Source organism: Manis javanica, chromosome 1, assembly GCF_040802235.1.
Source record: "Manis javanica isolate MJ-LG chromosome 1, MJ_LKY, whole genome shotgun sequence".
Classification (NCBI taxonomy): Eukaryota; Metazoa; Chordata; class Mammalia; order Pholidota; family Manidae; genus Manis; species Manis javanica.
Genome location: NC_133156.1, coordinates 94108925 through 94181013, shown reverse-complemented (window position 1 = coordinate 94181013; position 72089 = coordinate 94108925). Strand labels below are relative to the sequence as shown.

The 72089-nt window shown below is 41.0% G+C and overlaps 1 pseudogene; it reads right to left on the bottom strand.

Moving 5' to 3' along the window:
• Positions 1 to 20672: 20672 nt before the first annotated feature.
• LOC118968744 (uncharacterized) lies at positions 20673 to 40486 on the bottom strand (annotated as a pseudogene).
• Between the last annotated feature and the right edge of the window lie 31603 nt (positions 40487 to 72089).

The following is a 72089-nucleotide window of genomic DNA, read 5'->3' as shown; positions in this document are numbered from 1 at the left end:
CTTCTGACATCAAAGAGCATGGCAGATGAAGCTAAATTTCCATATATTAATATTTAAGCCAGTATAGAGTAGAAAGTAACGCACATAATGAAGACCCACAAGATTTGAGTACACATAGCTAAAATCTCTAATCAAGCCAAAAAACAATTTTCTAAATGACAATCAGCAGTAATCATGTTCTTTAAGTGCAGGATATTACGAAGTACAAACTGTGATATTAAAAAAACGCAAAACCCAGAATTCCATTTCCTAGCTATAGTACATCAAATACAATAAACAGAGCAACTTCAGAGATGCCATCTCCAAATCTTATCATTTGTATCTGCAAATAAATAGTTATGTGTGTCATTGGTGTGATCAAAAAGTAAATTGATGTTTACCAAAGAAAGACAACATTGACTGGGCAGTATGTTCTACCTCAGAGAAAGAAAGGAGGAAGAAAAGAGAAAAGAAAAGCAACCAGAATAGGAAGAAGGCACTAGAAAACTACACTTTCTAAAATATTTCACTGAAACAATATACAACTCTGTCCAGGCCTTTAGCTGTATATCCTTTTTAATCCTCAATTTGCAAATAACCCTGCATATGGGGAAAGGCAGAATTCTTGCTGAGTAGTGATGAATGTGAGCCTCATTTGTTTTACTACCTGTGTTGTGTTAAGAATCATGTAAATAGTGGGGAAATTGCTAATTAAAGCAGCGACATACATTCACAGTGACCTCCTATGCTCACACACACACACACGCACGCACACGCACACACACTCCATCCAGACAAGATTGCTAACTCCTGGTACACGAGATGCTTTGTAAGCACAAAGGAGCTAGCCCATGTGACAATACTACTGAAGACAGCGTGACCCTACTGTGCTAGTCACACAGATCTCATTTTCTTTTAGCTCTTTAGTAATGTGCAAAAATGCTGGCTTTATCTGCAGGACAGACCATCATACTGAACCAAAAAGTAACTTCCCTAAAATGCTATGGCTGGCTCTCAGGTCCACCACAGAAGGCATGCAAGGACAATATATTTTCACTAAGAGCCTTTAGGAGACAGTTCAGATGAGCTGATATTTGAACCCAGCACAGGAGTGAACACCAGTTTGGAAAACTAACTCCAGTATGAGACAAGTATTTGATTCCTGAGGTTCCAGAGAGTTTTATATCTGAGTTATCATACCAGTGAACTGCCCTTAATGTCACATTTGACAGTAAAGCCGGCTTTTGTTTTCAGTCTCACATTTAACCACCACCACCACTATCACCACCACCAACAATAACACCCTTTAAAAATTACACCCAAATGAAGTTTGAAATTTTAAGACACAAATAAAATTTTCAGGCTAATTGATAGAATGCCAAGGTGCCAGTCTGCTTGCCCTCCATTTGCCTCATGGGCCTGGGGCAGGAAATCTTGAGAAGGACCCTTTATTGTCAAAAATCCAACAAAGACATGAATGTAATTAATACCCCCTGAACTGGACACTTAAAAATTGTTAAGATTGTAAGTTTCATGTTATGTGTATTTTACTACAGTTTTTAAAAGTTGGAAAAAGAATGCCAGCAAAATCATGATAAGTTACAACTGTGGATGAAAACAGAATGCGAAAAAGTAATAGTATCTCAGAGGTCTCCAGGGGGACCTTGGGTTCTCACATATGACTTTCTCCCTTTCTTCTTTTCATATAAGATCCAACACAGCTGGGTGTTGATTTCCCAAGAAACACTGCTTTTCCACCGATGACACTGTGCTGCCTGGAACTTGGATTCATCTACTTCAGACCTTTTATCGACCATGACTCAACAGGGTCAGACTCTGGTGCTTCCCTTTGATTTACTTCTCTTTATTAAATTGCCTTTCTCACACTGTATTACCTAGTTTTTTCCAGTTATCGATACTCTACTATCTGCCTCCAGCCTGGAGCAGAAAGTGATAGCCAGAGGCACACTTCTCCAACAAACTGCTTCACAGATTTAAGAGGAAAACAGGGCTGTAATTAGATGAGAGAAGAATCTTCCAGACAGCTTATCTGCATGTGACACACAGTAACAAGGCAACCCTGAGCTGAAACAAGGATCCAGAATGAGGCTTTGAAAACCAGCCTGTGTATTCAATTGCAATTTAGCATTATATTTAGAATATTTATTCTCAGCCCTGAATATAAAATAATCACTTGGCTAAAAACAAAAACCCTGGAAGACCAAATAATAATATATAAAGTCCTCCTGCAGAAAATTGCAAATAATAACAATCTGCAAAAATAAGAAAATTATAATCCCCTGGTGTACTGAGCATCTACTGTACATTCAGTAATTCTCTGGGCACTGTAGGAAATGAGGTACAAGTAACATGGCCGGGTCCCTTAAGAAGTGTGCCTTCTCTTCAGAAGACAAGACTAATTCCCAAGCCTCTATTGATGCGAGGTAGTATGTCCACCACAGAATTTAGCTCCTGTTCTTACTGTAGGGGTTTGGCGGTGGGGGTGCCCGTGTGGTATGTTCCTTCCACAGTGTGTTTGCGGGAGGAAGATGACATGGATTCGTGGTGTGATCTCAGATATTCTGACTGACACCATGAAATCTGAGTCAAGCCATGTCTGCTGAGAACTTGCTATTTTGAAGACGAATCATCCTCCCCCAGCCTCACAATGACAATGTAGCCCCCACCCAGTCTGCACCTCACATATCCTCCTCACTGTGGTCCTCTCTCCCCCAGAGACTCTTCTTCCTTTAGTCAATAAATATGAACTGAGACCTGCCAGACATTGTGGGCTCAGAGATACAAGGTTCTAGTTCACAGTCTAGTAGAAAAATAGACATGTTAACAATAATAGCACTATATGAAGCAAACTAAAGGGGTAGAAATGAATTTTTCATGCAGTAGTGCTAAGAAAAATAGTAAGGGCTTTCTAAGTATAAGTAAAATGGAAGAAATCTTTAAGTAGGCACAGCTATAAATTTGTTTTACTTATGAATCATTTTAAAATAGAAAAAATTATGTACTAAGCACCCACATAACCAGCACCCATTTTTAATAAATAGAAACTTGTATTTGCCTACATAAAACAATTTAAACATCAGTTCTCCAGAAAATGGCATAAAATATTTAAATCAAATGGTAAATAGGAACATGCATTTGCAAACAGTAAGTTTAATATTTTAATACATAAAGAGTTGCTGTAAATTAATAAGAAAAACTGTTAAGTAACATGAAGATACGCATGTGCAGTTAGACAACTCAGGAAAATAAAATTCATTAATGAACACATTAGAAAATGTTTAGCCTTACTAGTTACTAATTATTAATAACCACAGGTATGCAAATTGAGACAACAATGAGACACCACTGCTAAGTACTGGTAGGAGTGTGGACAGAGAGCTGTTCTCATAAAGTCCTAGTTAGGAAGGTAAATTGGGTTACCTTTCAGGAAAGCAACTTTGAAACACATGTACCAAACCTCTAAATACATACACTTTGATTCAGTTCATTTATTTCCAGGAATCTTCTCTAATGAAATAATCACAGAATTGGGAGGCTTTAGGTACAAAAAATTCTTTCCAATATTATTTATAATTGTAAAAGTTGGAAACAATTTAAGCACCCGATCTAGAGGAATGGTTAAATAAAGTTAAAAACAGTAGTAAATATGGATGTGTAAGTGGGTGTGCTTAAGTGTGTGTATGTGTATGTGCATGCCTGCTGGGGTTATATTGATTGGGTGCTCAACATTTTTTAATCAATCGTCAATCAATAAATATTTTCTTAGAGAAAATTTCCCATTTTTTTGGCTCCCTTAAATGGGTTTATCATCCTTTGTGAGAAGCACACTCACTGGTCCACATTCAGTAAGTGGACACAGAGACAAAGAGAACAGTGGAGCGAGGCTTTAATGAAGGTCTTGCAAGATCGGGTGTCTGGTGGGCAGGCACACCTGGGGAGTTTGACGCCAATAATTTATCTGCTAGTATGCGAGTCCATTGCCTGGTTCCTCATTGGCTGAGTACTACAGGGTTCACATTCTTTCCCGGACGTCACCTAAGCCGGTTATATCTTTCCTTTACATTTGTCTTAATATTATTGGTAGGTTTAAAAAACTCAAACAGGTATTGCCAGGCCCTTACCGATTCCCCCACCCCCATTCTCAGCCTGAGCAGCTTCCACCACGTGGCCCTTTGTTAATACCTTACTGTTAAAATGTTTAAACATCCTAGTGGGAATAAATCACATTTAGGTTTTATACTCTTTCCTAACATCCTTGCAACCACATAGACCTAAAAAAAGATAACCTAACTTTACAAATTTAGAAAATGAGGCCCAACAACTAAGCTTCTATGACCAAAGGCCACATTTCCACAAAACCACCTTGCCTTCGAGAGAATTTTCTTTCTAAATACAATCACCAAATAATATTGGAGCTTTTCATTTGTTAAATAATGAGGTAACAAAGAGAAGAAAATTATATGCTTAATGTTTTGCAGCAATGAAACACATTTGTTAATAATAATTCCTTACATTGTGAAATTACAGCAATTTGCCTTTTAACATTGCATCAGAAAGATGTAATGAATTTTTATTTTAAATGAATTAAGGGAAAAAATGTCAACAAAGGTAGCTTTTATGACTTAAAAAAGGTCTCAAGAAAATTAAAATCTGAAGGCTTTATTTATACATTAAAAAGAAAAAGAGGAAACAAGCAATTACTGAAAATTCAAATGAGATAATAGTAGATGGTTTTTCCAGCTATTTAGTTAGAAAAATCTAGTATACTTGTTTTGAACCTCTGCATGAATACAAATGAGCATGTCACATTACAGCAAAGTCAATCCGAGAGCATAATATTTTAGTATTACCATTTTTTTCAAGGAGAAAGAGAACTGCTTTCTAAACACAATGACATACCACTTATTAATATTTAGGTGTCATACATCCTCAGCTTTCCAGGGAAACTGTGAAAGGGACCTGGACATGAGTAACAACCAAAATAGGTGATAAAACAGAAGCATACTGAGACCAACAAGCTCACTGTTGCAAAGAAAAGGGCCATCTTACTGGTCTGGGTGAGGCTGGTTATAAAAATCAGTATCAAAACCAGTTAAGAAAAGGTGAGAACTAGGATATTTAATATAAAAACCAACTGTCCTACTCACCCCAGCTTTCTCTGCATTCACACCAGTGCACACACAAATTGGCACAAGAGTTTATTCTGAATAGTTTTTCCCAAATCCTTAATAAGTGATCTCTTAAAAATTAGAATGGAATCTCATAGGATAATAAGTTTGGAAACACTATATATGTCTTCTTGGAGGGTCTCTTTAGGAAAATAAAGTCCTATAACAAAGAAATACCTGTTTCATACTTGTTATGGATGGAATTGTGTTCCCCTGAAGTTCCTATGCTGAAGCCCTGGCCCCCAAAGAGACAGTATTTGGAGATGGGGCTTTAAGGTTACAGGAGATCATAAGGGTGAGGCCCTCATCCAGAAGGACTGGTATCCTTAGAAGATGAAGAGAGGGGAGGCCATGTGAGGACATGGCAGGCAGATGGCCATCTATAAGCAGGAAAAGAAACCTCACTTAGAAACCACCCTGCCAGCACTTGGACCTTGGACTTTCAGAACTGTGGGAAAATTAACTTAATATTAATACTACTATTGATGTTGTTTAAGTCATCCAATCTGTGGTGTTCTAGTATGGCAACCTGAGCAGATGAATGCACCAGAATTTCTCAAACTTATTTGAACACAGAACACTCAGGTTTCAAAGCTCATAGTAATATCTATCAAACAGCTCAGAAAATGTTGTCCAGGGTACTCAAAGAATTAAACTGCAGATGTCTCCGCACACCTAGGTAGTAAACACTTAAAGCCTTCACTGTTTGGCCATGTAGGTGACCCAGGTTTTTCCCGTTGTCTGAAAGTGAGCACTCCTATGAAACCTTTCATAAGCTGAAAATGGCTAGAGTGAAGAATTATATGGAAAATTTTTTGAGTGTTCCCAGACCCAAAAAATAACATCTCTGAGGCTTTTCTGATGCTTAGGACATCTCTTGCTAATGGATGCACAAAATCAATCAAGACAAAGCACAGATGATTCCAAACACTTTTCCAAACCATGGAGGCTGGGTGCTGAGATGCTGAGCGCGGTTCCCGGGAAGGAGCTTGGCAGCACCACTCTCGCTGCTCTGGGTGCATGCTGCCTCTTAATGGGCCAATGCAAGACAAACGCTCTGAACACTATTTTTGCTTTGGCCTTTTTTTGTAAAAGTGAAAGATCCTCTTCAGATTTCTTTTGGTTAGCAAAAACAGGTACTAATGAGGGTTTTGGTAAAATACAGGTTGCGTGATGCAAACTTTCATAAAGCAGGGAATACCTGTATTGTCTTCTCAATGTTCACTGTCTTCATTAAGAAGACAAATGGAGTATGGCTGCTGGATTAGACTGCATGGGGTTCATCCTGGCCCTCCACTTAGCTTTGTGACCTTGGGCAAGTTGTTAAAGTCTTGGAGAAAACTCCATTTTCTTGTGTAAAAATGGGGATAACACCTGTACTGAATGCTCTGATGGGCTGGCTACCCTGAGAGCCCCACTTCTGCACAGATGCCTTCCTCCCAGCCCTCCCCAGCTGCTAGCCATGTACAGCTGATAGCTCCCAGCTGCTGAGAGATGGCCTCGCCCAGGGTCACAGCCCCTCAAAATGGGACAACTCTGAAGGGCCTTCTCAGTTTCAGGGCTCCCAGAGGGAGCTTTGCAGTGGTGAAAAAAAACAAAAACAAAAAACCTTTCCTCTCTGTCCTCCCAGCCTGGCTGCCTTCACTCTACAAGGTGTTGATCTCACAACTACCCCCACCCCATAAACTTCCTGCACACATCTCTCCATCTCCGAGTCTGATTCCTAGAGAACCTGACCTAAAGACCCAGCTCATGGGCTTGTGGGGATTGAAGGAGATAAGCCATGCAAAGTACTCAGAGCATGGCACACAGTAAGCAATTCAACGACTATTTGTTAAGTTGAAAAAATGAATGATACTTTGTCCATTTCTTAAATAGAAATATAAAATGAGAAGTTAAGAGAACATCCATAACAACATAAACTTAACTGTGCCTAAATTATATTGAGGACAAAATTAAAAGAGAGTAGGCAAAGTTATTAACACCATTTATTCATATAAGAAAACCCTTCATCATGTGTGGTTCTAGCTGCAATCTGTGAAAGAGGAGAAACTATGAGACCAAGAACCACACATACTGAAGCCTTTCATTTGCCTGAATTTTAGACCCATTATATTATTCTTCAGAGCAGCATGGCAAATACTGAGCTGAAAGAGAAACACCATTTTGTCACTCTATATCTTTCTGAGAAACCAAAGCACTGTGTTTAATTTCTCACATTTCCTTGCTGCAGACTTAGGTACAAAATCTCTCACATCTCTGCAATCTCCCTAGCACCAACACAAATATCTGGGGCGCACTTTTCATTTTCCTGCCTCCATGGCTATTTGCATCACCATTCAGCCCAGCTGGCTTCTTCTTGAGAGCATGGTCTTCACCTCCAGGTTTTCTTTCTCACAAAAGCATTCCATATTCTGAATGTGAAGAAGACATTAAATTTAGAGTCTAAAATCCACCAATAATTTTTTAACAATTTACTCCCCAGACCACTCAGAGCAACTCTTAAAAAACAATCACTGAAAGAGGTCACCTTACCATACCCAGTCCTGGGGGCACTCCAGCTATGCCTTTGCATTCATTTCTCCCCATGCAGATGTGCACAGCCCACATGGCAAGCGGCACAACGACCAGCCTCCCAGATCAATCTCCCTAGATTGAATGTCAAAGAAACGTCCAGTCCAGAGAAGTCATAATTTACATGTAGCCCACTCACTGGCCTTTTCAGATGGACTATGTTAATTCACAGGGAAGAATAACCTTCTCAGAGAAACACATTTACATTTACATAAAAGTACAGTGAGAAATAACTGTGTTTCCCCCTGAGAAAAATGAAAGTTGCAGCGAGGATAGTCTTTCTGTGTGTCACACTTAGCACTGCTTGTACAATTACATCTCTGGAGAGGACCCTTAGGAAGGCCTACTATTTGTTCCAAGTTCAAATGTTCAAACATTTGAATTCTGTTCAAGCCATTCACAAGTGCCTTCGCCTTATTTCTTTTACAAGGACACCTTGCTTAATTTTAGTATATGTTACTCCTCAAAAAAATGTTCCATGTGGAAATCTTTCTTCCTTAAGAGGCTTCTCAAAACATTTCTCCTCTGAGAGTCTTAAGATTGTGTATTAAATGGTTTTATGAAAGACCATGAATAAAGGCTGTTATCTACATGTAGCATTCACTTGCACCATATCTCATCATCTATTGACATAAAGCAGTTTATTGGTCAATAGCACTAGCCAAGGGCAGAGACAGAGGTCTGATTCCAGCCATCTGGAAATCTACTATCCCAGGGCTAAATGCACAAGTGTTTCACCTCTACAGATCTGGTTTCAGCTTCATCAGTTAAAATTGAGTTGGGTGGTCTTGTCTTACTCACATTAAAGACTATTATGCAGTTTAGCCTAATGAAACACCATTGGTCATGGACATCCATTTAGTACAAGTTAACCTTAGGGAAAAGTCCAGTCTCCTAGATGTGCCTCCTTCTCTGATCACTTATTCCCTGCTCAGGCCAATGACCCTGGGCAAAATCATGAAGCAAGTAGAGTCAGTATGGAGTTACACTCAGTCTGTTAGTCAGTAGTGTAGATCAGGAAGCACAGGCAGAAGAATGGAACAAGAGACAAAAGACCTGTGTCCTAGCCCTAGCTTGAGCAAATCACTACCTCCCTGTGACTCTGTATGTTCATCTGTGAAATGGGGATAACAACCACCCCTACATTCTGAGTGTTCTTAGAAGGATCAAAAGAACTCATGACTGTGAAACCTACAAATCATCTGCAAATGACAGGGTGACTACTGCGATCATTTCACACCCTACTTTACTTCCCACATTTCCCCTATGCCCTTCCCCACTCAAAGAGACCATGCCCTCCCATCAACCTTGCTCCTAGCCAGACAGGATTGTTGCCAACCCTACACCCTGCACCTTCCCTGTCACCTGCATCCCAGTATTATTTCCCGGTTGATTTCCCCTCACGCAGGAACAGTGAAAACTGAGAAACTGTTCCTTCCTGTGCTATCCTAAGAAAGTGCCCCCTCACTGAGCGCTCACTAGAGACCCTGAGTTTTCCAGAGCAATTTCAATATTGGCACAGGATGGCTAGGAACTCACAGGTAGTAAAGATACAACTTTTGTCAGCTTTCAGACCTAGTGGAAGGCATAGAGATTCAGTATCATTCTGGGCCTCCGGCCTAAGAAACCCAGGGCCAGCCAGTCCTGGAGGAAATAAAGATGGTTAGCATACATCCATATCCCAAACTCATGTGACTTCTCTACATCTTAAAACCACAAGAGGCTCTATAGATGATAGTCTCACCTGTGATTCTAAGTGATGGACCTCACTTGGAACTTCCTACAAGTGCCAGATGGATTGTTATTCCCTCTACTCCTCGCACATTACCTCAGATTAGTTGGCTAAATTGGAATCAAAGACTCTTTTAAGCTAGCTCAAAATTATCGATGTGTGGATTATGGATGCATATTTTTTACAACCCAAACAGAGTTCTCCATATATCCATCAGTACCTCTGGATCACTTTCCCTCAGCCACAATTCTGTTTATTCTTAGGAAATCCAAACTTAGATTTATATGGTCTTGAACCAAACTATTAAGAGAGAAATCAAAACATATCAAAATAAAAAATTAAATCATATCTCACTCAGTGGAAGTATTTGCATAACAGGCCCTGTGTGGAGCAGCTGCGGCTACTGCTCTGCCCTCCCACGCTCGCCAGCTCCCAGGAAGAACAAGTGTAACCAAGGTCATCTATGAGGGCAGAGCTTTTCAGACAAAAATACAAAACTCTCCAAGTCCCTCACTTCAGCCCTCCCCACCCTACATACACATACCCATGTCTAATCCATGTTTTACAAATCAGATCCTTTCTCAAAAGACTTTAAGGGGAAAAAAAAGTTACAAGGAACAATCCAAAGATTTAAGACCTGGTGACAAAGCCAATGACGGGGTCAGGTTCGGGGACTCAGGAGGGCTGATGCAGTGACCAAGAGACGAGCGGTATCAGGACTGCTGACGCATGAGGACCTGAATTTTTAGCACCAGACATAGCCCCCCACCCTCAGCCTTCCTTAGCTGGGGTTTTATTGAGCATTTAATAATAAAAGTAACTGGGAGCCTCTTCAAAATTCATATTATACATCTCACACTCAGAAATGGCTCAATTAGTCTGGATTTGGGGCTTAGCACTTTTAACAGGTACCCCAGGTTATTCTGAAGCAGGTGGCCAGAGACCTTACCTTGAGATCTTCTGGCCACTGACTCATTAATAGAATAAAACATTCAGTGAAAGGCTTCAAAATGAAGGCACTGGGCTTTATGAATGGTACTCCACTCCCAAATGCAGGCATAATCCCAGGGGAAGCTGTGCGTGAAGATACTTGAAAAGAAGGGTGTGACTTGAGAGAATTCAGCTGACGTGTGATAGCTATACTCTGTGGATGCAAAGGTGTTACAGTGCTTAATCATGACTCTTAGAGGATTTTTAAAATGTATTCAATGATTCTTGATTGCTTGAAAATTCGAAACTAGGGAAAATAATGCCTGAGAAGAATACCCATAAATAATAGCAAAAAGCAGCTGTGAAGAATAACTTGACCTGACCTCAAAGTGAAATGATAGAGGCATTTCCCCAATCTCACTTCAGAGGAATATGTCACTCTTCAGCTATATCCTGACAACTAAAGTTAGCTTAATCACAAGTTGAATTCATTTTGCAGTTAAAAGCCTTTATAAAAGTTCTGCTCAAGAACTATCTCTGGAAGCACAAATCACTACATCTGCCATCGAGTCACATGTGATGTCAGGTTGAATTTTTGTTCTTTAATGATTTTATTTTTGTCTCAAAAAAAAAAAGGCAAGAAAAATAGCACAAGAAAGAGAAGCTGTCAGAAAAATGAACACATTCCAAAAACCAAATAAGCTCTCTCCTAAACAAAAAAGCATCACTTTCTTTGTTGTTTATCATACACTGACATGATTTGCATGTTGTTATTTCAGGTGGATCTTTCCATTGCTTTTTCTTTCTCCCAAGAGCCAGTTGCTACCCCTTCCTCATTGTCTTGTTGCTATGGAAATAATGATGTATAGTAAGACAAGGAACAAAGGTAACATGCTTTAAACGGTAATATTAACAAAGGAATCATCTGGAAAGAACAAGAAAATTGCTCTCCATCAGGCAAAATATATTGAAAAAAAAATTCATTACAATCTGCCCTAAAAGAATAATTATCTAGCAATAAAGACACTGGAACCACCTGTGTTCAACCAATTGTGTTTTTAAAACCTAAATAATAATCATAGAGTATATGTTACACAGCTTGAATTTTATTTACTTGCTTGCCCTCGCAAGTGCTAAAACCTTTAGTTTTTCTTGTATAAAAGGAGATCGGTTTAAAATTTGCCATGCTAAACTGGTAAAAAAAATCACTTCAGGTTCCTCACACTCTCTGAGAAATTTCTATGGGTCAAATTATCAGAACAGTGGTTAACTTATAAGTCATTATACTCAGCTTTGAAATGTGTTTGTGACCTTAGACAATTCTCTTGAACTCTAAATCCCTGCCCCCCACGGCCCCCTTCCTCTGGAAAATAAGATGTTACCACTTACACTGGAAAAAGTCATAAAGATTTAATCTAATAAAAAGTTTGGCACATGCTAGGTATTTAATAAATGCTAGCATGGAGGCATTACAATGATTTCCTCAGCACATATCAACTGAATAGAGGAGTCAGTTTAGAGACTCATAATGGGTGGCAAGAGAGTTGGCAGAAAAAGATCCAAGCTTGGCCTAAAAATGTTGTGAATAGTCCATGAAGTGGGTAATCTACACAAGCAGATAATCAAGCATTGGCTATACATGGAAAAGATCTCCCCCAGTCCATCCAAGATCAAGGCCCTTCTGGGCGTGATAATTTCAGGTTGTGGTTTGACACTGAGCACAGGCAATCCTGGCTTTCCCCACAAGCTCAGCTATTCAGAGCACAGAAATATCACATTATAATATCAGCCCTGTGGCAAAAGCGATTTGAGAACAGTGCAAACTCCTCCCTTCTCTCCACCAGCGTCCAGACTGCTAAATAGTTGGTGCCAGTGGTTACGGGTGATTCCATTTCCAGAAATGCAATGCAGCTGGAAAATATTTTTTCTCATAGTGGAAAAAGCTCACACTGTTATGTATCTCTTCAGCAAACACAGGAAACCATCATGATACACATAGAAATTGGCTTTAATGCAATGTAAAGCACACAATTCACCAAACCCAAAACAGGAAATAAACTCCACGTTGGTACTATCACATGAATTATCCACATTTCACATTATCATTTGTGATTACTTGCTATAGTGCAAACTGGTCCCTTTTTCTACAAATGCAGCTGGGTGGATTTAGAAACGTTTTGGATATATAAACTTAAGCAAGTTGGTGTAAGTCCTTTCCTTCATTTTATGAGAAATGAGAAAAAAAGCTGACGCTGACCCTCACATTTTGTTGCCATCTATTTTTACCATATTAAGTGAGTTGGAGAACCTAACACTAGGAATTTATTCAAAAAGTTTAAATAAACCACACTGAGCTCCATTTTTTTCATCTAGGCTCAAGAAACCTACTTTCAATTTAAATTAAGCCTGGCAAGAAATCTCTGTTTATAGGTACCTACAATATGTCCTAAAATGGGATAGGCATTTTCCTGCATTGTCTTGTCTAATCCTTACAGCAACCCTGTGAGGTAGATTTGTTGCTGTTTCACAAAGGAAGAAACCAGGACTGGGAGAGGCAAAACCACCTGCCATAAAACTAGAAATTGCAAGAGCCAGGACAGATCTTTTGATTCCAAGCCAAGTGCTTGTTCTTCTAGCACTAGGACATCTAATTAAACTTCTCAAAGTCGGAAGCCAAGTCTTCCAGTAACTTTATTAAGAGTCACCCTACTTGGTCTTTGATTGCTATGATGATATATTTCCTTCCACTAAAGTCTATGACAATGTTCCCAATCCTGGGGAGCTTTTTTAAAACAGTTGCTTAGGCCTCCACCCCAACCAGTTTAATAGAATCTCTGAAGTGAGGACCAAGCAAGCATCTTAGATACAGCTTTAAAGTACTCCAGACAATTCCAATGTGCAGCCAGGATTGAAAACCACAGCTTTAAAATATTGTATTTTATTGAACCTAGGAAGTCACTGATTGTCAGTCACATCCTGATGTCAGAGATGTTAAAATGGGAACAACAGTTGAAAGGCACAACAAAACACCAGGGATTGTGAGACCCATCCCAGTTTTAGGGATGTTAAAATGTGGACAAACACACATTTCCGAATTGTAAAAAGAAAGTTTACAACAAAAGATGAAGAAAAATAAAACATGATCTTGGGCTACTTGATTACATAAAGACATTAGAGTGAAATGACCTCTAAAGTACTGCTTGTAAATAAGTTGTGATTTAATGGTTTTATATTTGCCACCCAACAGTTACCACTTATCTCCTCAATATGGAAGGTGAGAACCAGACAATACAGTACGTTGTCCCCAGGAAAGTTTGCCCTACCAGTCAGCCAGCCACACACCTACAGTCCAGGAGAAAGTGGGGATGAAAGATCTTTCAACTCATGCAGGGCCCATTTGGGATCAGGATCATGCACAACTCCTCTCCTGTCCACTCCTCAGAGCTCAGGGGTCTTTTCTTCAGTACCCCCTGCCCTTGCTTCTCCCTCCCTGTCCCACACAAAATCAACAATAGATGATTCAGTCTCATACTAACAAATATGGACAGAGTAAGAAAGAAAGACGGCTTAAATGAGCATTTGCATTTCTTAATCCACATATGATACAATAACATGGAACCATTAAAATCATATTTGAGAACACTAATATCATGGTGAAAGTCTCATGATGCATGGTTAAGTGAAAAAATTAAAGATGAAAAACAATCAAGACTGGAAAGATACACAAAAAATATTATTGCATCAAAATGCTGCAATAAAAGATAGTTTTGATTTTCATTATACTTTATTTTCCAAATTTTTATAGCAAACATATACTATGTTAAAAATCAGAAAAAGTGTTATACATATATGGAGCAAATACAGTTATTATAAAAGTTAGGATAAGTACATGGAAAATTCCTAAGAACCAAAATTAAATAAAAAGTAAATGAACACAAAACTGTAATGTCATGCAATTAAAAGTACTTTACCATGCATAGAAAAAAAAAAAGACTAGAAGGAAAAATCCCCAAATACTATTAAGTAATTATCTTCAGGTGGTAGATGATCTCTTTTGATATTCAATTACTTAATATTGTTCCTTATATTCCTAGTTTTGTTTTAATGAGAAGACATGGCTATACATTTTCAAGTATATAAAAACTATCACAATCACATACTCACTACTTATATATGATAGACTAACATTTGTCATATTTAAGTCTTTCTATTTTTAAGGAATAAAACATAAATAATGCTAAAATCTAACTCTTCCTTAATGGCCCCGCATTTTTAGAGGTAACCACTATTCTATAATTAGTATTATTATTCATATGCATGTTTTAGAGCTTATGCTACATATGTATGTGTATATATATATATATATATATATATATACCACATTTACTTTCTTTTAATGCAGAGCAGTATCATACTTTCACAATTTTTTTTACTTTATCATTTTACCATGTTAATAGGGAGAGATCTAAGTCATTAATTTTTAACTCTTATACACTATTCCATTGTCTGAATCTATCACAATCTAACCACCATTTCGCTAACCAATCACCATTGATTGGTTCCTCAAATCTTAGCATACATCATAATCTCGTGGTAGGCCTCACAATACAAAACTTAAATGAATGAGCATGGCTGTGTTCCAATTAAGCTTTTTTTTCTTTTTCAATAGGCTCATACAACAAGAAACTTATTTGATAACTCAGTATACACTCAGATGGGAGTGCAGGCAACCTCAGAGAGGAGCAACCCAATGAAACTTTACTATGGACACGAACATTTGAATTTCATGTAATTTTTACACATTAGAAAACATTATTTGTCTTTGATATTTTAAAGCACTTAAAAATGTCAAAACTATTTACAAGCTTTGCAGAAATAGAGTGAGCTGGATTTCACCCAGCAGTTAATAAGCCCCCACTCTAGTTAATAGAGGCTGGGTCATATCCACTTTTTTTATATTAAAAACAGTGTTTCTTAAGCATCTGTCAGAAAGTCTTAGAGTAAATACTTCAAACTGATTCATAGAAGAGATGCATCTCCAACTTTACAGGAAACTGCAAACTTGCTCTACGAAGTAATGGTACTAAACCTGCCCTCCGCCAACGAATATGAGTTTCTATTTTCTTAGATCCTCAAGAACACTTGGTATTAGCAGGCCTTTTAGTGTCTGCCCATCTGGTGGATGTGAAATGGCACCTCACTGCTGTTTTAATTTGTATTTCCCTGTTCATTCCTGAGGCTACATATGTATTACTTTCTTTTAATGCAGAGCAGTATCATACTTTCACAATTTTTTTTACTTTATCATTTTACCATGTTAATAGGGAGAGATCTAAGTCATTAATTTTTCAGTTGTTGACCATTTGCCTTTCCTCTCCTATCTGTACTTCCATATACCTCAACATAATAGCAGAGGAGAGAACCAAGTTAATAATTATTTAGGGAATCTCTTGCTTCAAAGCTCACCAATATAATGGGATTCCTTACTTAGATCCAAAGAAGCTCACTGGTGCTGAGATTAGACTCTTCCTCTCCCATGTCATTAGCATACTGGCAGAACTGGAAAATAAGTTTCTCTCAGAGTAAAGATGAGAAGTCCCCTGATTTAGAGACTTGGTGACTTCTTTCTCCAACTGATCAGGATTATGGTCTCAAGTAAGTGGTTCCAGGCATTCCTTTCCCTAAAGCTCACCTCTCCAACAATATGAATAATGCTTTTCTAAGAAATGGCATCCTGTTCTGCTTACTCACACTCTGCTGTTAGGTCACCCAGGAAATGAGATAATAAAACTACTGAAATTAATTAAAAGCATCTGTTATACTAAACAAATAAAGCCTCTTGGGTTTTTCAGAGAGAATCAGCAGAGCAAATTACTTCCTCTCATGACATCTCACAAGGCCACCTTCTGAAGCAATGGTTTGCAGTCCAACGCATCAGCTTACATTCAGACATATTACTATTGCTCTAAATATATGTGTTTCTTACATTTCACTGGATTTCTCATTCTGAAACTAGGAAATCAGATTATATTAGTGTACTGAGGAAATGTGTGAGGGGACCCAATGAGCTGCAAATCTCTTTGACGAGAATCCCAAAGTGCATGTATTAGGTTAACTACAATCAGTCTCAGATTTTCCTGTTTCCTTTTATTCCCCCACATATTCAACACTGTCTCAGGCTACTCCCATAGGGTCATGGCTAATTAAATGAAAATATCATAAATGAAGGAAATTGAGTTAGAAGCTTTTAGAATTCTCTTCTCATCATCTAATTACATGAATAGCATTTATGGGCAGCCTAACTCCAGCTAATTCATTCTCTCAATCTTTAGCTATCACACAATTTGAACATTAAGCACTAAACCACGAGTAGGTAATTCCTACTTCTGCGGTGACATATTCAAGTTTCCCTGAAGTGCATTCTGCCAGCAGACTTTGAGGCTACCCAGCCAGAAAGTCTTCAAAAACCACATTCAAATGACTGCTGTTGTCCATACCACTTTGAGCATTCCAAGATTTTCATCACTTAAGGCTCCAGATAGAGACATTCAAATTAGACATGGTTGAGAAGAGAGAGCTTAGGCAGGAAATTATAAGGCCTCTCTTGTCTCCCCAAAATGCTGGCTGACATCCCCATCACACTGGACAATATCACCTCACCAGCAACTGTACAACTGAGAGCCTTATGGTGATAGAAGATTCATCCTTCAATCTATCACCCAGTTATCCATCAAATTCTCCCACCTTATACTCCTGGCATCCTGCCACCCACCCTTTCCCATTTCTATGTCTACAGTCTTACTAGGGGTTCTGCTACTTACCACTATGTCCTTTCAGTAAGCCCACGACAAAGACCTGGAAGAACCACTGTCAAAACAGTGGCTTAATTGCACCAGTGAAGACTCTTGGTAGCATGTCACAACTCAAGCCAGATGAAGCAAAAGCCCATGAGTAGAACTGACTTCTGAGTTCAAACGATATCTTTAGCATTTCAACTCTTGACTTTCTGATGTGTGGGCTCCATTCTCAGCTTCACCCCAGGGTTGCCCGGGAGAAGGGTTTTTTGCATAATAAACCAAGCCCCAGTCTCAACATTTTTCATGGGAAGCCCCAGATCAGCTCCCTTTCTGTCCCAAGGGTCTCTCATTCCCCACATGATTCCTCAAGTTCCTCAGGCAGACAACAGGTATGGACAATGCCCTGAAGGAGTCACAGCTCAAGGGCAGAAGGCTTGGGTTATAACCTCAGCTGTTACTTCTCTCTTGTGTGTTCTTGAACAATTTATTTTGCCTCTCTGGGCCTCAGTTTCCTTGTCCACAGAATGCCACTTCCTCTGTGAAGCTTTCCCCAAGCACCTACGCCTCCCCAGCTGAACCAGTCACTTCCCCCAGAACACTCAATGACACACTGTACTGTGTTTGCCCTGACCCACTGGGCATGCACTGAAGTGGTAGATCCTGGAAAGCAGGGACTGTTTTATTCTCTTGTAGTCCTAGGCTAGGATACAATGGCTGCAGACTATTTCATTCATTGGCAGGATCAGAAGCTCTCCATGGCACCTCTAATCTTTGAGATTTTCCAGACTAAATAACCTCTTCCCACCTCCACACCCAATTCTCATTCCTTGCATTACTCACTAGGTTCCATATGATCCCAAGGATTCCTTCCCTCCACTTATGTGCAGGAAATGCCTTAACTGAGACCTCATTTTGCTAGTCCTTCAGTCTTTAAGTCTGCATACTTGACTATTGCACAACCACCTTGGCTGACAAGATGACAGAAATCAAAGGCTGTGGATCCATCTAGACAGTGCCCCAAGCATACAGCTGTCTCATAAACGCTTTTAAGGATAATGAATGGTAATGACATTCAGACTGATTATGTTATGATATTCAGCAATATATGCTCCAATTCCAGATGAGCACAGGGATCAATTTAAACTCAGTGAGACTCAGTGGGAGGGGGCAACTCACAAATGTATGGAGTGGGGTGGGGATGGAGACTGTAATTTGAAAGAACATATTCAGTATGATATGTAATTTTACCTATTTAGAAAATGTAAAAATAAAACCTATTATTTAAAACAATCTTAAGCTTCAATTCCTAGATACTTGATATGTCAATCTCTTCTTATCTTCACAACAACCCTACAATTTCACAGGTAAGGTTACTAAAGTTCGAAGAGGTTATTTCTCATGGGTCAGACAGGAAGGAAATACCACACTGTTTCTCAATGAAAGAGGCAGCAGGTGTGGCAGGCCCAAACCTTAAGTGGTTTTGAATTTTGTCATTCTTCCCCACCTGCTTGATCTAAATGGTAAAGGGCCCTGCAGTGTCCTTTGAGATTTCAGGTAAATTTTGTCCCACGTGATGGGGTGAGCAAGACTTCAAGAGTCAACCAAAAACTGTGTAGGCTCCAGGGCTCAACTCACACCCAGACTCACGGAACAAGAACAAACGCCCACCTCCTTCCTTATGCTGAAAAGTCAACTCGCCTCCCAGTTTCTTCCAGACAAACAAGGTGGTTGGATGATCTGACAGCTCTGATTGTCTCTCAGGCTCTGCTTCATGGCCTGTGAGAAGCCAGACATGCGATATATACTTTTGAACACCCACTACGTGCCAGGCACCTTCCTGACTAATGTTGCTATTCAGCTTTTCTTTATGATGAAATTATGAGAAAGCTGAGTGGAGCCTTCAGCTTGAAAGACAGTAGTAGATAACTGGTTACTTGACCCCCACCCCCCATCCCACCAGTGTAATCCAGGAATGCTAATATCATTTGAATCAACAAAATCTCATTTTTAAAAATACATCCTGACATTGTGGTCTTCCCTTCGTGACTTGTAGTTCATGTCTCATTTCATACTATGCTTTGTGTAACAATATTTGAAGTGGCTTAAATCATTCACTCCTCGATGTTCAGAATCACTTTCAAGAAAAGACTTTGGGGTGAGATTTCACACTTGGCAAATTTAAACACCACCTTGGAGGCATAGAAAGCAGAAAAAATTTTCAGGGCAAATTATGTCATTAAATTTGGTCAGATATAGAACTGGCCTCAATAAAGATCTTGCTAAGAAAGTTGTAAATGAAAGACAGTTGTGCATCACAGAGGTTTTGAACAGTATGCCATGCCCTCAATAAACACCTCTGAGATTCTATCAGGTAGTGCCAATTCTGAGCACACTAAGGGTATTTTTTAAACATTTCTTGATAGGTTTTTGTTGTTAGTAAATACTTCTAATCACTACCCCTTTCACTTTCCATCCCTTACATCCTTCCCTACCTGCCCCCCCATTATTCTCCCATTAAAACTGAATTTGAGGCTGAGGCTGATGCCTCAGGAGAGGGTAAAATACAGTAAGAACAAATAAAGCAACTACGTTTCTCAATAACCATTTTTTAAACCATAGAGACAATAGTCTTGAAAACCAAGACCCTTCTGACTTGCAAAAGCCAGCCTGTTTAACAAAGATTTCCTGAGGTCCAAAAGCTTGGTTTTGAATATCAAGAGCCAAAACCTTAAGTAATCTCTTAAAGGTGTATCCATAAATAATGGTTTGGAAAAAAAATACATTTTCTCTCCAAGGGGGAAGAGACACTAAAAATCTTTCTAGGTGGGAGTGAAGTGTTGAGAACAAAGAGTAGAGCAAGTCTTCACTGAGGGTCTGCTCTGCTCTGCTCTGCCCCCAACCGGTCCCTGCGGCAGCACCGGCACCCGCGCACACCTGCCCCACGCCCCGCCCCCATCCTGCCCCACACCCTGCCTCAGTTAAATTCTGTGAAGGGGATCCCAGGGCAGAGGATCATGTGCCTGAAATCCCAGGCCAGTCTTCCGCGTGTGCTCAAGAGGGTAAAGCTGAAAGAGCTGGTGAGGTGTCTGTGGAGAGTCCCAGCCCCACAGCCAGGGCAAGGAAGGGCTGAGGAGGAGCCGGCAGACCTGTAGGGGTCTCCTGGTTGAAACAGGGAGAACGCAGTGGGGTGGGGGTGAGGGGGCTCATAGGGAGAAGCCATGTGGACATAGCCCTTAAAGACCGAGGGCCAACCGGGCCAGGGGCAGGGGGATTCCCCCAACTGCTGCCAGGCACTCTGCGTCAGTGAACTCAGGTGCCACCCCCCAGGACAAGGGAGGGGGCAGAACCATGCAAACGATTGGATTTAGGTGGAAAATGACTGGGCCTTTGCTAACTGGACTATTTCCCTTAAATAGGCAAGATTACATTTTCAGGTCCCAAGGGGAGTAAGATGTGGAGGTAGAGATTAAGTTAAACTGCTTGTGATTTTTTTAAAGTTATTTCTTTGTAATGAAACAAATCCAAAAGATGTACAGTCATGTCCCAGTTGTATAGTTCACAAGCACGGAGAAAACAACATGACAGAGTTCAGGACAGAGCTGACCCAGGGCATGGCTGGACTTGTCACCAGGGAGGTTTCATAAGGACAGCACTGGGGCAGGTGCCCCCAGGCTGGGCGCAGGGGCAGCGGGCACAGGCTTCTCACCCGGCCGCAGGCTGGCCTCAAGTCCGAGTCCGCAATTTCATGCATGTCAGAGCTAAGACGTCTCCAGTTTTTTCTTCAGAAGAGTTCCTTCTCTGGAGTCCAGCTGACTCAGCATCCTCGCAGCCACCTCCGGACTTGGCCCACGGGGTAGGGTTTTCCTCAGGAGTCCCAAAGACACAAGAGGCCATTTTGTTCCTCCCCATAGGTTGTTCTGTTGGTTCATCAAAGTCTAATGAAAATTGGATCCACCACCTGGAAGCTGCACAGCCCAGGAGCTCTTCCTGCTATTGGGGTTCTCCCTTGAAGCAGATGGTCGTATGGCCAGGAGGAGTGGGAGCAGAGGGTGAAAGGGCGAGGCCCCAGGGGCACAGAGCAGCTCCCCACTCCACTACCAGTGATACAGCTATTGCCTAACTGTATATATAATAATAATAATTATTATTATTATTACATATCACATAGCGTTAACCAAAGCAGTGCTATTCAGAGTAATTATCCATCAGATAACTATTAATTAAGCCAGGAAAAATTTTAGCGATAGCCAGAGCAATAAATAAAACCAGAAAAAGAATTGAGGGTAAATCTATGGTATCATTTTTCTTTAACTTCAACAAAAATAATATAAACCATAGCAGTATTAGAAAGTTCTAGGAAATCTAAGTCCCATCCTTGAATATGTCACCTTTTTAATTTTTATTAAAAAAACATTATAAGGTGCTATTCCAGGAGTTTACTTGAATATTATAATTACCATTAAAATTTCAAAATGAGTGAGGCTGAGCATTTAAAAATGCAAATCTGACTCGGTCAATTCTGCCCATTATCCACCTCATGAGAGAGGGAGGCGGCCTGTTTTTGCTCAACATTGTACAGATACTCCTTTTTCCCAACTTCACATTACACCGCTTTGTTTTGATGAAAGACCTACATCAGTATCTGTTTTCGCTAACTAAAAAGAAAATGAAAAGAAATCCAAAGAGGATTTTCACTTTTATGATAAAAGGTTAAAAGCAAAAACAGCCTTCAGCGTTTGTCTTGCATGGAGCCCACGTAGAGTCACCTGCGCACCCCAAGCAGAGAGAGTGGCGCCGCCAAGCTCCTTCCCCGGGAACCGCAGCAGCATCTCAGTACGAGCTGTGGTAGCTCTGAGCTGAATCTAGGAGAATCTGTGCCTTATCTCGATTTATTTTGTGCATCCGTTAGCAAGATGAGTCCTAAAGTATTAGAAAGCCTAAGACAGGTTGTATTTTGGGTGTGCGAATGCTCAAGAATTTTTCCATGTAAATTAATGGTAACTGTTTCTTCACTTTATGCCATTTTGGCTTACCAAAGTTTTCATAGGAACACTCTACTTTGGGGACAGTGGAGAGGGGGATGACTGTAATCCCAGCACATAGCTGGAAGACTGACACATAGTTCCTCGCATTTGTTGAATGAATGCAAAAATGAATGAATTAATGTGATGAGACTGGTGAACCCTAAGTCTCATTCTGGCTTTGAAATTCTGGAGCAATCTGAGTCACATTTTTCTTTCCTAGAGGAAGGATAACAAAGAACCCCTTGAATTTGAGTTTAAGCTGATGAATCTTTGCAGTAACTGAGAAATGGTTTAATATTTCCATTCTACTAATTGCAGTGATGTACATTGATACATATATATTAATTGAGCTTATCTGATACAGTTCTTGATCCCTGAAATCTCATTAACACAGGCATTAAGTTATTAGAAACTTGAAAGTTTTCATTTAGAATGGGGGTAAATATTAGACTAAGGCATAATTCCTTCATGTTGCAATAAAAATATATGGAACTGCTCATTTTTGTTTCTTAGAAAATACACACAGAAATAACCTTCTACTAAAGTAGGGTAATACAAATAAATGCACCTTTTTTTCCCCCAGATTGTTCTGTAGAGGGAATAATTTATGCTCATGACAAAACCTTTACCCTGAAAAGAATAGCAAAAATATAGGCTTTTGGTTTTTTTCCTGTAATCATTTGCTCATCTCTGCACATTTTTACACACACATAAATATTTTTATAGATTTATGGCTCTCTGTATAAACACCTTTCACTCCAGCAGTTCCCATATTTTCAGTAGTTGCAGGAATTTAAGACTCATTTCTCCACAAAATATGAGTAAAAATACTGTAATTTCTTGTTCCCCACCCACCAAAAGTTCTCACACAGTAATTAAATTCTTTATCAGCATCATTGTGTGCTATATAATAATCTAGTTTCCCTAAAAATAAATGCACAGGGGGGAAATGTCTCTCAATAATAAGCAAACAGTAATTATTATCCCCTATTATTAAAATGCTCTCAGTTAATTGCACAGATACCAGCAGAGAGATTACCTTAAAAGGCTGGATACCAAAAGGGGAGTTAGTCAGAGTTTTGAACCTTCTGGTCTAATTTAGAGGACAGTTTACAGAGAGATTCAGTAAATATTTGCAAGGAACCATTAACATTGAGTAAATAATTCAATACCGGTGAAGAAAAATGTACTGAAGTAACTGTAAAAGAACCTCCCTTGATAAATGCTGAAAACGAATTATTTCAAAATGAAAATAGCCCAAATACATTCACAGAAGAACACTACCAGCCATATTTTCTAAGCATTCTTTGTTGTATACACAGTTTGTCATCCTGGACTGCATTTATAAGAAGCACATGTCCCAAAGAAAAAAAAGCTGCTGTTTTCACTCACAGATTATTTTACAGAAAATTCAGTGAACTCAGAACCTTTCTTGGGATTTTTTTCTGTTTTAAGTCTCAGCAGAAATAGAATTTTACTGTTTGTCCTGCATGCTGATAACACTCAACTGGCCAAGTTTCCTCCTGGGCTTTTATTGATAAGGTGGAGGAGGAAAGAGCAAGGGCAACAGGAAGTTCTGAGATTTCTCTTCAGATTTATCTCCAAATGACAGATAAAGCTAGCCAGTGAACATGAAATATCCTGGAAGGCTTCCTGGCTCAATCAAAATCCAACTTGGACGAAATACTTTGTTTAAAGAGAAAAATAGTTTCTCTCTAGTGCCAACTTTAGGACAGCTGCTACAGGAGAAGCAGGTGGTTCAATCTACCCTCAGGGCTTCAGAAATATTAATATTTAAACCTCTTGCATTTCACTCAAGTTCAAGGCAGCTTCCTAACGCCTGGAGGAAGAACAAGCAGGAAATTCACAAGCCACAAAGCAGGGAATACCCTCTAATTTGGCCAGAGTGGGGTCTGTTTGTCTGCATCCCATCTCAGCCTCTCTACCTGCTATTTGCTCACAGTGGCACTGCATTAGAGTTTCAAAGCTGGCTCCTTCCTCCCCGCATTGCAAAGACATGACATGTTATCAGAACACAAAGTTTGCCAGGCCGTGATTTGTTTGTCTAGACTGGTCATTGAACTCTGTTTATTACTAAACATCGTGTGGAATGGGCAGCAAATGAAAGGGGTTTCTGGGAACCTGCAAGGCCTCTTTCTGAGCACAGCCAGCACTGCACATGGACGTTCTTCCTTCTCAGTTTCCACAGCCTGAAGAGGCCCACCTTTCCCAGGACCTGCAGCTGACCACTAGACTAACCTTTCATCTTTTTGTGATCCAGGACATGACCCCAGGTCATCTGCAACACTCAGAGCCCCTCCTCACTATTGTTCAAGTGGGCAGCCCTTAAGAACTATTTTCTGGGCTGCTGCATGGAGAGGTCATGAGAAATGACTAATGATTAACATGTGAAAATGAAACATGAGAGCCAAGTGCTACCATCAAAAAAAAAATAGCCTACCAAAAAAGCAGAGAACCCCCCAAAATGCATATTAATAATATCTTCTTTTCCAGATGCAATGTGGCATTTAAGAGAATTCTTCAAGATTGATTTTAGAAAGACACATAATTAGCAGATGTGCAGTTATTTTTATGGATAATTATTAGCCTCATTTTAACAAATATATAGCTTCTTGACTTTAAAAGACTTAATCTAGAAGATAAAATGAATAGAGACTCACAGCTTTCTTTAGGAAATAACATGTGACTTGATTCTTTTTTATAAAAGTCACCTCCATTGCCTATAAAAATAAAAAAAAATAAAAATAAAAAAATCAGTTCTCTCCTGCAACATTTCTGAAACACAATGATTATGTGAAGGAAGACCTCTGAGTTAAGAGAGTCACTGGAAGCTCCAGGGCCGAAGGGGATGGTCTCTAACCAGAGATGCCTAAGCACCAAATCCAAAGAATATTCCATATTATCTAAATAGGGGCAAATTATCTAATCTGTGTCACTTCTGCCTAGAATTGAAAGCATTTACACAAGAGATGTTACACAACACAAAATAGCATTTCCATGGAGATCTATCTCCTGTACTATGACAACTTAGTGATCATTCATCAGACAAAGAAACCTCAAAAGGGTCAAAGACACCCAAAACCTAGAACCATGACCAGGGCATTCTGGCCCTTCTGTGCGGAAGTCTCAAGTTGCCCAGTAGAAGATTAGGCCCCAACCAGTTCACTGTGTTCTCTCTATCTGCAACCACAGGCTGGAACTAGGGACCCATATAAACCTAGAGGGGTCAACGACAACCACAGGCCTGCAAGTACTCTCTTATTTCTAGAGAAAGTTCAGGGAAAGTGTGAGAAGGAGTAGGCCAACCTAGATGTTCCTGGGGCCCATCCTGACCAAGGGATGACCTGGGAATGGCCTCTGAAAGCCCAAATGACAAAGAGGACCTAATGGTACTGCCCCAACGAACCTGGGGTGATGCCATAATACACCCAAGCTAATTAACAGGGTCCTCTGGTTCAGCTTCAGCCCTTGGAGAAAACTGCTGGTGAAGTCCAATACCTTAGTACCATTATTACCCGTGCCATGGAAATGTATATTGGTTCTGTGGTCAGAGAAATCAATGTGTCTTTTCCGCACAAGAGTAAGATTCCATTTACCAGCTAGTTAGGGTACACACCAGTGCCTTCTGCTTTTGTTTTTACTCTTCCTCTCCCTTCCTCGAACCCCACTCAGTGGGGACCTATAATGCTCAAATGCCGGTTGAATTAAATTGAATAAATTCAGTGGAGCTTTTAAAACTCCAAAACAAAGCAAAGAGCCATTTTTGTCCACGCTCATACAATGAATCATTTTCTTGAAAGGCTGAAGGGGGTATCAGAAGACAGAAAGAGCAGATGCATGAGAAGGGGCCTTCCCTGCCATCTGACATTGATTTTTTTTTTTAATGAAGTCTTTACACAGAAGGCACTAAGTTATAATTTAACTCTCAAGTTAACTATAAGTCCCCTTGTCTTTCAAATTGTACAAACACAAAGCACTTGAATGATTATTTTTTAACTATGGCGAGAAAACACACAATGTATGAAAATCACTTCCCACCAACACCAATACTCCAGCCACTCAAACATAATTCTGTGAGGTCTTTATCCACAGGACCCACATTCATCAGAGCAGCAGAGGAGGTTCTGGTGATGCAGTTAAAACTTCATTTGAATGCGTGAGTATTAAGTTCTCTCCTAAAAAGAGGATGGTGGATTTTAAGATAAGTCAGTCCTCAGTTTGAATTGAGCCAAATCTAACGCATAAACATCTCTTTCCACCACAATGAAGAAAATAAAAAGGAAATTCCAGGAGCAACTCTAACAATCTAGTTGGAAGAGACTCAAAATAGTTTTTACAAGGAGCCCCTCTGAAAGACATTCACCCTCTAAGCACTGTTCACGTACACCGGCGACTACTGAGTGCATGTTATTTGTATATAAGATCATCCTTTAAATGCAACAGAGAACTTCACTCCTTCACAAGGAAACAATGCTTTTAAAAAAGAGGGTAGAGGCGGGAGCCAAGATGGCGGCGTGAGTAGAGCAGTGGAAATCTCCTCCCAAAAACACATAGAGCTATGAAAATATAACAAAGAAAAATCTTCCTAAAATAGAGACCACAGGACACAGGACAACATCCAGACCACATCCACACCTGCAAGAACCCAGCGCCTTGTGAAGGGGGTAAGATACAAGCCCCAGCCCGGCGGGACCCGAGCGCCCCTCCCCCCGGCTCCCGGCGGGTGGAGAGAAACCGGAGCAGTTTTTTTTTTTGGCGAGCGCTTTTTGGAAGCCTTAGAGGGACGGGCCCCCGTTGCTGGGGAGGCAGGGTGGCGGGACCGGTGAGGAGGTGCCTGGGAACAGCGCCGGAGGACAAAGAATATCCCGCGTTTCTCCCTGCGAGACCTGGGGGCGGGTGCCTGAGACCGGTGCCTGAGGACGGAGGAGGTCGCGCGTTTTTCCCCTTTTTTTTTTTTCTCTTTTTGGCAAGCGCTTTTTGGAAGCCTTGAAGGGACGGGGACCCCAGTGCTAGGGAGGCACGGTGGCGGGACTGGTGAGCGGGTGGCTGGGACCGGCGCCTGAGGACAAAGAATATCCCCCGTTTTTCCCTGCGGGACCGGTGGGCGGGTGCCTGAGACCGGCACTTGAGGACAGAGGAAATCGCGCGTTTTTCCCCTTTTTTTTTTCTCTTTTCTGCGAGTGCTTTTTGGAAGCCTAAAAGGGACAGGGACCCCGGTGCTAGGGAGGCAGGGCGGCAGGACTGGTGAGCGGGTGCCTGGGACCGGCACCTGAGGACAAAGAATATCCCGCATTTTTCCCTGTGGGACCGGTGGGTGGGTGCCTGAGACCAGCACCTGAGGACGGAAGAAATCGCGCATTTTTCCCCTTTTTTTTCTCTCTTTTTGCCAAGTGCTTTTTGGAAGCCTTGAAGGGACAGGGACCCCGGTGCTAGGGAGGCAGGGCGGCAGGACTGGTGAGCGGGTGCGTGGGACCAGTGCCTGAGGACAAAGAATATTGAGCGTTCCTTCCCTGCGGGACCGGTGGGTGGGTGCTTTTTGGAAGCCTTGAAAGGACAGGGACCCTGGTGCTAGGGAGACAGGGCAGCAGGACCAGTGCGCGGGTGCCTGGGACCGGCACCTGAGGAAAAAAAAAAAAAATCGCGTGTTTTTTCTTTTTTTTTTCCTTTCTGTTCCCTCTCTCATTGTTGCTGTTGTTGTTTTGGTTTGGAGAGTGCTTTTTGGAAATCTTAAAGGGGCAGGACAGGTCACTTAGACCAGAAGCAGGGAATCTGGGGATCTCTGGGCACTCTAACCCCCTGGGCAGCAGGGAGCACAGAGGCCCCTTACGGAGATAAATAGTCTCCTGGCTGCTCCCCCTCTAACGGGGCTCCACCATTTTGGAGGAACAGCCCCAGCCAGGCCAAGCCCACAGCAACAGTGGAGATAAACCCCAAAGCAACTGGGCAGGAAGCAGAAGCCCTGTCTGCGCACAGCTGCCCAGCACAAGCCACTAGAGGTCGCTATTCTCCCAGGAAAAGGCTACAAACCAACAAGAAGGGAAGCTCTTCCAGCGGTCACTTGTACCAGCTCTGCAGACTATCTCTATCACCATGAAAAGGCAAAACTACAGGCAGACAAAGATCACAGAGACAACACCTGAGAAGGAGACAGACCTAACTAGTCCTCCTGAAAAAGAATTCAAAATAAAAATCATGAACATGCTGACAGAGATGCAGAAAAAAATGCAAGAGCAATGGGATGAGATGCAGAGAAAAATGCAAGAGCAGTGGGATGAGATGCAGAGAAAAATGCAAGAGCAGTGGGATGAAGTCCGGAAGGAGATCACAGATGTCAGGAAAGAGATCACAGAAGTGAAACAATCCCTGGAAGGATTTATAAGCAGAATGGATAAGATGCAAGAGGCCATTGAAGGAATAGAAGCCAGAGAACAGGAACGTATAGAAGCTGACATAGAGAGAGATAAAAGGATCTCCAGGAATGAAACAACACTAAGAGAAATATGTGACCAATACAAAAGGAAAAACATTCGTATTATAGGGATACCAGAAGAGGAAGAAAGAGGAAAAGGGATAGAAAGGGTCTTTGAAGAAATAATTGCTGAAAACTTCCCCAAACTGGGGGAGGAAATAATCGAACAGACCATGGAATTATACAGAACCCCCAACAGAAAGGATCCAAGGAGGACAACACCAAGACACATAATAATTAAAATGGCAAGGATCAAGGACAAGGAAAGAGTTTTAAAGGCAGCTAGAGAGAAAAAGGTCACCTATAAAGGAAAACCAATCAGGCTAACATCAGACTTCTCAACAGAAACCCTACAGGCCAGAAGAGAATGGCATGATATACTTAATGCAATGAAACAGAAGGGCCTTGAACCAAGGATACTGTATCCAGCACGACTATCATTTAAATATGATGGTGGGATCAAACAATTCCCAGACAAGCAAAAGCTGAGGGAATTTGCTTCCCACAAAACACCTCTACAGGGCATCCTACAGGGACTGCTCTAGATGGGAGCACCCCTAAAAAGAGCACAGAACAAAACACACAACATATGAAGAAGGGAGGAGGAGGAATAAGAAGGGAGAGAAGAAAAGACTCTCCAGACAGTGTATATAACAGCTCAATAAGCGAGCTAAGTTAGGCAGTAAGATACTAAAGAAGCTAACCTTGAACCTTTGGTAACCACGAATCTAAAGCCTGCAATGGCAATAAGTACATATCTTTCAATAGTCACCCTAAATGTAAATGGACTTAATGCACCAATCAAAAGACATAGAGTAATAGAATGGATAAAAAAGCAAGACCCATCTATATGCTGCTTACAAGAAACTCACCTTAAACCCAAAGATAAGCATAGACTAAAAGTCAAGGGATGGAAAAACATATTTCAGGCAAACAACAGTGAGAAGAAAGCAGGGGTTGCAGTACTAATATCAGACAAAATAGACTTCAAAACAAAGAAAGTAACAAGAGACAAAGAAGGCCACTACATAATGATAAAGGGCTTAGTCCAACAAGAGGATATAACCATTCTAAATATATATGCACCCAATACAGGAGCACCAGCATATGTGAAGCAAATACTAACAGAACTAAAGAGGGAAATAGACTGCAATGCATTCATTGTAGGAGACTTCAACACACCACTCACCCCAAAGGATAGATCCACCGGGCAGAAAATAAGTAAAGACACACAGGCACTGAACAACACACTAGAACAGATGGACCTAATAGACATCTATAGAACTTTACATCCAAAAGCAACAGGATATACATTCTTCTCAAGTGCACATGGAACATTCTCTAGAATAGACCACATACTAGCTCACAAAAAGAGCCTCAGTAAATTCCACAATATTGAAATTCTACCAACCAATTTTTCAGACCACAAAGGTATGAAAGTAGAAATAAATTCTACAAAGAAAACAAAAAGGCTCACAAACACATGGAGGCTTAACAACATGCTACTAAATAATCAATGGATCAATGAACAAATCAAAATAGAGATCAAGGAATATATAGAAACAAATGACAACAACAACACTAAGCCCCAACTTCTGTGGGATGCAGCGAAAGCAGTCTTAAGAGGAAAGTATATAGCAATCCAGGCACACTTGAAGAAGGAAGAACAATCCCAAATGAATAGTCTAACATCACAATTATTAAAACTGGAAAAAGAAGAACAAATGAGGCCTAAAGTCAGCAGAAGGAGGGACATAATAAAGATCAGAGAAGAAATAAACAAAATTGAGAAGAATAAAACAATAGCAAAAATCAACGAAACCAAGAGCTGGTTCTTTGAGAAAATAAACAAAATAGATAAGCCTCTAGCCCAACTTATTAAGAGAAAAAGAGAGTCAACACAAATCAACATAATCAGAAATGAGAATGGAAAAATCACGACAGACTCCACAGAAATACAAAGAATTATTAAAGACTACTATGAAAACCTATATGCCAACAAGCTGGAAAACCTAGAAGAAATGGACAACTTCCTAGAAAAATACAACCTCCCAAGACTGACCAAGGAAGAAACACAAAAGTTAAACAAACCAATTACAAGCAAAGAAATTGAAACAGTAATCAAAAAACTACCCAAGAACAAAACCCCGGGGCCGGACGGATTTACCTCGGAATTTTATCAGACACACAGAGAAGACATAATACCCATTCTCCTTAAAGTGTTCCACAAAATAGAAGAAGAGGGAATACTCCCAAACTCATTCTATGAAGCCAACATCACCCTAATACCAAAACCAGGCAAAGACCCCACCAAAAAAGAAAATTACAGACCAATATCCCTGATGAACGTAGATGCAAAAATACTCAATAAAATATTAGCAAACAGAATTCAACAGTATATCAAAAGGATCATACACCATGACCAAGTGGGGTTCATCCCAGGGATGCAAGGATGGTACAACATTCGAAAATCCATCAACATCATCCACCACATCAACAAAAAGAAAGACAAAAACCACATGATCATCTCCATAGATGCTGAAAAAGCATTTGACAAAATTCAACATCCATTCATGATAAAAACTCTCAGCAAAATGGGAATAGAGGGCAAGTACCTCAACATAATAAAGGCCATATATGATAAACCCACAGCCAGCATTATACTGAACAGCGAGAAGCTGAAAGCATTTCCACTGAGATCGGGAACCAGACAGGGATGCCCACTCTCCCCACTGTTATTTAACATAGTACTGGAGGTCCTAGCCACGGCAATCAGACAAAACAAAGAAATACAAGGAATCCAGATTGGTAAAGAAGAAGTTAAACTGTCACTATTTGCAGATGATATGATACTGTACATAAAAAACCCTAAAGACTCCACTCCAAAACTACTAGAACTGATATCGGAATACAGCAAAGTTGCAGGATACAAAATCAACACACAGAAATCTGTAGCTTTCCTATACACTAACAACGAATCAATAGAAAGAGAAATCAGGAAAACAATTCCATTCACCATTGCATCAAAAAGAATAAAATACCTAGGAATAAACCTAACCAAGGAAGTGAAAGACTTATACTCTGAAAACTACAAGTCACTCTTAAGAGAAATTAAAGGGGACACTAATAAATGGAAACTCATCCCATGCTCATGGCTAGGAAGAATTAATATCGTCAAAATGGCCATCCTGCCAAAAGCAATATACAAATTTGATGCAATCCCTCTCAAATTACCAGCAACATTCTTCAATGAATTGGAACAAATAATTCAAAAATTCATATGGAAACACCAAAGACCCCGAATAGCCAAAGCAATCCTGAAAAAGAAGAATAAAGTAGGGGGGATCTCACTCCCCAACTTCAAGCTCTACTACAAAGCCATAGTAATCAAGACAATTTGGTACTGGCACAAGAACAGAGCCACAGACCAGTGGAACAGATTAGAGACCCCAGAAATTAACCCAAACATATATGGTCAATTAATATTTGATAAAGGAGCCATGGACATACAATGGCAAAATGACAGTCTCTTCAACAGATGGTGCTGGCAAAACTGGACAGCTACATGTAGGAGAATGAAACTGGACCATTGTCTAACCCCATATACAAAGGTAAACTCAAAATGGATCAAAGACCTGAATGTAAGTCACGAAACCATTAAACTCTTGGAAAAAAACATAGGCAAAAACCTCTTAGACATAAACATGAGTGATCTCTTCTTGAACATATCTCCCCGGGCAAGGAAAACAACAGCAAAAATGAGCAAGTGGGACTACATTAAGCTGAAAAGCTTCTGTACAGCGAAAGACACCATCAATAGAACAAAAAGGAACCCTACAGTATGGGAGAATATATTTGAAAATGACAGATCTGATAAAGGCTTGACGTCCAGAATATATAAAGAGCTCACACGCCTCAACAAACAAAAAACAAATAACCCAATTAAGAAATGGGCAGAGGAACTGAACAGACAGTTCTCCAAAAAAGAAATACAGATGGCCAAGAGACACATGAAAAGATGCTCCACATCGCTAATTATCAGAGAAATGCAAATTAAAACTACAATGAGGTATCACCTCACACCAGTAAGGATAGCTGCCATCCAAAAGACAAACAACAACAAATGTTGGCGAGGCTGTGGAGAAAGGGGAACCCTCCTACACTGCTGGTGGGAATGTAAATTAGTTCAACCATTGTGGAAAGCAGTATGGAGGTGCATCAAAATGCTCAAAACAGACCTACCATTTGACCCAGGAATTCCACTCCTAGGAATTTACCCTAAGAACGCAGCAATCAAGTTTGAGAAAGACAGATGCACTCCTATGTTTATCGCAGTACTATTTACAATAGCCAAGAATTGGAAGCAACCTAAATGTCCATCTGTAGATGAATGGATAAAGAAGATGTGGTACATATACACAATGGAATACTACTCAGCCATAAGAAGTGGAAAAATCCAACCATTTGCAGCAACATGGATGGAGCTGGAGAGTATTATGCTCAGTGAAATAAGCCAAGCGGAGAAAGAGAAATACCAAATGATTTCACTCATCTGAGGAGTATAGGAACAAAGGAAAAACTGAAGGAACAAAACAGCAGCAGAATTACAGAACCCAAAAATGGACTAACAGGTACCAAAGGGAAAGGAACTGGGGAGGATGGGTGGGCAGGGAGGGATAAGGGGGGGGAAAAAGAAGGGGGGTATTAAGATTAGCATGCATGGGGGGGAGGGAGAAAGGGGAGGGTGGGCTGCACAACACAGAGAGGACAAGTAGTGACTCTACAACATTTTGCTAAGCTGATGGACAGTAACCGTAATGTGGTTGTTAGGGGGGACCTGATATAGGGGAGAGCATAGTAAACATAGTATTCTTCAGGTAAGTGTAGATTAAAAATTTAAAAAAAAAAAAAAAAAAGAAAGAAAGAAAGAAAAGGGGGATTACTCCTTAACAGGATAAAACTATTGGTAAATCAAAGATCAACGCATGCTTTAAATATCCTTAATGTTGATCACTTAAAGGGTGTCAGATGATCAGCTATGGAGGTACTCTTTTCTGATAATATTCCTTTCTCTTAATTAAAAAAAAAAAAAAAAAGCAGTTACTGTGTGCTGACCTCCAATGAGTTCTGCACAGTGGTATAGAGGGCATGTCAAAGTGTGGGCAAAGGGTCTGTTTGTTTCTACGCAGAAGATCAAGGCCTAGCTTGGATACCCAGAAAATGAACTAAGATATGATATGAGGAGGAGCTTCCGGCATCAGCACTCTCTGGAGGACTCGTGCCGGGGGATGATCATCAAAAAGCCTCCACAGGGATCCGGACGATGCTGCGGTTGTGGCTGCATCCAGCCCACCATCTCCTGGACTTGCCATAAGAAGGAGGAGGGAGATGTCTAGGCTGGCATGTGCATACAGTGAGACAACGAATTTGACTGGATCTGTACTGTTGGAACTCAACCAGGAGTTGGGAGGGGTGCAAGTTGTAGCACCCCAAAATCTCATGACTATAGACTATCTATGGTTAAAAGAACATATGGGATGTGAACAGATCCCAGAAATGGGCTGCTTTAATTTGTCTGATGGTTCAAGTACAGTTGGAAAATATCCATCATATCATAGATAAATTTTCACAAATGCCTAGGGTGCCTAAATGGTTTTCTTGGCTTCACTGGAGATGGCTGGTAATTATAGATTTGCTTTGTTTATGTCACCGTATTCCTATTATGTCAATATGTGTGTGCAAATTAGTTAGTAGTTTAAAACCTATACATACTTAAGGTACTATACAAGAAGATATGTCAAAGAAATAATCAATCCTCCCAAGTTTCCTTCATATGCTACATCTATAGCTTTTCTTCTTCCTTCCTAATTACAAACTTTAAATAGAATTCGTGCCTCATATCGAATTTACCGAGTATCATAATTCCTCCAGGTGGTAAAGATACCTCGAGACAAGTGCTGGGCATAGAAGCCACAGGGCATAAATCTGCAAAGAAGTAAAAAGCTAACCTTTGCAAACAATATGGCTTCTCTCTCACTTACCAACTTTACATTTCCCTGTATGGCCCCGGAAGATGACTGGTTAGCCAGAGACGGGTAAGATTCCTCAAGGGAGGAACAACCTAAGACAGGCACAGTCGCAGGGGGGCCATCAGGTGAGAATTTGGGGATCAACAGAGGTGAGGCTCAGAACCTCACCCCCCCTGCTTTGAGAGAAATCTTCTGCATCCGTGGATGTTTTGCTGCCCTTGTCTAGCCTGGATTAATACTTAGTCCATAGGCACACACCTGATCATCTGATCATCTACATTTGCCTTCTTACAGCACTAAACTATGTTTTCTACCTTTATCTTGCATCTACCTACCACTTCAGCATTTTATTAAAAATAAAAATAATAATAATAATAGGAGAAATGTGGGATCAACATATAAATCAAGTACAAAAATCAAATGAATATTCATATTTGACCTGATGGTTTATAGGTCATATTGCATGATCAAAACCGAAAGTTTCTGTGATGACTGCCCTTGTACTGTTCACCATGTAAGAATTTATTCACTCTGTAAGAATTCGTTCACCATGTAAGAACTTGTTCGTTATGCTTCAGAAGATTGGAGACTGACGAGAATTAGGCTTGAGATGGATTAATGATTGTACATTGAGCATTGACCCCCCTATACTGAATTTTATTGTTGTTAACAACCATTTGATCAATAAATATGAGAGATGCCCTCTCAAAAAAAAAAAAAAAAAAAAAAAAAAAAAAAAAAAAAAAAAAAAAAAAAAAGAGGGTAGCCATCATCACTGAGTTATAGGATTATGAATAATTTTTCTTTGTTCTTTTTTATATTTTCCAGGTTTTTATACAAAGACCAACTTTTACCTTTAAAATTAGAAAAATGAATTTTTTCATTTAAGAAAACCTCTGGTGGAATCCAAGATGAGGACTCAGTGTGAGGACAATGAGGTAGCCCATTCCTTTCTTTTGTGTGAATTTTAAAAAGGCAATGTCTTGGGGCAGACACAGGCCTGCCAGATCCTGCCCCTCTCACCCCTGACAAGCACCACAAACCCAGTCCTACACTCACTCCTGTCTGCTCCATCTTTCTGGGATCCAGATTTCTAGTGTGTCCAGTTTGGCATATGTGCTCATTTGCACTTGTGTGTGCTTGTGTGACCAGGGTCCTCAATCTTCACATACTGACCAGGAATTTGATCCTTGGCACTATGACATTTCACTCAAAAATTCTGTCTAAAGAAGGCTCCTCAGACAGTTGTATCAAGAAACAGAGCAATTTTGTGTTTCCATATGAAGGAATACCAGAAAGGGCTTCACTGAATAAACAAAGGGTATGCCAACATGGGCGAGTAAGGGGAAATGCCAGTTTTCATGTCCCCTTTCTGCACACACAACTTAGTAAAGACAGATCTTTACTCACTATAAAGCTTTGGGCCCTCATCAACTTCACATCCTGTCATATTTCTTTTTATTCCCCAAAGACCCCCAGAACACCCCCACGTTCCCAAGTGGCCTCACAAATCCCATGGCTGTGGGAGACACTGTCACTTTTAGTGCTCACTCTGAAGGGCACACGGGTCCCCTCTAGAGGTTCCGTTTGTTCCTGGAGGCCAAGAATCAGAGCATTCTGACATCAGGTCAAATAGGGATCGCACTGTCACGGCCCACAAGCTCCAAGGTGACCCACAGAGGCCATGGGAAATGAAAGAGCCCTCTTCACCACCAGAGGGGCACCAGGGTGACACAGAAGGAAAAGAAAGCAGGGAGGAAGGGGGCTGCCACCTTCACCAGGCAAAGGAACAGACTTAAGTCAGGCCACTGGGACTGACTACATAATCTGCAGAGCACAGCAGAAAATGAAGACACCAAGTCCCCTTTTCCAAAAAAGGGTGAAGAATTTCAAGACAGCTACAACAGAGCATAAACAAGAATTGGGCCCTTCTAAGTGCACATCACATACACATGAAGCTGGAACTGCTGGCTATCAGTGGTGAAGTCACTACCTTCTGTGTCCAAGTAAGCAGCAAACAGGCCAAAGAGACGAAAGCAGTGAAATAAATGAATAAACTAACAAACTGTCAAGAGGGAAAATGCTCTAAGTCCCAGGTTAGCCTCTTCTTTGTAGATAGCTCTAGGCAGTGTTCAAAATATTTTTCTGAAAAATGGTGCATTAATAGTGACCGAGATCACAGTAATATGACTCAAACTTGGCAGCTCCTGGTTCTGCAAGTGGTGAGTATATTAAATATACCCTTCATCCAGTTAAGGAGGGCAGTTTTCATTATAACTGAACTGGATAGAATTCAAATGACTGGTAAAAAAAAAAAATCCATAAAGGAATAATTTTCTCCCATGGTGTGCTCATGTTCAGATAGAAGTTAGTTATAAAAGTGAATGAAATTTACTCTTTTCTAGACAACCAAAGACTTCCAGAGCCTTCACTTCCTGGAATCCCCTGAGCCAATGAGTCCTAGGCTCCCACCTGGACCAGCCCCCCTGGAGAGCCCCAGAAACTCTTCATCCCAGCCTTCCCAGGATCCTCCAGGTCCCCACATTCCCACAATCCCCCAGGACTCAGCAGGGATCCCAAAAAGTAAATTTACTTACATATCTGAAAAGCAATTGTTTTCAAATTATACTCAAAAAGTAGTTGAAGCTGAATTTTTAAACAAAATTCATAGGATTTAGGATCTCTCCAAGCTGGATCCTCCAACCCTAACAAACTGTTCAAGAAAAACGTCCAAGCATGCCACAGCAAGAAACTGCTTTGCAATGTAAATCACTTTTTTAGGAGAAAAGAGAAAACACCAAAATTCTAAAACTGGCACTAAAACAGTCCTGCTGAAGTGGTAAGTGGTTTGTGGAGCTATAACAACATACTCAGGTTTTGCATGAAAATATCCTTGGCTCAAACCTACGAGCCACATAGTTACTGATGGTCTGGTGTATATGCCGCATGGTCCTACCCACTCACACATCTAACCCACAGACACCCACAGCTTCTCCTCAGGAGACTAAGCAAACACATGAAAATCCAAGGGCCTGTGGCTAAAATAGGCACTTCTTATTCTGAGCAGCTATATTTCATGTGGAAAGGGCAGGAAAAGAGAGCAGAGGTTAGGTGACAGCCTACTGTGTGCTCAGTTCTATGTTAAGTGCTTTCACAAAGCCTGGCCATCTTTTCTTGCAAGGTAAGCCCCAGTCTAAAGGTCACACAGCTGATGCGTGGTGAAGATGGGGCTCACACCCACTTCAGCAGGTCCCAGAGCTTCTTCCCCATCCACCACACTACAGTTCTGACACTTATGGAGCCAGAGGCAGGTTCAGTGGCTGAGCTGCAGGCACAGCTCACTGTAAGGGAAGCACTGCCCAGGGAGCACAGGAGTTCATAATTTGTCCTCCCTTCCCACTGCAGGAGGAGTCCAGCCCTGAAAACGGAACACAAGGCTAGAGGCTGTGGCAATCGAAACTTTCCAGTAAAGGAGCTGGACAGGGCAACAGGGAGTCCAGACTGATGAGCAGAACTCTGCCCGGAGGAGGCTACGAACAGGCACTGTACAGGAATCCAAGCATGGTTAGGCCAGCTGCAGCTGGGAGATCTCTGCAGAGACAGGGGTCACTGTCATCAGCAGCCTGACAGTCAGTCACTGCCGACTAAGCACGCACCGTGAGAAGTGGTACATTCCACAGGTGCAGAGCTCACTGCCTGGTTCAAAGGCTGAGTCCACCCTTTACTAGCTGGGTAACTTGAGCAAGCTAGGTAATTGAGGCTCCAACTCTCGGCCTCAATGTCCAGGAGTAAAATGGGAGGTTTCAAAGATTTAAATGATCTAATACAGATAAAGCACTTGGAACAGCACCTAGGACATAGTGGGTGATAATTGTTAGATATTATTATGAACCAAGTACGTATGAAGTGGACCTGGGACCCCAGTAAGTTCTCTCATCTCCCACGCCTGGGCACCATGTTGGGCAGCCCCTCCCAGAGTGCTCCGTAGTCTTAGCTCTGAACGGGAGATATCTATCTGCCTTATCACCAAGGCAGACTGTGGTCCAAGCAGCAGCCTGCAGACTGTGTGAGAACCCACATTTCCTGTGACAGGACTCCCAACCCCTTCCCTGGGGTCCAACACTAAGAAAATGCTCACACAGAAGTGGGTCCCTTCTCATCTGGTGCTTCTGAGAAAAACTATCAGATCGCTGAGGCTGAAACTATTTGCAGATTCCAGGGGAGTGTTGCAAAGAGGGGGCCATTTATCCCTTTTATGATTATAATAGAATGCTCCTGCACTGCCAAGGGACTTGCCATCCCCCAAACCAATCCCTGGAGCTCCCTCAGAAACCTCCACCCTTCTAACTGGAAAACCTTTCCTAGTGTGGAGCCCATCAGCATTTTCATCAGCTAGAAAACTGGTTTTCTTCTGAGATCATCACAGAGATTAATGATTCAATTCGCAGCTGCCTAATGTTGTTTTGAGGAGGCTCTCCCTGCTGTCATTTGTCCCTGGGTTGGCCCGAGGACAGGCGGTTAATGGGGCAGGTAGAGAAGCCATTTGTTTCCCCTTGGCTGGATGTGTTAACACTGACCTGTTACTCCATCAGGCCTCTATGTCTTAATCTCAGTGTTGCTCTGATGGAATGCTCCCCTCCAACATGCTTCTATCAAGGCCAGGTATTGAATATCTAGAAACCAGTAACTTCAGCAAATGCCCACCTCGTGTCTTCCAAGGATCCAGTCCTTAAAGAGGTAAATATCTGAAGTAAGCTTAAAACAATATGCTCAAGAGAGAAGCCAAGATGGTAGTGTGAGTAGTTCAGCGGAAATCTCCTCCCAAAAACATATATATTTTTGAAAATACAACAAATACAATTATTCCTAAAAGAGACACCAGTAGATACAGTTCAACAACCAGGCTACATCTATATCTATGAGAACTCAGCATCACACAAAGGGGGTAAGATATAAGCCGCGGCCTGGCGGGACCCGAGCACCCCTCACCCCAGCTCCCGGCAGGAAGAAAGGAGTCGGAGTGGGGAGGGAGTGAAAGCCCAGGACTGCTAAACAACAAGCTCTAGAAATCCGCACCAGGAGTGCAGACACACAGTGCACAGGGTGCTGGATATTAGAGAAAAAGAAAAGCAAAACCTGCAAGCAGGTCCCTGCAACTGGCACCCCTGATACAAAAGAAAAGCAAGTGCTTTTTGCAAGTCTTAAAGGGAAAGGGACCTCACAGCTGGATGAAGTCATCCTGACACGTGCACCCCAGCACCTGGGAATCTGGGGAACTCTAGGCAACCTAACCCCCTGGGTGGCAGTGCAGCTCTGAAGCCCCTCATGGTGATAAGCAGCCTGCCAGTCATTCCCCCAACTGGCACGGACCCTGACACACTGGCCCAGTAGTGGGAGAGTGGCACCGCGCACAGGGGACGCGACGCCAGAGGGGCCTGGGACCAGCCTGTACGAGCCCATGGCAGCAGTGGCTGAGTGGCCTGGGGCTGGCCCACATGGGCTGGTGGCAGCGGTGGTGACAGAGTGGCCTGCGCGAGCCAGCGGCAGTGGCACCTGAGCAGACAGGGAATAGCCCGCATGGGCCAGCAGCGGCGGCGACAGAGCGGCCCACATGAGCCCGCGGGGGTAGCACTGGAGGGGGCTGGGAGCGGCCTGCGTGAGCCCGTGACAGTGGCAACCGAGGGGCCCGGGAGTGGCCTGTGCATGCTGGCGGTGCTGGAGGGGCCCAGGAGAGTCCCGCATGAGCCTGTGGCAGCACCAGAGAGGCCCAGAAGCAGCCTGTGGGAGCCAGCAGCAGCGGCAGAGCAGCCCAGGAACAGCCACACCCCCAGCAGGCACTCAGCCCGGCGCACAGCTGTCTGGGCCAGACCCAAAGGCCACCGTTGGCACACAGTTGCTCAGCAGGGGCACCGCTTTCACAGCAGAGCGCACCCGGTGTGCCTGCCACTCCCGACAGGGCTATGCACTACTCTGATGGAGACCCCGCACACAGCAGCTTAGGGGATTAACCCGGAAGCTACTCCAGGAGTGCAGGTAACTGACACAGGCAGTGGAGAAGGGCAAGGCAACCAGCAAGCAGGAAAGGACTTTGTTCTCCCAGGTGACATACATGCTACCTGCCTACAGCTACCTCTATCACCATGAAAAGGCAGAAGAATTTAGTCCAGTCCAAAATAGTCCATACAACTCCTGAGAGAGGGCCAGGGGAGATAGACCCAGCCAATCTCCCCAAAAAAGAATTCAAAATAAAGGTCATAACAATGCTGATGGACCTTCAGAGAAATATGCAAGAGCTAAGGAATGAAGTCCAGAGGGAGATTACAGAAATGAAACAATCTCTGGAAGCTCTGGAAGGACTTAAGAGCAGACTGGATGAGGTGCAAGAGGCCGTTAATGGACTAGAAATCAGAGAACAGGAACACAGAGAAGCTGAGGCAGAGAGAGATAAAAGGATCTCCAGGAATGAAAGAATATTAAGAGAACAGTGTGACCAATCCAAATGGAACAATATCTGCATTACAGGGGTACCAGAAGAAGACGAGAGAGAAAAAGGGATAGAAAGTGTCTTTGAAGAAATAATTGCTGAAAACTTCCCCAAATTGGGGGAGGAAATAGTTGCTCAGACCATGGAAGGACACAGAACTCCCAACAGAAGGGACCCAAAGAGGACAACACCAAGACACTTAATAATTAAAATGGCAAAGATCAAGGACAAGGACAGAGTATTAAAGGCAGCTAGAGAAAGGAAAAAGGTCACCTACAAAGGAAAACCCATCAGGCTAACATCGGACTTCTCAACAGAAACCTTACAGGCCAGAAGAGAATGGCATGATATATTTAATACAATGAAACAGAAGGGCCTTGAACTAAGAATACTGTATCCAGCACGACTATCATTTAAATATGAAGGAGGGATTAAACAATTCCCAGACAAGCAAAAGTTGAGGGAATTTGCCTCCCACAAACCACCTCTACAGGGTCTTTTAAAGGGACTGCTCTAGATGGGAGCACTCCTAAGGCTAAATAGATGTCACCAGAGAAAATAAAATCACAGCAAAGAAAGAACACCAATCAAATACTAACTAAAGACAAAAAATAAAATAAGCCATCCACAAAAGCAGTCAAAGGAACCACAAAAGAGCACAAAGAATGGAGGAGGAGGAGTAAGAAGGGAAAGAAATAAAGAATCGCGATACAGTGTTTATAATAGCTCAGTAAGTGAGATAAGTTAGACAGTAAGATACTAAAGAAGATAACCTTGAACCTTTGGTAACCACGAACCTAAAGCCTGCAATGGCAATAAGTACATATCTTTCAATAATCACCCTAAATGTAAATGGACTGAAGGCACCAATCAAAAGATACAGAGTAATGGAGTGGATAGAAAAGCAAGACCCATCTATATGCTGCTTACAAGAGACTCACCTCAAACCCAAAGACATGCACACACTAAAAGTCAAGGGATGGAAAAAGATATTTCATGCAAACAACAGGGAGAAAAAAGCAGGTGTTGCAGTACTAGTATCAGACAAAATAGACTTCAAAACAAAGAAAGTAACAAGAGATCATGATAAAGGGATCAGTCCAGCAAGAGAATATAACCATTATAAATATATATGTACCCAATACTGGAGCACCAGCATATGTGAAATAAATACTAAGAGTTTTAAAGGAGAAAATAGAATGCAATGCATTTACTTTGGGAGACTTCAACACACCACTCACTCCAAAGGACAGATCCACAAAACAGAAAATAAGTAAGGACACAGAGGCACTGAACAGCACACTAGAACAGATGGACCTAATAGACATCTATAGAACTCTATATCTAAAAACAACAGGATACACATTCTTCTCAAGTACACATGGAACATTCTCCAGAATAGACCACATACTAGGCCACAAAAAGAGCCTCAATAAATTCAAAAAGAGTGAAATTCTACCAACCAACTTTTCAGACCACAAAGGTATAAAACTAGAAATAAATTGTATAAAGAAAGCAAAAAGGCTCACAAGCACAAGGAGGCTTAACAGCATACTCCTAAATAATCAATGGATCAACAACCAAATCAAAATAGAGATCAAGCAATATATGGAAACAAATGACAACAACAACACAAAGCCTCAACTTCTGTGGGACACAGCAAAAGCAGTCTTAAGAGGAAAATATATATAGCAATCCAGGCATATTTAAAGAAGGAAGAACAATCCCAAATGAATAGTCTAACATCACAATTATCGAAATTGGAAAAAGAAGAACAAATGAGACCTGAAGTCAGCAGAAGGAGGGACATAATAAAGATCAGAGAAGAAATAAATAAAATTGAGAAGAATAAAACAATAGGAAAAAAATCAATGAAACCAAGAGCTGGTTCTTTGAGAAAATTAACAAAACAGATAAGCCCCTAGCCAGACTTATTAAGAGAAAAAGAGAGTCAACACACATCAACAGCATCAGATATGAGAAAGGAAAAATCATGACAGACCCCACAGAAGTACAAAGAATTATTAGAGACTACTATGAAAACCTATATGCTAACAAGCTGGAAAACATAGAAGAAATGAACAACTTCCTAGAAAAATACAACCTTCCAAGACTGACCAAGGAAGAAACAGAAAATCTAAACAAACCAATTACCAGCAACAAAATTGAAGCGGTAATCAAAAAACTACCCAAGAACAAAACCCCCGGGCCAGATGGATTAACCGTTGAATTTTATCAGACATACAGAGAAGACATAATACCATTCTCCTTAAAGTTTTCCAAAAAATAGAAGAGTAGGGAATACTCCAAAACTCATTATATGAAGCCAACATCACCCTAATACCAAAACCAGCAAAGACCCCACCAAAAAAGGAAACTACAGACCAATATCCCTGATGAACATAGATGCAAAAATACTCAACAAAATATTAGCAAACCGAATTCAAAAATATATCAAAAGGATCATACACCATGACCAAGTAGGATTCATCCCAGGGATGCAAGGATGGTACAACATTCGAAAATCCATCAACATCATCCACCATATAAACAAAAAGAAGGACAAAAACCACATGATCATCTCCATAGATGCTGAAAAAGCATTCAACAAAATTCAACATCCATTCATGATAGAAACTCTCAACACAATGGGTATAGAGGACAAGTACCTCAACATAATAAAGGCCATATATGATAAACCCACAGCCAACATCATACTGAACAGTGAGAAGCTGAAAGCTTTTCCTCTGAGATTGGGAACAAGACAGGGATGCCCACTCTCCCCACTGTTATTCAACATAGTACTGGAGGTCATAGCTACGGCAATTAGACAAAACAAAGAAATACAAGGAATCCAGATTGGTAAAGAAGAAGTTAAACTGTCACTATTTGCAGATGACATGATATTGTACATAAAAAACCCTAAAGACTCCACACCAAAACTGCTAGAACTAATATCAGAATTCAGCAAGTTGCAGGATACAAAATTAACACACAGAAATCTGTGGCTTTCCTATACATCAACAATAAACTAATAGAAAGAGAAATTAGGAAAACAATTCCATTCACAATAGCATCAAAAAGAATAAAATACCTAGGAATAAACCTAACCAAGGAAGTGAAAGACCTATACCCTGAAAACTATAAGACACTTTTAAGAGAAATTAAAGAGGATACTAACAAATGGAAATTCATCCCATGCTCTTGGCTAGGAACAATTAATATTGTCAAAATGGCCATCCTGCCCAAAGCAATATACAGATTTGATGCAATCCCTATCAAATTACCAACAGCATTCTTCAACAAACTGGAACAAATAGTTCAAAAATACATATGGAAACACCAAAGACCCCGAATAGTCAAAGCAATCCTGAGGAGGAAGAATAAAGTGGGGGGATCTCGCTCCCAAACTTCAAGCTCTACTACAAAGCCACAGTAATCAAGACAATTTGGTACTGGCACAAGAACAGAGCCACTGACCAGTGGAACAGAATAGAGACTCCAAACATTAACCCAAACATATATGGCCAATTAATATATGATAAAGGAGCCATGGACATACAATGGGGAAATGACAGTCTCTTCAACAGATGGTGCTGGCAAAACTGGACAGCTACATGTAAGAGAATGAAACTGGATCATTGTCTAACCCCATGTACAAAAGTAAATTCGAAATGGATCAAAGACCACATATTCTTAGAAAAAAGATGTAGGCAAAAATCTCTTAGACATAAACATGAGTGACTTCTTCATGAACGTATCTCCCTGGGCAAGGGAAACAAAAGCAAAAATAAACAAGTGGGACTATATCAAGCTGAAAAGCTTCTGTACAGCAAAGGACACCATCAATAGAACAAAAAGGTATCATACAGTATAGGAGAGTATATTCATAAATGACAGATCCGATAAAGGGTTGACATCCAAAATATATAAAGAGCTCATGCACCTCAACAAACAAAAAGCAAATAATCCAATTAAAAAATGGGCAGAGGAGCTGAATAGATAATTTTCTGAAGAAGAAATTCAGATGGCCAACAGATACATGAAAAGATGCTCCACATCACTAATCATCAGAGAAATGCAAATTAAAACCACAATGAGATATCACCTCACCCCAGTAAGGATCACCACCATCCAAAAGACAAAGAACAACAAATGTTGGCGAGGTTGCGGAGAAAGGGGAACCCTCCTACACTGCTGGTGGGAATGTAAATTAGTTCAACCATTGTGGAAAGCAGTATGGAGATTCCTCAAAATGCTCAAAATAGAAATACCATTTGACTCAGGAATTCCATTCTAGGAATTTACCCTAAGAATGCAGCAGCTCAGTTTGAAAAAGACAGATGCACCTCTATGTTTATCGCAGCACTATTTACAATAGCCAAGAAATGGAAGCAACCTAAGTGTCCATCAGTAGATGAATGGATAAAGAAGATGTGGTACATATACACAATGGAATATTATTCAGCCATAAGAAGACAAATCCTACCATTTGCAACAACATGAACAGAGCTAGAGGGTATTATGCTCAGTGAAATAAGCCAGGCAGAGAGAGACAAGTACCAAATGATTTCACGCATATGTATAGTATAAGAACAAAGTAAAACTGAAGGAACAAAACAGCAGCACAATCACAGAACCCAAGAATGGACTAACAGTTCCAAACGGAAAGGGACTGAGGAGGATGGGTGGGAAAGGAGGGATAAGGGTGGAGAAAAAGAAAGGGGGCCTTATGATTAGCATGTGTATTTGGGGGGGTCACAGGGAGGGCTGTACAACACAGAGAAGACAAGTAGTGACTATATAGCATCTTACTACACTGATGGACAGTGACTGTAATGGGGTTTATGGGGGGGACTTGGTGAAGGGGGAAGACTGGTAAACATAATGTTTTTCAGGTAATTTTAGATTAATGATACCAAAAAAAAAAGAAGAAATAATATGCAAAAACACCCTTGCTTACCAAAACGCTTGCTATCCTGAGAGTTCTGTCAGCACTTTTTCAAGGGACATGAGAATTCATAAGATTGGATGGGGAAGGCTTTTGTTTTGTTTGTTAGTTTCTCTGAAACCTCCTTCCTCCATCTACCCCACCATCTCTGTACACTTTAATGCACTGCAGTTACTAAGACTCGTTTTACAGTTTTTGTCCCTTTCAGTAAAACTCTTTTGTGGTGACAGTGACAAGATCATATGTTTTTATCTGAGTCCAGCAAACAGAATCCAGAAAGTGTGATTCACAGAGGGAGGAAGCCTACTGCCTGGTGGCTGGCCTTCTGGCCCAGTGATAAACCTTATGGACCGCAGGCAGCTTTGAGGGAGGCCTACCGACTCCTGGCCCTGCTGCTTCCTCCGGTGACAGAAAGCCAGCTGACTCTGGGGGCTTTCTCACAACCATCTGCATTGGGTGGGGGCTGCTCCAACTGGACTGGGGAGAAAAAGGGTTCCCAGCCAGGCCCTTCCCACCACATCTACTGGAAGACTTCAGCCGGCTTTGCATGGGGACCCCAGAGGGCCTGGGACAGTGTGGCTGTTTACAGTTTCATGTCTTTGGTGACTGCTGGCTGCCTCCAATAACGTGCAATGGTGAAGATGAAAGGACTCCCCTGATACCTTGTTCCCAGGGCATATGTGTTGGGACACAACTCTTCATGGTTCTTTCATATTCTACGTGTTCCTGTTTGGGAGCCATTGACTGCCCCATACTCGGGGCCACCTGTTCAAGCACGTGTGCATATATAGCGAAGAGTCTTGGAAGGCAGAGACAGTGTCTCTCTCCAGAACCTACTGTTCATGTTCAAAGATTTGCTTTCCCCAACCTCAAGTGTCTTCTCCTCTAACACGACCCACTCCATGTGTAGGTATCCTCTGACCTTCTTATCACCCTGTGGGGTTTGAAGCTCAAGGAACTGGTACAAAATGCTGATACTCTGGCTACTGCTTTTGTTGTGAGAGATAAACTGTCCTTCATCTCTGATTCAAGATGCCTATGTGTCCTATGAGCATCCATGAAACTATGGCAGGCTAATGAGTAGCTTGCAAACAGGGTAAAGTCTCAGGCCCCTCACAGTTCTTAACAATGTTAGAATGACAGCAAGTATCAACCCACATTTTAACACACACACAAACATTAGTTAGTAAGCAGGCCCCAAAGAGTCACATCATCTGTTTTTTTAAGGCAGGTAAGTCCTGCTTCTGTCCCTTAGGAATGCCAACAGGTACCTGGCTTACCTGAGATAGATGTGGTGATATTCTAGTGGCAAGATTCAGCTAATACTTTACCTGCATCAAGTGGCAAAATCCCCCACCAACTGGCAGGCACAGGACTAGACTGGGTCTCTAGGCCAAGAATGTCATCCCAAAAGTCATTAGGCCTGTGGGCCCACCAGATTCTTATAGTCTGTTCATCCAAATTTGTATATATTTTTACCCAATGCACATTAATCAAATGGCAATCACCTCTCCAATAAAAAATTATTTCTAACATTCCTTATAATTAAAGAATCACCTAGGCAGATCTAGTGGGCCTCCCTGTAGTAACCGTCCCAGGGTATGAATTCCCAATTAGGACTTTCAAATGCTAACTTACTATCACTGGAATATGAATCCTTGATTAGGGATTCAGATGTTTAATCTTCTGAAACACTTCAGATGTATAATCTACCCTAGGATTTTGTTAAAACCAACAAATTCAGAACACACAGTTTATGCTGTCTGCTCTGAAGTATGTTAAAGTAAATTACAACGCTTCAGCAGAGGCATTTTGTTTTTTTAAATATACAGCATTTTGCTTTTTGGGACACACAGCTCTTCCTTCCTTCCCTCCTCTATGTTCTCCCCACTATGAGAACACTTGGACGGCTCTTCTTGGCTTACAGAGTGAGGGATCTTTGGCACAAATGGCCTACAAGTAAGTACCGGGTACAGTCCCAGGTTACTCGGGTAACTTACATCCTTTAAGCCCTGTTTACAACCCTAATAACTATTCCTCTTTCTTCTCCTTTCAAGTTGCCTTGCTTCTTTGATTATGCCAACTCCTGGCACATATTCATTCATTCATTCAACAAATATTTAATTAAATACTTATAGACACTATGTTGGTTCAAGGACCTTCTTGCTACACAATCAGCTTGTCTTCTGGTCCACAAATACTCTTTCATCATTTGATGGAGAGAAGTAGAGTCACAGTCCTTTCCTTTTCAAAATTAACTTTTAAAATCTTACTGGTCTTGTCATATGGTAGATTCCAAGTAAACTACCAAGCAGGCTGTCCCAGGGTCATGGAACAGAAAGACCTACAGACCAAATTACCATGCTCATGTTGTGCAATTTATTAAATTCATTTAACTCAAGGCAAGATGTAAGGTGAACTAGATGAGGGAGGGTAACACATCAGGATCAGGTGTAAGAGGGTGAAAGGACCACGCTACCCGAATCCTCTTCAGTGTTCCCATGCCTTCTCGCTCTCTCCCTCCCTCCTTCCCACGCCAGCTCAGCTCTCCTCTCTCCCTCTCCCCTATAAGAGTCTCTCTACCACTGCTGTGCTTACAAGGACCTAAACGAAGGGGGGCAGGAGGAGCAAGATGCACTCTTGTTCTACCAAAGACATGGGGGCAAGTACACCTAGCAAACAGCTATAAGTTGCCAAATAGCCTGCTGAACAACTATGGATTTATCTGCCTTTCATAGGGTGAGAACATGTGGGTCCATAGTAGAATTCTAATGAATATTACTAGTGGCTGCCAATTGAGGGGTGACATAGCTGTCAGCCTAGGAGTAATCAAGTCTATGACTTAATCTTTCTATTTCTTCTTTATCTGAAAGTGACACTCTTGTTTATTCTGTTATACATTTTGTTCTATTTTTAACATGTCTTACAGGTTATTAATTTACTTGCTACCTATATTTAACATATCTTATGAATTCACCTGTGCAAAGCTGCTTGCTTCCTCATTATCGGCATGCTGAGCACACCCACTGAGTTTTGCTGTCTCATAAACTACTAACTTACTTACATTGTAAAGGCAGCTTGCACATCTTATGAGTTTCAAACATTTGTTTCTTGTATTATTTGAATATTCTAAAATAATATAGATAACATCCATTACAGATATGCTAAATGAAAACATGGACTACAAAATAGTATATAAATGATTGTAAGTAGACACAAATATGTATACACATAGAGATAGTAATTAGAAAATAATACATAAAAATGTAAAAAATATGCTAGAGCAGTAATATCATGAGTAACTTGTTTCAAACTTTAATATTGTTTGTGTAATATTTTCAATAATATATATTATTTTTAAATAGGTTGACATTCCATATATGCTATAAAATACTCCTTTCTGACCAAAAATTCATGTGAGGCATTTTTAGCTACAAAGCCTATCTTAAGTTTAAGAGATGTGATGAAGTAACTTGAACTCTCAGAGAAACATACGAACCCTAAACTATTTATTTCCCTAAGAAAGGATTTATCCATAAAGGTTCTTTACATATTTTATAGCACGATTTTTAGGGAATATATTTAGTTTTGGTTTTTGCTTTTATTTAAAAATAGCTACTGAATATCACCTGCCTGATGTTTTCCCTTCAGTTTATAAAATTCCATTTGAAATGGCAAGGTAACAAAGAAAACTGAAATTACTCATGTATTTTTAATAGAATTTTCCCCTTCACTTTACTGATTCAGCAAAAACTAATACTTTGGTTTTCTCTGTTTATTACCTAATAAGCAATTTTCCAGACTGCCAGTAGCCCTCAGTGAGTATGATCCAGGCTAATTCATACATTCATATTTATACTATGAATTGGTTTCTCAAAAGAGACAGAGATTTAAAGGGAGTCCTGAAATTCTGAAACTTAGAATTTTTAAAAATATATCTACATTGTAAATTGAAGAAACAGTTAATCAGTTTTCAAGATATTCAGAAAGGAGAAGCCCTCAGTGGTTACCAGTTAAGGAGAGCCAAACAATTGCAGGTTACTGAGAACTGAGCTGTCCTTTCATCAAATAGCCCAGCAATTTAGCTTCTCTGTGTGATGACATGAATAGATAGACCTGTTCAAATCTTATCTTTTGGATTTTGTTGAACTGCCCAAGTTGAAGAGTGTGTAACTTGAGCAAGAACAGACATCCTTGGCTTGAAATTTTCAAACGCCAGAGAAAAAATTGAGAATGTTCTAGACATGAATAAGGGTTATCTTTTCAAAGCACCAACTGCTTGTGCAACAAAGAGTTCCATTAAACAGAAATAATTTTTCAAGTTAAGTTTGGGCTGGTTCAAATAGAGCCATCTCCTAGTATTTGTCACTAATAAAGTTATGTCCCAGCTAATGAAGATTGTTTGCTCTTAATCTTCTTACTGTATCTGCATGTAGTGAGGAAGAGCTGTGAGTCCACCAAACCTGTGCTGATAAAATCATTAATTCTGGTACAATCATAATTGTTTTGTTTTCTCAAAGCCAATCTTTCCAATCACTTTATGTGTGTGTAAAGAACATTATACAGAGGAAAAGAGGTTTTAGACAAACAACAATTCTTAGTGGAAACTAAATTTTGAATGAGCTGGTAAAAGACAGTAGGTGTATGAATTCTGTATGTGAGAGACGTAGTGATGAGACTTACCCATTTTTTAACCTAATGGACCTTATACCTCCAGTGCAGTATTGTCATGAAAATAGTCACCCTGAAGGATAATTCCAACTGGGCTGCTATTGCTTGGTATAATATTAGATTTCCTGTTGTAATTGCTTTTAGGGCCATTTTACAAGAAGAAAAAAATATCAGGATACTATAATTGAGCCTTGTTGGATCACCTACTTTATTCACTGAACCTGAGTCCTAAGGACTTTAGATGATTTGAGAGAATCAATTTACCCGTCCAAATATAAAGATTTGCCACCACTGAGTATATTCAGAGAAAGTGCCAGAGGACAGAAGGTCCTTTAGTATGCTTTGAAGATACTTTGAACAACTTACTTGGATGAGTATGTCCTGAAATGTTGTGCTCGTTAAAAACTAAATGAGGTCCCTCATCTCCGTGCTGAGAATAACAGTGCTCTCCTAGCAGAGGGAAGTCCCCGTGGAGTGTCGTTTCACAGGATGCTGCCCTGAGGAGTTACAGAGACCAGAGGGCTCCCTGGAGGAGATCTTGCCACTGTGGAGCTAAGATACAGCTTTCTGGAGTCCCAGTCCTTCTTCAAACCTGGTGGGGTAGTCCCTGCAAAGGGGGTCTTCTAGTACTTCTCTGCTTATTTACTCACCATACAATGGTGAGAGCCCAGCGTGATGGAGCCCAGCATCCCCTCACCACACTGGGGGCCAGTGAGAAAATGAGGTGACCCAGAACCAGGTGGAAGGTGGATCAAGGGTAGAGATCACACTTCTCAGTCTGCAATTAGTTAATACAGCAAAAAAGAAAACCCTGGAGGAGCTACTGAGCAAGAACAGCTTCTTCCACCTTGAGCCAAAATATCCAGTCAGGGTTAGGAAAGTGGCAAAAGTGGTTTCCTTTGTTTTCAGCCATGGTAGAAACTTCACTTACAACTGTCCCCAGGACAGAACAGTTCACAGGATAAACCATGCTTCCACACTGTCTTGACTGAAGGTTTCAGCCCCAGGCAAGTTCACTGTGGATTCAGTGAGACCAAAAAATGACAATGGAATGTTCTTGGAGTAAAAGGGTTTATACCTGGCTTTATCCTCCCCTCAGTAGGTCAAGCACTAGAGTCACATCTGCATCCAGTAGTCTGCAGATCCATAATCCACCGCTCTCTGCCTCTGACCAGGGAACTGGGCAGAGCTCTTTATACAGTGACTCAGTCAGTAATAGCTTATCACCTACTGGTGTGGAAGCAGTAGCCTAGCAGCAGGTCAATCATGTCAACAAGTACTTTAGGGTCAGGTGAGGATCCTGGCCATAGGAACTTTGATTCCCCACCCCACCTCCAGCCCCCCCCCACAAATTTGTTCTTCATCTCAGGATAATGGAATCCCAAAGGCAGAAGTTCAAAGACCCTGAACGGAAGTCTTCCCCTACCAGGTTCTTGTTCTTTCCTCAGCTCCCAGCCCATCAGTACCTGGAGATTATAAAAGGATTTCTCCAAAGACCCCAGTCTTTCATGCTCCCATTCTGGGACTCTACCTCTCCTCCATCCCATTACCAGTCATGGAAATGCATTCCTTTATTGGTGCAGTAGACTGGCATCTCAGGGTCAAGATCAGTAGCTAAGCTACAAGACTGCCCCCCACAATTTAGTTAACTAGCCTCAGGCTTCCAGCATTAACCAGCCTCCTTCCATGTGCTCCCTGTTCCAACCCCACCCAGAGGATCACACTCCTTTCTGGAAAACTCTTCTACTTGTACACCAGGACTAAGCTGAGCTCTCTTTATGCTTCCACGGCCACAGAAAGCAAAGCCCATTCTGCTGACCCACAGGTCCACTTCAACATTTTACACTCCCACAGCTCCTGCTCAGCCTCTTGAGCCCAGGCTGGACAGCATGGCGCTGACTCTGCTGCAGAAATTCCTGCAGGGAGACTGCCTAGAGAAAAGAATAACTTGTGAGCTTTCCTGAACTGCCTGCTCCTCCCAACACATGCATCCCTTTTTCCACCCACTGTCCTCCTGTAGATTCTCTTTTTAACTTTCAGACATTCTCACAGTTTCTTCCTTCAGGAATAAGGCTTCAACATCCCAACCAAGAGCATCCTAAACCAACCAGAAGTCAGCATCTATTTTATCCAATAGATATCCAATCTACCCAACCCACCCACACAAAGATAGATATGTTTAAATGAAGTCTATTTCTTGGTATGTTTTAATTCCCAAAACATCCACTGATAAATGTTTGTGAAGAAGCAAACTGTGGATTTCCCTCTTGACTTGACATCGTGCTAAAAAGCATTAGAACTAAATCTTGATGATAGATACATTATAACTCAATGGGGCATTCCATCAACATTGCAATTATATTCATTCATTTCTCCAGGTGACATAAAAGTCATGCTAGCCCTTATCTCCCAATGCCAATTCCTCCACTTTTCAAACACACCTGCCACATATTCCTCACCTCAAGGCCTACAGGCTGCACACTTTGTTCAGTATCCCTTGATATTCCCCTGCAAGATATGGTTACACTGGTGGTATAGACACAGAAATGAAGCTTTTATATCCCAGGCTTAGAATGTACATTTACACCAGAACAACACTATTCAAATCTCAGAGTATATTGGGATTTTTGGGTTGGGCAGGGAATAAGAGTAGGTGGATTGTTTTAAATGCAAATACCTGGTTCCCATCTGCTTTGGATCCTGGGAACCTTCTTTTGTAACAGACCTGTGATTCTGAGAAGGGCTTTTTCAGAAACACTCCTATAAACGTCTTAGGTGATTTAATATATTGTAAATCCCTTGAGGCCAGGGGTCACTGTGTTCTTTGCATTTCTCATAGGCTTTAATACAGTTTCCACCATACAATGGGCCCTCAATAGACAGACTGTAATGAAAAATGTCATCACACTGATGCTTAGTACTTAATATCACAGAAAGGGCATTGCACTGACCCTCCAATATGATTGTGCCTATTGTAAGTATGACAAAGGAGGACATGTTTAAAAAAACAACAACTAGTGTGTATGAAGGGTTGTGCTTGTGCAGTGATGATAAATTCACCTTCCCCCAGTTGCCACTGTCTCTTCTCCTTAGTAAAACTGTGTGTATAGCCTGGTCATTAGCTTCTCTGCTGCAGTTAGTGAAAAGTTAACTTTTAGCTAGCCATTCGTTGAAAGATAGCATATCACTTATCTTCTTTCCCACCGTTTAATCTGTCCCCAAAGATGCACTTCTCACATTCCTTTAGGATGACCTGGCTCTTCAAAGGACAACCACCCAGCCGTAAACCCAGCTATCCAGCTGAGGGACTTAATAAGAACCCACCCAGTGCCCCGTGTGAATCTGCACTCCAGGGTTTCTTGGCTGCTCCTGGCCATAGAACATGAGGAGAGTGCAGGTGGGTGACCCAGGAACACCACTGTCCATCCCAGGTTCGAGGTGACAAGACAGGAGCAGACAACCCAGTCCCAGGAGCACCACTGAGGCCTGAAGAAGCATTAACAGTGTAGCTGTTTTTTTATTTGATTTGGTGTTAACTCTTCAACTTCTACTAGAATTCCTATCTCCAGTAGCAGGTGGATATTTTAAGGGTATCAAAATGTTTTGTTTTGTTTTTACTTTAAATTTAGGTGAACAATAGGCCCATGGAATGTTTCAAAGTTTTAGTTTTTTAGTTGAGCATTTTACAGAAGTCCTCATGCTTCTGTACAATGCAGTCGTTACATTACATCCAGATTTAAAGCGAACATCTATTGAATTAATTGTGCCAGACACTGTTGCAAACACTTTATATAAGTTGGTCTATTAAAATAAAACAACATCCCAATAAGGTATGTGACACAATTATCCCCATTTTACAATAAGGGAAATAAAGCTTAGAGAAAGTAGTAACAGGATATATTTACACAGGGCCAGATTTCCAAGCAGATTACACTGCCATCCCTCAGGATGTTCTAATACAGCAAGGCTCTCCAGGCCAAGAGTCATTCTCTGGAGGGCTTGCTCCTATTTGGAATTTCTAGCATGAAAACCATGAGTCTTTGGGAAGGCACGTGCATTTTAAGTGAGCAGAATATTTACAAAAGAAGGTGCCTCTGGAATACTGAGCAGGACATCTTTTTACTGTTCAGGATTATCAGAGTATTCAAAGACGTTTATCACCCTTTGCTCCAGGACACAAATTTCTAGTACCATCATATAATCACTGCACAGGCAAAAATATTGACAAATATCTACAGGGAATAGAGGCCATCCCTGCTTAGAATACCTGGGAGGGACCACAGCAAAATTTTAGCTTTATTCCTGTGTAAACCACATAATTCAGTTAAAACTCATGACCTCCCAAGAACAGCAAGAGAATGGAGCATAGATCAGCAATGTCTTGATAGAAGAAGAGCCAGAGATATTTTCAAGGTTGGTTTGATTGACCAGTCACATGAGTAGTGGGAATGCTTGGCATTTGTATTGCAAGGTACAGAGGAAAGTGCTTGAGTGTGAGGGTCCAAAAGACTCAGCTTAGAACACGTCTATGTAAACCTTTCCAAAGTTTCAACTCCTTCATCTGTAAAGTGAGGAGGCAATACCTACATCACAGAGTAAAATTACACGCAAAAGCCAATGTACGAGTAACTAGAGCACAGTGCCCAGCACAGAGTATCTAAATAAATTTGAAATCCCTTCTGCCTTTTCTTCCTTTGGCATTGAACTTTGGCAAAGATATGGGATCTAGTCTTTGCACTGCCTTGTGACCTTGGCCATCTCTTCACATCTCCAGACCTCAGATCCTTGCCTATAAGAAGAAATGAAATCAAATTCTAAGGAAAGTTACAATCTAACATTACAATCTGAGTGGCTGGAGGGCAGATGGAGGGAATCATGAGCCAGGGCAGGAAGGCAGAAATATGGAAAAGCAAGAGAAGCCACATGAGCAGCCCCCCTCCTCCAGACCACTGATCTCCAAGCACAAAACTGGCTCTAGGCTCGCCTGACTACGGGCATTCATCACGCCCCCTGTGAAAGCAGATGCCTTAGTAGAACTGCCTCTGAATCAACTCCTTGCACACAATCTTACATCTTGCCCTCCCCACCCGGATATCCATCGTGGATTTCCTGCCCTCAGAGCTCTTCCTGTTCCAGAGTCATCCCTTTCTCTTCTCCTCTGCCCACCCCCAGGACACCACGAGCGGCAGAATCCATTGAGCCATTTGGGAGGAGATGATAATACCCCAGGTTGGATGTACTCTCAGGAAGTTGTTCCTGGAGCTGATCCAGAACCACAGGTGGCCTGTCACAAGCTCTCTTCCTATTTATGAATCTTGGAGCCTGTCAGAAGGGTTGAAGCCAGTGGGGAACCCGGGAGGCTTCCCACCCTCACCTGGCCCCCCAGTCATGATAAAATCATTAACATGGTAGAGAGTTAATGAATCATCTCTCTCAGCAATGCCCAACACAAGCATCCTTGCTCCACCAAGCAGAGGGGACTGCCACTCAGAGCTGTGTGACCCGGCTCACTGTAGGGCAACTCCTGTATGTGACAATTCCAAGAAGTCAGGGAGAGGGGCAGAAGAGTGCAGTAGCCCACAGAAACTCTCCGTGCCCAGCAGAGAATGAGCGCCACAGCCCAGGACAGAAACTCCCACCCTAAACACAGGCATTAATGCTGCTGAACTAAGCTGACAGCCCGGATCTCTGACAGGGGTAAGTGCCGAGGGGGTGGTTCCCTGTCCTGCCCACCTGGAGCCCAGAGGAAGTTTCTAGTCAGGAGTTTTTCGATTAGACAAGCATTTCCCAGGTTCTCATTAGGCTTGAACCCCCAGGCTGCAAGGAAGCCTAAGGTTCAATTAGTGCAAACCTCTCCTTTGCAGAGGGAGGAACGAACCCCAGGGAGGTGGAATGACTTGCCAGGACTACAGAGTTCAGGCAGAGTGAAGACCATAATCAGGCCCAGGACCCTGGCCCGAGCTCCGGCCTCCATCACCAGCCTTCCTGAGCCAGGCTAACCTTATCGGCAGAAGGAGGGGAACTAGCACTACCCGCAGGCTCACAGGATCGCATAGAGGGCCTGAAGAAAAGCAGGCAGCAAGCTGAAAGAGAAACATAACACGTTCCATTCTTCCTCTGTCATTTTTGGCTATTCAGTTTTCAAGGGAAATTTTTTTCCTTTGGAAAATTATGAGAATATTTGAGGCTGGCAGATCACTTGTGTTTTCAATGGCTGGTGACAAGAACTGCCCAGAAGTGGAGAAGGTGGGGCAGAAAAACTGAGGAGGAGGACGATGAAGGCTCACACACAGGGTTTACTGTGTACTTTCTATGTGCCACACACATTACAGCCACTAACTCATTTAATCCTCAGCGCTCAGTGAAGTAGACACTACAAGCATCTGCATTTTACAGATAAGGACACGGAGGCACACAGAAGTGAAAGCAGCTTGGCCAAATCCTACTGGTTTGATCATAAGTAAAAATGTGGTGGATTGCTCAGCACATCCAAGGGCACTTATAATTACTTAAACCCATTTCAGAAAGCTTCAATGTTCCTGTGCCTTCCATAAAAGGAACCTTCTAGAATTACTTTGAATCCTAGAGAAGAGTGAAACATTCCTGTCAGTTTTGCAACCTGTTCAGAGACCCTTAGGTTTCTGACTCCCCTAAAACCAGCCACCCGGTAAAAGACAGCATTTCCCAGCAGCAGCTGCTCACAAGGCACCTGGAAAACAGGAACCCCTCCCCAACACACACATTCCCACCTGAAAGAACCTTGCTCCTCAGCCTTTATTTTAGTTGAGACAAGGCCTCTTTTTGAGTCCCTGAATTCCTCCTTAGTGTTTTCTGACTTGTTTCTTGAATGTTTGTGGAGGATACAAAATTTAAGATAGAAGAAGATAGTACAGAAAGCCCAGGGAAAGAAATGTGTCTTTTGGTATTTCTAAAAAATCTGCCATCTGCAAAGTAAGTGATGGGCATGCAGTCTCTCTAAAAGGTTAGCAAGTTTACCCCTTAAAAACTAAAGACCACAGACAGGAATACTTTTTTCCTTAAACCCACTTTTACCTTTTATATTGGGCCACAAATTGCAGTATTAAGTGAAATTGTGTCTTAATAATTATTCCAATAAAATTCACTTTTTTAAATGGTGTTTAGGGAGAATCCCCCACAACTCTCTATCAGGCATAGCAAGCCCTTTGTTCTTCCATCAGAGGGCAACTAGCACAATAAGAGCCTTGTTTCTGATAAGAGTATCTGTCACTGACAACAAAAAAGGCAATGTGTTTTCTATTGAGTCAACCCCCTTAATGACCAATACACAAAAGATCATTAATTATAAGCCATCCTCTGTCCCAAGCCCATATACACAGATTTGCATTTCCAAAAGCTCCACTCAGCCTCTTTGAAAAGCTTTGCCCTGGTTTTTGCTGGGCTGGTTAGGAAATCACTGTACCCAGAGCCACCACTAGCATTAACAGAAGTGCACAAGACCTTTACTTGAACAGCACAGTCTCCAAGCCCTGGCTGTGCAGGGTTGGATGTTCAAAGGTAAAGTGGCCACCATCCTGGATTCTCACCACTGGAGAAATGAATGTCAGTTGGGAGAAGTGAATTTCCTGCCTTTTGTGCATTTGTGTCAGAGCATGAACACCACTGAAACAATTTTGCTGAGTTTTGGGACATGCACAAATGAAAAGAAAAAGGAAATGTCCTGTATCAAATAGCTCTGTTCTCCCTGGGAAATACAGATTAACATGTCAAACTAAAACAACTCTGTGGGCTCAACACACTGGGACAACCCTCATGTTTATATTTTACATGACACCAAGACAAGATTACTTGTTTTAAAAGAACAGTGTGGGCAGGCCTGTCCTCCACCATGCCAGGGTATGCAGTATATTTTAATAGACCAGAGGGCATGCTGTACAGGGTACCAGTTCACACTTTGATCTGGAAAAGAAGGTGGAGGGAAGATCCCATCTGATGGGCACCTCCTGGCCTAAACAAGTGAATGAATACATCATATGTCATTAGGGAAAGGCATATTAAAATGACAATAAGCTACCACTACACGCCTATCAAAATGGCCAAAATTCAGAGAGCTGACACTGCCAAGTGCTTCCAAGGATGCCGAGCAACAAGAACACTCATTCATTGCTCATGGAAATACAAATAGTGCAGCCCCTTTGGAAGACAAGATGGCAGTTTCTTACAAAACTAAACATACTTTTACTATATGATCCAGCAATCATATTCCTTGGATTTTACCCAAAGGAGTTGAAAACTTATGTCCATACAAAAACCTGCACATGGATATTTTATAGCAGCTTTGTTCATAATTGCCACAATTTGGAAGCAACCAAGATATCCTTCAGTAGGTGAATGGATAAATAAACTGTGACACATCCTGACAATGGTATATTATTCAGGGCTAAAAAGAAATGAGCTATTAAGCCATGAAAAGACATGGGATAACCTTAAATGCATATTACTAAGTGAAGGAAGCCAATCTGAAAAGATTATATATACTGTATGATCCCAACTTAATGATATTAAGGAAAAGGCAAAACTATGGAGACAGTGAAAACACCAGTGTTTAGGGGGTGGGGGCAAAGGGGGCAGGAGGTGGTGGAGGACAGTGGTGTGCCACAGAGGATTTTCAGGGCAGTGAGAATACCCTGAATACCCTGTATGATACTACAATAATGCATACATGTCATCATACATTTGTCCAAAACCAAAGAATGTACACCAGCAAGAGTGAGCTCTAAGGTGTACTACTGACTGGGTGATAATGATGGGTCTATGCAGGTTCATCAGTTGTAACAAATGTGCCTCTTAGATGAGGCATGTTCATAATGTGGGAGGCTGTACATGTTCAGGGGCAGGGGCACATGGGAAATCTCGGTACATTCCTCAAAATTTTGCTATGGGCCTAAAACTGCTCTTAAAAAAGCCTAAGTCTTAAGTACCAAATGATTTCACTCATCTGCGGAGTATAAGAACAAAGAAAAAACTGAAGGAACAAAACAACAACAGACTCACAGAGCCCAAGAATGGACTAACAGTTACCAAGGGGAAAGGGACTGGGGAAGATGGGTGGGAAGGGAGGGATAAGGGGGAAAAGGGGCATTACTATAAGCACACATAATGTAGGGGGGGGCATGGGGAAGACAGTATAGCACAGAGAAGACAAGTAGTGACTCTAGAGCATCTTACTACACTGATGGACAGTGACTATAATGGGGTATGTGGGGGGGACTTGATAATAGGGGGAATCTAGTAACCATAATCTTATTCATATAATTGCACATTAATGATAGCAAAACAAAAATCAAAAGAGTAAATGGATCAAAGACCTGAATATAAGTCATGAAACCATAAAACTCTTAGGAGAAGGCAAAAATCTCCTGAATATAAACATGAGCAACTTTTTTCTGAACACATCTCCTAGGGCAGGGACACACACAAAAGCAAAAATGAACAAATGGGACTACATTAAACTAACAAGCTTCTGTACAGCAACAGACATCATCAGCAGAACAAAAAGGCATCCTACAGTACAGGAGAGTATATTCATAAATGACATATCCAACAAGGGGTTAACATCCAAAACATATAAAGGACTCACACGTCTCAACACCAAAAAAGCAAATAACCCAATTAAAAAATAGGCGGAGGATATGAACAGACAATTCTCAAAAGAAGAAATTCAGATGGCCAACAGGCACATGAAAAGATGCTCCACATAACTAATTATCAGGGAAATGCAAATTAAAACCACAATGAGATATCACCTCACACCAGTTAGGATGGCCAACATCAAAAAGACAAGGAATAACAAATGCTGGTGAGGATGCAGAGAAAGGGGAACCCTCCTACACTGCTGGTGGGAATGTAAATTAGTTCAACCAATGTGGAAAGCAATATGGAGGTTCCTCAAAAAACTAAAAACAGAAATACCACTTGACCTGGGTATTCCACTCCTAGGAATTTATCCAAAGAAAACAAGATTCCAGATTCAAAAAGATATATGCATCCCTATGTTTATCGCAGCACTATTTACAATAGCCAAGAAATGGAAGCAACCTAAATGTCCATCAGTAGATGAATAGATAAAGAAGAGGTGCTACATATATATATGTGTGTGTATATATATATATATATATATATACATACACACACACACACACACACACACACACACACAAGGGGACATTATTCAGCCATAAGAAGAAAACAAATCCTACCATTTACAACAACATGAATGGAGCCAGAGGATATTATGCTCAGTGAAATAAGCCAAGAGAAGAAAGACAAGTACCAAATGATTTCCCTCATTTGTGGTGTGTAACAAGAAAGTGAAACTGAAGGAACAAAATAGCAGCAGACTCACAGACTCCAAGAAGGGACTAGCGGTTACCAAAGGGGATGGGTGGGTGGGGAGGGAGAAGGGGATCAAGGGGCATTATGATCGGTACACATTATGTGTGTGGGGGTCGTGGGGAAGACAGTGTAGCACAGAAAGGACAAGTAGTAGACAAGTGACTATGTTGCATCTTACTACGCTAATGAACAATGACTGCAATGGGATGCAGGGGGTACTTGGTAAAACAGGTGAATGTAGAAACCACAAATTTTTTCATGTGAAATCTTTATAAGAGTGTGTATCAATGATACCTTAATTTAAAAAATGTTTTTTATAGCATAAATCTCAATAAAAAAGTTAAAAATACAAAACTTGAGCTATGTCAGGAGACCATCTTCCCTAGGTTTAGCAGGAGCACTCCCAATAGACTAAGGCAGAATGAGCAACTGAACAATATCTAAGGGAAATACAGATATATATGAGAATGGATGCAATAGGAAGCAAATACTACTTAAATAAGCAATATTTCAGATTTCATAATATGGAAATAGGACCTCATTTTCAGATGTGATCCTAAAGTGTCATGTGTAAATCAAATTTTCCCTCCAATGATTTACCATGTCTTCCAGCTCTGAAGTTAATTACTCTATTATTGTGCTTTCTAAGATGCGTTATTCTTACTGTATAGCCTCCTTATGTCTAATTTCCCCCAACATTCTGTCTTTCCCTTTTACTCATTCATCAAATATTTATTCAATAAGTTCTATGGGTCAGGCACAGTTCTAAGCATTGATGTCACGTTTGTTTGACATTCTGTTCATTTATTTACAGCGGGTGAATATGTAGCATGATACTGTAATAGTACACACAAAGGGAGCAAAGACACACTGATGACTGTTGAACTGCAGAGGATACAGAGAGGATTTAGCATTTGGTAAGATGGCAGGATAATAGGGCAACAGTATAGACAGGGAGAAACTAAGAATGCCCATCAGTGTGGACAGGTGTATCTGGGAATACTAATCTAATTTTTCCTTGTGTTTTCCTAGTATCTTTTCCTCTCCCACTTGCACCCCAGGGATTTTTCTGTCCTCTAGACTATCCACAGCAGGAAAATAATAATCGCCCAAAGAAACATTCCTTTTCAAACTATCTAATGCATCATTCAGCTGTACCTGAGGTTCTCAGCTAGCGGAGGCAAAACACTTACAGTTTTCTACATATACAAGAAACCATGGAATTAATAAGAAGTAAAACTTTAGGAGAACAGCCATTTGATCTAAATTAAAAGTAATGTTTCACAGAGTGATAAGTACTTGAATCCATCTGCAATTGCATTCTTCTTAAATTGCCATCATAAAGTGATTATAAACTTATTAAGGAAATGGTGATACTTTTTAGGGAAAAATGAATGAAGTCTTCCATATAACAACTCATTCTTAATATCACCCTTTCATCCCTTGAGTTTTAAAAATTCTGTATTATACACTGTAATTATCAATAAAATGGCATGACTCACACTTACAAACAACCCTCATCTTAAAGTGGGTGTGCACCTGTCCCATACAGCCTTACCAGAGGTGCTGACAGTTTTCCAGCCGTAATGGGAAGTTTGTGTCAGAGCTGTGACCAGAAGTCCAAGCCCAAGCCCTGCTCTAGTCTACTTTTCTCTCTTCTTTAATGAGAATTAAATCCCAATGCACAGACAAACTTCTCCTTCTTCAAGTTCTGATGACTCCACTCATTTATTTAGGAGGAAGACTCCAAGTCTCCCAAAACTCTAAAACCCCAAGAGTTTTGGTCAACATTTGCTTGAGAAAAGCATCTGTTTCCCTATATGAACAATAAGCGGACAGTTGGGCCGAGGCACCAGCACAGTGCATGACACAGTAGGTGCTCAATTAATGGTGGCTGACGTGAAGGAGGAGATTGGTTATCCTCTAAAGGGAACAATATTATATTCTCTACATCTGACAAGATCACTCAACTCTTCATGTTTACATTCAGGAAAATATTCCCTACAGGTTTTTCCAGAATATAGATAAGAATGATAATTGGAAGTTCAGAAATGAGTTTGTCCAAAAAGAACCTGAAGCTCATAGAAATGGATGCAGATGTACATATTGTAATCACACATCTGGGTAACTGAGATGTGTAAAGAAATCTCAAACTCAATTACAACAGAAAACGAAAAATACAGAGGTACTTAAGAGGGCAAATTAAGAGCATGGGCTAGATTTGGATTATTTGCTTTGGGCAAATTGCATAGGGCTGGTTGCTAAACCTGATTAAATCTTTAGGTTCCTCATCTAAAAAATGAAAATAACACAGTTACCTCCTGAGGTTGCTGACAGGATTAAGTGAGATTGTATGCTAACAAATATTCAATAAATGTAAGCTATTAATCATAGTGATCTTGAAAAAAAATATTCCAGGGGACAAAAAAGTGAAGAAAAGAGCTCACAGAGGAATTGATTCAGGTTGGATGGAATGAGGACACCATTCACCAGAGGCTTTTCTTCCACAGTTTGCAGCACCTGCAGAGGCAGGGATTATGTTTGGTTGTTTTTCTTTTTTTTTTTTTTTTCCATGTCTAGGGTTTTCTTTTTTAATTGACGTATAGTTGATATACAATTATTATATTGGTTTCAAGTATACAACACAGTGGCTCAATAGCTACAGACATTATTAAGTCATCACCTCAACTAGTATAGTTACTGTCGACATAGAAAGATGTTACAGAACTATAGACTATATTCTCTATGCTGTACTTCCATCCCCGTGATCAACTTATCTTACGATGGAGATTTTGGAGGCTGGGATTCTTCCCCTGGGATCTACAGAACCTTCGAACTCCCTGACACCAAATGCAAAAGGTGGTGCATTTGTACCTTCTAAGAAAGGCGTCCATAGTTTTCATGAGATTCTTAAAAGAGTCTGGCTCCTCCTTCGAATTAGGAATCGTTGCCCAGAGCCGACTCTCACTCTGAGTCTTGTTTTCCCAATGTACACAGAACTTTTCTTTCTTCCTCTTTAAATTCAGCCAGCACATGCTGCACTTTCCAAAAGAATTTTACTAAGTATCTGAGGAGAAAACAGAAAGGAAAACAATACATGTACAAAAAAACCCACAGTGAACATCGAGGACAGTACACATTACTGACTCTAAGACAACAAAAATACAGCCACACATAGGCTGTGTGTGTGTGAGCGAGAGAGAGAGAGAGAGAGAGAGAGAGAGAGAGAGAGAGAGAGAGTGTGTGTGTGTGTGTGTGTGTGTGTAGCGTGGAGCAGGTGGGGGCGGGGCCTAGATTCCTTCCTTCCTGGCTTCTCCCCTTTGTCCCTTGTAAAATGAACTGCTTTCTTTTATGTAAAAGTGGAATTCCTTTAGAGAATTTGCCATCTTCTTGGATTTGTTCATGTAGATACAGACCATGGCTTCTCTCTCTAAGTAACTCCTAGAGTTTACTAATAACCAGAAGGGCTGGGAATTACTCAATCTCTTGAGGACTCGATGACTGGGAGGGAATGCAGAGATGATTACAAGAAAGAGAATTCAGGGAGAACCAGAAAAGGAAAAAATCAAGTTAGAGCCCAATATTATCAGAAAAAGGATTTGTTTTAATAAGCAAGTGCCCCGTTATCGGCTATTAAATCCTCAATGAGTTTCAGAGGCTTTCCTGAATAATAGATTCTTTTATGGGGGGAGGCATCAGGGGCAGGTAAGAAATACAGAACATTAGATGTACTAGAGTCTTGAGTAGGCCCTCCTTCCCTTCCTCCATCAGTATGTCTGGATGGGTAAAAGTCCTCCTGAAAGGGCAGGGGTCGGGGGAGAAAGCGTGAATAGAGTATCTGAAGATCATTCACATCTAGTTTATAAAGACTGATTGAGCATTTACTGAATGCAGTCTCTGAACATAGAAAAATGAGCGAAATTGAGGTCATAGAAACTCTTGATCTAGGTAAAGGTACGAATGATGAACAAATATCATTCAAAGTGACACATATGTTATTAACTGTGTGATGGGGAGCCAGAAGAAGAATAAGGTTGGAGAAAACACAGCCCACATTGAAAACCACATTGCCCTCCTTTAAAATTATCTCTGAGATCTGCCCTTCCCTGTCTATAACCACCCTCTGTTCCTCCTAGACCCATAAGCCAAAATTGACATGAAAAAATTTCCTGGGATTAAAGCTTTACATGGTTAACTCCAGAGATTAGTCCCCCTGAGCTTTTTAGTTATAAAGATAGTAACTTCTTTCTAGTTCCAAGGAAATAAAGAAGAAGAAAAGGAGAGTTCTTTTTATCAACAGACTGAGCCCTTGGACCTGTAATCTCTTTGCTTCAGGAATTCCTTTTCTAAAAAACTCAGAAATTTGTGACACAAAAACAATTTTATCAGTGTAAAGAAATCTCAGGGTATGAGCTCCATAAAGGTATATAGATATGGGCACAAAGCCCGGTTCCCTAAGACCAACCTGGCACCATCAGTCCACTACCAACAGGATGTCCTAAATTCTCCTTCCCTGCCCTATTTCTGTACTCAAGGAAGCCAAATCCATCTTTTGTAGGCTCCAGGCCAATTCTAAAGCCAAACTGTTCTCTTCCATTATAGGAAGCTCTCAGAAAGTCATTGATAGAAACCCTAGGTGACAACAGATGTAGGTAGGCAATGGAAACCAGACAGCCAACCTTGGGGTCCACCAGAGGGGTAAAGAAGAGGGAGCCTAGGAAACTGCACTGATCTTGGTAGGAGACCGGCTTCTTACACCTGATCTCCCTGGAACTCTCCAGGGACTGAGCTGGGACATCTCATCTCCTTTTCTTTCCAACTTGCAGATGACATACCTCTCTCTCCACGAGGCTCCATGACTACCTGTCAGACCTCCACCCACCCTTCCCAGCTAGAATCCCCAACCTAGACCAGGTCACAGCGGTTGGTAACTGGGAGTTTCCTCCCTACTGCTACAACAGGAGAGAATTTTCCAGCCCAAAGTTAGCACTTAAAACCAGAGTTGAGCTCTCTAACTACCACACACCTCGTAGACTCTTTGTCTCTGGGATGGATGGCTACACTGTGATGGTTAATTTCAACTTCACTAACCAAAGGATGCCCAGATTAAACAACATTTCTGGGTGTGTCTGTAAGGGTGTTTCCAGATGGAATTAGTGTCTGACTCTGTGGACTCAGTAAAGTAGACTGCCTTTCAATGTGTGTGGGTGCTGTGGTCTGAATGTTGTGTCCCCCTAGAAGTCCTGATACCCAAGGCAATGGGTTAGGAGGGAGAACTTTGGGAGGTGACTAGGTCATGAGGGCAGAGCCCTCAAGAATGGGATTAGTAGCTTTATAAAAGACCCCATGGAGATCCTTCACCCCTTGCACCATGTGAGGACACAGCAAAAAGTCAGCAGTATGAAAGCCAGAGGAAAGCCTTCAGCAGATCCGAACCACACCAGCACCATGCCAGCACCCTGACCTCAGACTTCCAACCTCTGGAACTGCAAGAAATGCATTTGTGTTGTCATGAGCCCCCCAGTCTGTGGTACCGTGTTGTAGCAGCCCAAACAGATGAACATAGTGAGCATCAGCCAATCCACTGAGGGCCTAAATAGAACAAAAGACAGAGGAAGGAGGAATTTGCCTTCTTTTTTTCCTGCCTCACTGACTGAGCTGGGACATCTCTTCTCCTTTTCTCGAGCCCTAGGACTGGGATGCATACTGCTGGCTCCCCAGTTCTCAGGGCTTCAGGCTTGGACTACATTGCACCACCAGCTTTCCCAGGTCTCCAGCTTGCAGATGACAGACTATGGGACTTCTCAGCCTCCATAATCTGTGAGCCAATTCCTCATAATAAATCTTCTACTGATTGTGTTTCTCTGAAGAACCCTGACTAATACACTCCACTATCCACTGAGTCCCCACACCTCACAGTACGGATGTACCTAACCCATTAACCTCCCACATCTGAATTTCCCAGGTCCCTGAGACTCAAGCCATCATCCCTTCTTGCTTATATTACTGCAATCTTCTACAAATGCTCTCTCCCTGCTTCCAGTTGTGCCCCTTCACCCACCCACTTCCAAATAATTCACCATGAAGCTGCCATAAAATAATGTGAAGCTCCTCATGCTTAAAATCATTCAATGGCTTCCCAGGGAATAAAGTTGAAATGACTCTGTATATCACGTAGGACACTTTCTGATCTATCCATCTCTGGCCTGTCAACTACCACCCCCTACCATCCTGCATATACTGTGCTCACCCACCCACGCTGAACTCCTTGCTGTCCCCTGAAGTGGAGTCATTTCCTCAGTTCAAGCAAAAGGGAACCTACTGAGAGGATACAGGGGTTGGGGCTTGGGAAGAGATAGGAACCATGGATGCTCAGGAGGAAATAGAAAGTCACACGTTTTCTAATGGAAACAACCCTGTACACATGCCACTTTGCAACAATCTACCTCCAAGTCTTCTGTCCAGCCTTGGATCAAAGACAAAGTCCTAGTAGAAAGCATCTGAATGACATGGCTTAGCTTGGTGCCATGGTTGAACTGAAGTCAGATAAGATCAGAGTCAACTCTCCAATAAGGGGAAGGGACCTGTATATTCCCTCCTGCCAATAGTACAGTGTGGGAGAGGTATGGGGGGGTAAAATCTGCCAAGAGAAATCAGTGCAAGGTGCAGATTTTGGTCACCTGAAAAGTAACAGTTGCTATGTCATGACCCCACTTTTCTTCACAGTTGAAATACTATATCCCACCCTACCTACTACCACCACCACCCCATTCTGCCTGATACTCCTGCTTTTCCCGGTAAGCTTAGCTCTGGCATTACCTCCTCTAGGAAGTCTCCTCTGACCCCCACAATCTATGTTAGGGGCCACTCACCTGCATATTTTTATCATAGCTCTTATCATACCAAACTGAATTATTTATTTGTCCTCTTCCACAGCTACAGGTTAAATGGGCCCTCATGAGCTGAAAGGGGTCCTAACCACCAAGTGTAATGCTGCAAAAAAATGTGGATTAGTTCCAAACAACTCATTTAAATATAGTGACCTGCCAAGAATTATTTTCTGGACTGCTTTACTAAGCCATTTTTAATGAAGGAAATGGAAGTTTCTCTGGGAATCCCTAAGATACTCTTAGATAATTCATGTGTCTCTGATGCCACATGATTTACATATTGCACTGCTAAGGGGATTCTAGAAGCAAATTCAGTCTCACCTCTGGCTCCTCACTGATGTAATTCAGCAGCTTATCATGACTCCTGTCTCCATGCTAAACAAAATAAGCTCATTGAAAGCTTGGTTGGGATTCTTAATCAGTAAGAATTTTCTGTTTATTTCATTATCTGCAAAGGATCTTAGTTTAATCTGTGGAAAGGGGGGCACATATTAATATATTTCTACAGCTATCCTGTGTGCTTTTGAGAATGATTAACTCATTTTTAAACCATGTTCCCTACTAAATTAGTCTGGCTATCCTCCAGATCTATTTCTTTAGAGGATACTGCAAATGTATTACAAAAGTGCTTGCTAAGTGAATCATTGATGGGCTTAATAAAGTCATTTAAGAGAGAATTCATCTATATTGAGTGGGCTTTGCTAGGCACTGAGCAATATAAGGAGAGTAATGCATGTTATATGGGAAACAAAGGGCAACATCAATCTAGCAGTAGCAGTAATGGTAGATGTCTCAAGATGGTGTCAAGGGAACTGCTGCTATTCTCATGCCAACAGTCAAAGTCTTAGGATCCAAATGGCATTGTACACACTGAAGTCACTCCATCCACCCAAATACTTAGCAATTATAGATAACATGTTTTAAGAATAAATTTAAAAGATAGTAAGATGGGAATAAAGTAAAGCATGTGCACACACATACATAAAGAAGAAATAAACATCTGTGCACTAGAAATTGAACAGAAACATAGCACAGTAAGTTACTAAAGCTATGAGCTTGGTAGGCTATGAAGGCAAGCAAAGAATGGCAGGATAACTCCTCCACAGAACATGGTAGCCAAGGTGACTTAGACAGTAGAAGCCTAGGTCCAGACCCATTGCTTGAACCTGAATGGTGTAGGGAATTCCTGCCTAAAAAAAGGCTGCAGCTGCTCCCAAGATTAGGGCTTAGATGAATATGAATCTAAAAAAGCAGGAATAAGCAGGCAAGACCTTATGATCAGGAATTGGACCAAACTGCTAGCTGGCTCAATGACTGAATCTACAGTGTCCCAATATCATCATTACATAAGAGTCCAGAGCCACCGGCACAACAGCAGGGTGTGACTTGGCCTGAAGCCCTAAGCTCTAAGCAGCTGCAATACTGTTAGACAGGAAGGTGTAAGCAGGGAGAGAAAGGAAGAATGAGAGAAAAAGAGGGAAAGTGTGTGTGATACCACTCTGGAACCACAAAAGTTAAAATTATAAGACACTTAAGGAAAACTAACACTAAGAAAGGAAACCAACAAAATCAATATTTTGGAGACTTTCATTCCAAATTAAATGTGAATATAATAGCAGAATCTGAAAGTTCATTTAAAATAAGGATTTTTGAATCTTCAAAGAGAAAAAGAAAGGATATCCATTAAAATGATCAGTAGAATGATTGTAAGACAAATCAAATAACAAGAACAGGTGGATATGAAAAGCAACAGATTGCAAATCCTGCTAATGAAAAGCATAGCACTTTAATTAAAAGTTCAATAGGCAGGATTAATTCCATCATGGATATAACAATAGAGAAAATGAGTCACTTGGAATGTGATGTGGAGGAATTTACCCAGAATGCAGCATAAAGAATTAAGGGGAATGGAAATTGCCATTGAGAAACATGGACTGACAGCCTCTAACATATGTCTAATAGGATCTCAAGAATACAATAGAGAAAAATATTTGTGAATCAATAGTCAAAGAGATACCAGCTGAGAACTTTTAAGAATGAAGAAAATGATGTATGTCCCATGTGCCTTTTTACTTGCACAAAAGGTTACACCAAATGCCCAATAGAATACTTAATAATGAATCTAACCAAGAAATATTTTATAGTGAAACTACTGAACATTGAGGATAATAGAAAATTTTAAATGATACCAGAGAGAAAAGACAGATGATCTGCAAAGAAGTGACAATTAGACTAACTCTCATGTGCAATGGATGACAGAGGACAGCACAGTAATCTGTCCACAGCTTTAAAGGAAAACAACTATCAACTAACAATTCTATATCCAAATAAACTATCATTTACAACAGCGTAAAACTAACCATTTTCAGGCAAAAAGACTAAGCATGTTTCCACTCATATGCTAAGACCAAAAACATAAAATACATTGACAAATATAATTAACCATTTACTTTAAATAATTAATTTGTTTTTCAGAACATAAATCTCAAAATCTAGACAACAATAGTATGAAAGATGGAGGTAGTATTTGGTGGCTAGGGAGTACATGTTAAATTTCTTCAATCTTTCAAGAAAAAGATAGAATGAGTGACTCTAGATTTTGATAGAAATTTCACAGTTAACATATGTATTGAATATAAATATTATCATAAATAATAAATATATATTATATGTTATATGATATATAGATAACATTTTTAAAGAGTAAATTTTACAGTAAAAATTATAGATATTATTTAAAGAGTATAGTAGACTCTTACTATTTATAGTAAAAATCATATAATGAATGGACTTGAAAAATCGGCAGGGCAGGACTTGAGTTGTGGAGCTAATGGTTCACTAAATTCTTCCCATGGCCTGAGAAAACACAACTTACAACATTTTTTCTTTACTACTAAAGAAGAACTTAAGCACTGAAAGAATTAAATGCCATGAAACTGACCTTAGAAACAAAAATTTTTGCTTCTTGGGCAACTAAAGGATTTGAAAGATAAACTTAGTATGTACTCAGCTCAAGGTTGCTATTGATTATAGGACACCATTCATTTGAAAACTTTTTGCCTCTATTATTCATTGATTATAAGGTGCCTCCTGATTGCAGAAACATTAAATAAGCATTTTATTTATTTATTTTTAATTGGGATATATTTGACATACAACATTGTGTATGTTTAAGATGTATACCATATTGATATGATACATTCATATTGCAACATGATCAACATTGTAGCATTAGCTAACACCTTTATTGTGCCACATAATTATAATTTCTTCTAGTATTGGGAGCAATAAAGAACTAGTCTCTTAGTAAGTTTAATGTTTATAACCCAGCTTTGTTGTCTATAATCACTATACTGTGTATGACATCTCCAGGATTTTTTTTACTGGATGCAAATATGTACCCTTAAAGAACATCTCTCCCATTCCCCCAACTCCCCCACCCCTGTTGTTATAAATTGCAGACTTTCCTTTTTTCTCATGACTGAGTGGTATTCCATTGTATATATACACACATCTTTATCCATTCATCCATTGACAGACACTTAGTTTGTTTCCATATTTTGGCTATTGTGAATAATGCTGCAATAAACATGGGAGCACAGATATCTCTTCCATAACCTGTTTTCATTTCCTTTGGATATATACTCAGAAGTGGGATTACTGGATTGTATGGCAAAACTGTTTTTGATTTTTTGAGGAACCTCCACTCTGTTCTCCAGAATGGCTGAACCATTTTATAATCCCACCAACAGTGAACAAATATTTCCTTTTCTCCTCTGCCCACCTTTCAATCAGATTGTTTTGGGTTTTTTGTCATTGAGTTTGAGTTCTTTATAAATTTTGGATATTAATCCCTTATCTGCTACATGGTTTTCAAAATATGTCTCCCATTCTGTACGTTGCTTTTTCATTTTGTTGATGGTTTCTTTATTGTGCAGAAGCTTTTAAGTCTGATGTAGTCTCACTTGTTTTTTC